This window comes from Panicum hallii, chromosome 5 (assembly GCF_002211085.1).
Source record: "Panicum hallii strain FIL2 chromosome 5, PHallii_v3.1, whole genome shotgun sequence".
In the NCBI taxonomy this organism is placed as follows: domain Eukaryota; kingdom Viridiplantae; phylum Streptophyta; class Magnoliopsida; order Poales; family Poaceae; genus Panicum; species Panicum hallii.
Window position 1 is genome coordinate 689725 of NC_038046.1, and position 69075 is coordinate 758799.

Here is a 69075-nt window from a genome sequence, read left to right on the forward strand (position 1 = left end):
AAGAAAGGAAAATGGGGAATAAGAAAAGGAAAAGAAGAAATGGTGGAAGGAAAAAGGGAAAGAGTGAAAGGGAGAAAAAAAAGGGGTGACACGCGCCGGCGATATTCGCGGCGGCGACCGCGGCTCGTCGACCACGCGCGCGCGACATTCGCACGCTGCACGAGGAGAAAAGGGGGCGTGACAGCGGTCAGATTCGGGTGTCGGTTCCGGGTTCCGGGGAATTAGGGCTTCGACAAAAAGGTTTCTGAAAAAGATATTTTTAGCGTGTGATTTCTTCGGTAAATTTTTCCGGGATGTCACAACGCCTCACCTCCATCCGCGCACGCCCGAACCGTGCGCGTCCTTGGCCCGCGTCGCGCTGCTGCTCACGCGTCTGAATCCACCCTTCGCGCCACTGCTCGCTCCGGGCTGTTCGCCTCCGCTCGGGTCCCGCTCCTGCGCGCGCACGCTTGCGCCGTCTGCACCCGCGCGCTCCGCCCACACCTGCTCACGCTGCCGCCCGCGCACGCTGTGCCGCCCTGCGCCAGCGCCCGCAGTCTCCCGAGCTGCCCTGCGCTCCTGTGTCGAACCGCCGCAGCCGCACGCCACCAGCGCGCCTTCGCTCGCCGCGCGCACGCGCTCGCTCCCGCGTGCGCTCCGTCCTGGGCCCGCCAGCTCGCCTGAGCCGCTGCCGCCCCCGTGGCCCGCCGGTTCCATGCCGCCCGCAGAGCCGCTCGCGCACCGCCCGTGCGCCTGGGCCTGCCGCGGCCCGCGCGCGCTCGCCCGCACGCCTCCTGCGCCGCGCCGCCCGGAGCCGCGCCGAGCCAAGCCGCAGCCGCCTGCCGCGCCTGCCCGCGCGCTGCCCCAGCGCCGCCCGCCGCTCGGGCTGCCCTTGGCCGCGCCCTGCTTGGAGGTGAGCAAAGGGAGAGAGGAAGGAAAGACGATTTGGATGGAGCTGTTGCCTGTGGGGAAAGAAAAAGGAAGGAGACGGCAGGATAAGGAAGAGGAGAGGAGAAGGACAGATGAACTTTCCCAAGGGCTTATGCGTAAAATCAGAGAACTGCAGGGACCTGTTTGTGAAGCAAAATTTCCCCTTAATTTAAAACCCTAATGAAGAAATGCCCAAAACGAAAGTTGGAGAGTTTTTGAAGCTCTACAACATTGCTTTAGGGCTCAAGTTTAAAAACTCAAAACTTATATTTTTACACGTGAATTTTTAAACAAAAGTTGGATTTGAATTACTTTTATCCTAAAGAGCGTAACTTTATAAAATTCAGAATTTAAATGCAAGCATTTATGACACGTCATGATGACGGGATAGACTCGTCATAATAATTGGATATACATGTCATGATGACTTGCATCTTTTATACTTTAGCCCTGAGTAACTTTTGAAAATTACTTTTGTAAATCAAATACTTGTATAAAAGGATCTGTACTTTTATAAAATTACATAAATACCCTTATTTTCACAATTTAACCTAAATTTTTATACAATTCAACACACACATTTCAAATAAAATTTTTGGGTAAATATATTTTTTTACAAGGAATAAAGTAAGAAAAACATGTTTACAAAACCACCTTTCACTTGTTTTGAAATTACCCTTATCCAAATACATTTTGCAAAAACAACCCTAGGTTTTTCCGTAATTACAAAAATATCCTTTTTACTTGCGCTTTAAACTCTCAAAAGCTTCACATAAACACACACAAGCTTTACACTAACAAACACATACTTCACACTAATAAATAACGTGCCTAACTTTCAAGTACAGAAACTGTCACAGTTCTGAGAGGCCATGGCTTGCAGGGCGCTGGATTTGGTGGTCCCATTGGCCAGTGCGACGGCGGCGGCGAGGTCGGCGTCGGCATTCATGAGCTGGTATAGAGCATCGGCTGTGGAGAGGGAGGGGCAGTAGTGGCGGAGCGAAGCTACAAGGCCCTGGAGAGAACGGTGGCAGATGCGGACGATGCCGTCGGTGGCGAGAATCGCGCGGACCTCCTCCTCGTCGTCGTCCTCTGTGTCGGCGGCGCCGCCCCGGAGCGGGAAGGCAGCGGCGTACCAGATGGAGTTGACGATGATGTTGTGGACGGGCCCCAGTGGACCGAAGCAGTGGCCGCCGACGAGGAGCCCGCGGGCGAGGGTGGTCCTGAGCTCGGCGGGGCGCAGCCGTGAGATGGCGTCGAGGTAGTAGCGGTGGATGACGTTCAGCACATCCCGCCTCATGGCCCTGATGTCCGATTGCGGCCAAGCCCCGTCGTCGTGATCGTCCTCCGCCTGCGGGTGGAACCTGGAGTGAGGGATTTTGGGCTGGGCGTTGCGGCCAGCGGATCCGGCGGAAGAGGACGAGGAGGATGTCTTGGCGGGGGAGTGCGAGGCCTCGGCAGGCGCCACCGGCGCCGGCACCTCCGCCTCCACCTTAGCGCGCCGCCGGCGGCGGCGGCTACGCATCCAGCCATGCGAACGGATCCCAATTCTGAATCGCGGGGTTGCGGCGGTATGGGCCTTGGCCTATGGTCCGCTTCTTCTGTTCCGGCCCGTCTTGTGCGTTGGGCCCCGTTGCTTGCTTTTCTTGGACAAAATCTACAGCCCGATATGTTTTGAGAAGGAAAAATAACATAAAACAAAAGGAGAGAAACCACTAAGAAAAACCAGTTAGGGAGATTATGTATTCGGTATCGCGAGTCCGAGAAGTTCAGATGGATAATTTCATTATCTAGGGAGAAAATACGAATTCATCTCAAAGTTCAGAGAGATACATGGGACTTTTACCTTTTTGAGAATGACATGGACCATCTCGATTGGCATTAGTCACTTATTACTGCTGGGCCCCCTTCCGAAAATAATTATTATCGGACCATTTTATAGAAAAAATTCTTCCAAAATAGCTTCAACATTTTTGGTTTGAGCAAACAGGTGAAGTCGAAGTTTGTATAAACTTCGTTTCAAAAAATAAGTTCGTATAAACTCCCCAAACGATCTTAAAAGTAGTTGCATTTGTTAGATAAACAGGACCCAGTGGAAAAGAGATACCCGGCCCCACAAGCTGCTATTGTGTTGTCTTTCTTTTGAGATGTACTCACATCACGAAAGAAACTTCATTGTATTTTCCTTATCTATATGTTGCCGAGATTTTAAAAGACTAAAATAGAATTGGGGTTAAGAGATTTATAGATCAAGGTTGGGGATTCAGTGTTTAGAGGATGATTACCTCAACTAGAGCTAGACACTCACAAATATTGGAAAACCACTACTGTGCATGCGTCTTGTTTTCTTCTTCCTCCAATAGTGAACTGATATCATCCTTGCTTTCTTTTTATTCTTTTATTAAGATCCATGCCGTTGTATCTTAACATAAATTCCAGCGGATTAAGAGCATGGTATTGTTGCGAATATGTGGGGTCTAATATTTATTATGTTTTATTGTCAGCAGCTGATAAGGTGTTATGGAGATAGGTAGACTCAATAATGATACATTATTTAGACATCATATACATATGAGGTACTACAACATCAACTTAAAAATGATGACTCATCGCTAATATCAAGCTATCATATTGATTACTATTATTCGTTTCATTTTCTAATGTGTAGACTCAGGGTGAGTTTGGTTGGGCTGTGGCTTTTGAAAAAGCAGCCATGAGCTCTGGGCCGTGGAAAAGCTGCTGTGAAAAAGCTGTTGTAGGAAAAGCAGAAAACCGTTTGGTTAGATCAGCTGTGAGCTGTGGGAAACTGTGTGCTGTGGGTGAAATATCTGTAATACCCCTGAAGGTTTGTGGAACTGTGTATAAACCAAAATACTCGTACAAACATAATATGTTCACTATTTCGCATGTGAATGTATCTTTTGGAAAGAAAAATATAATATGTTCATCCATATGGGCGGCGTCGGGGCGGCAGCCGGGTCGGGCAGCGTCGGGCAGCGCTAGGCGGCGCAGCGTCAGCGCGGCCGGCGTCGGCGTGGCAGCCGGGCCGAGCGGCGTCGGGCGGCGTCAGGCAGCATCTGGGCAGCGCGGCGCCGGATCCAGGCGGGGCGGCGCGGGCGGCGTCAGGGCGGCCGGCGTCGGGCGCGGCAGCCGGGCCGAGCGGCGCCGGATCCAAGCGGGGCGACGCGGCGGCGGGGCGGGCGGCGTCGGGGCGGCCGGGCCGGGCGGCGTCGGGGCGACCGCCTGGCGGGCGGTGGCGGGCGGGGAGTGGGGGGCGGGATGGGGACGCTAGAGCGGATGGGGACGCGAGGTGGATAGAATGAATTTTTTTTCATAATCAGTGGCAGGTGAGTAATTTTTTACCCCAAATGCCACTGAAAGCAGGGGGGAGATGCTTTTGCATTTATATTAGGGTGAAAGCTGTTTTTGGGCAAAAGCACATGGACCGTTTAAACCCTTTGGTTGGCTTTTGATTTTTGCAAAAGCAAAAACAGATGCAAAAGTCTAACCAAAGGTACCCTCAACTTGACTACGAATTCACAGGGTTGAGTCACAGCTAAAAATGCATGATGCAGTAAAAGATATGAAGGAAGATGATCACTACAACAAGAGATTTTTTTAAAAAAAATAGAATAATCTTGAAGGAGCGGGAAGCTATCACTATCAACATTAAGCACATTTCCAAATATTTATACTATTTTATTAAGAGGTCATGCATACTTTGCACCCTTATTATTCAATATAATGGATTAATTTCTTAGAATGTGTTTGTGTACTCGTAGACTAGCATACAAAATAGGGGATGCATATTTCTCATCTTATGTGTTGTGATGGCATTTTGGATATCAATAAAGAAAAGATTGCTACGAAATTGTTTCTGTGAAATGCTACTTTAGAATGGTTTCATGGAATATTGTTTCCTTTATTTTTCTTCTTTTAAAATTTTTCCCTTCGTCCCTTGGGCCCAACTTGATTGCGTGCAAAATTTGTTCCACTTAACCTTCTCACATTTCAATGTTGTGACAAAGAAATATTTTATGCGCTTCAAAGGCCACATAAGTATTGGGGTGGTCTCAGTCCCCTCTTACTATATATTTATAAGCATTGATTATTTTTTCTTTATTTCTAGGGAAAGAGTCTGTATAGAGTTCAATCAGTTTAGAAGGCTCGCACATCATTTACTGATATTTCTGAGCTGCTAATATTTCTGAGCTACTTCTCAAGAGTGTCCTAGTGACAAATATACCCGTGACAGCTGAATTCATCAGTAAGTTGAGCCCCAACGATATGTACACTCCTGATTATAAGAAAATAATAATAAACCACGATGGAGGGGAGGAACGGCACACAATAGTCATAGATGATTATAAGGCAACTGGGTTCTCTGTTCTTACTCGGTCAAAAAAGAACTTCACTTACAAACTTTTAACGGAACAAATACTAGTATTGGTACTAAGAGGTTTAGATTCAAAGATAAGAGATTTGAGGTTTAGAGTAAGATTCCTTAATAGTGGCTTTCCTGTGTTTCTTTCTTTGTGTCTTGAGTTTGGTTTATAAAGACTTTTTTTTATTCTCCTTTAATATAATATAATCAATAGGGGATGAAAATCCTCAATTGTTGCTTAAAAAAATTGTGGTGCGCATGTTTTTTTTTGAAACGGATCAGGCAGGAGAACTGCCGATTATATTAAAAAGAAGAAACAACATTTAGATCGGGCACCACAACAAACAACAACAACACCACCACCGGCCAACACGACCGCACAACTCCTCTCGAGCTCGACTCAAACAACAACCGGTTGGATTGAGACGTCAACACGGTTGCGCAACTCAACTCGACTCGATAGAAAACAAACCACCATGCCGTGCCACCACTACCAAGAAGAAGCCGACAAGCAGCCCGCCTCGCGAGCGCAGTCGTTCCCGACGATGTCCCACGCCAACCAGCCACTGCTATGCAGAACTGGCCGCCGCAGTCCGCTGCAAGCCAAGTAGCCACCACGACTCCTCCATCATGTTGTTGTCATCTTCAGATCACACACACGATCGCCGATCTCCCAACTCCGACCTTACGTTGGTAGAAGTCACCAGAGGAGCCCACCGCACCGCACCGAAAGAACCACCGCCATGCAGGACCCCTCGCCGAAGTGCCGCTGCTGCACCATGCACACCAAACATCCCAAAAACCGCGTCGGATCCTGTAACTCCGAGACAAATCCTCGCCCAGGTCGGATCGGGACATCGACCCAAACTTCAACTCAAATGCATGCACTACACGAAAACAGGGAACTTTCGACGGGTAAACCGTCGGAAGTTACGGCTAAACCGTCGAAAGTTATCGCCGTCGGAAGTTTCCTCGTCGGGCCAAATTCGTCGGAAATTTTCAACTTCCGACGGCTTGCCACCGAAACCGGCCAGGTACAACTGTCAGAAGTTAGCCGCGCAGACAGCGACTGACGGCCGTCTCTTAACTTCCGACGGTTTCCCTGACCGTCGAAAGTTAAGCCCTGCAAACTTCCGACGGCCGCCCAAAAACCGTCGAAAGTTAAGCTTCCCAGGCTAACAGCCCCAATTGAAACCCCAAAACCAACGACAAACATTATATATAATCAAATTTCATCCACAATTATAATTCACAATAAAAAATTGCACGCAAGTACACAATTCATATATCCACATACATAAACTTCACAGGTTCATAATCAAAGTTCACAAACTTCATACAAGTATCATATCGAACAAATTCATACAACAATAATGTTTCACTTAAGTTTGGCCACCTCCATCACCTGGTTGAATTGATCCGCCACTTCCAATGAATTGATCCGCCCAATTCGATGTTGGATCAACGTGTGAGTCTCCCAGTGCCGCTAAGTTAGGTGGTGGGGTGTGAAAAGGCTATAAAAGATAAATGGACAAGATTAGTTTGAAAGATAACTAATTGGATAACATTTATTTAGAGTGACCATATTTTGCAATGACTATGAACTAACATTTGAATCCTTGACTATCATACTTGAGGAGAAGCTGATGGCCAACCGGCCTGTGCAAAAGGTGGAGGTACTAGTGGTGGCACTTGTATATCATAATTATAAAGCTTTATTTACTAAACTTAAGCGATTAGTGTTTAATCACTATAATATGCATATCAAATACAATATTTTATTTAACTTCCGACGGTGCTGCACTAACCTGGGCGGCGGCGGGGACGGGCGGTGGCGCGGCCTGGGGGTGGAGGTGGCAGCGCAGCCGGGGAGCGACGGCGTGGAGGTGGGGCCGGGCGGCGGCGCGGCCCGAGGGCGGAGGCGGGGACGGGTGGCGGTGCGGCCCGAGGGTGGAGGCGGGGCCAGGCGGCGGCGGGGATGGGCGGCGGCGCGGCCCGGGGGCGGAGGCGGCGGCGCGGCCCAGGGGCGGAGGCAGCGGCGCGGCGGGCGGGGCGAGCTGGGGCCGGCGCAGCGGGAGATAGGGAGAAGAAACGGAATTGAGAAAACGCGAGCCCGGTCGGGGGGTAACGGCGGCCCGCTCAACTTCCGACGGCTCTCTTCTCGGCCGTCGGAAGTGAAGTATTTTCTGATGGGGCCGTCGAAAGTTTGTTTTAGCCGTCGGGAATTCGCTGTTTTCTTGTAGTGATGGGGACCTCACCACATCCACCGCCGCAAACCACTCCTCGGACACCATCTTAAAGCGCACGGGGCCTTGCCACTCCCGCCGCTGGACTCTCCAAGAATCCAGGCTTGCTTCGCCATCAAGGGTGATATAGTACCACCGAGCCACTCTAAAACCTCACCTTCGTTGTGTCGTAGCCGGAATGTCCGCTGCACCATCTGCGTGGACAAAAAGCCTCCAGAGACACGGCTCATCCCCGCTGCCTAGGTCAGATTGGGACATCGACCCAGACCTCAACTCACTCTGTCCGGTCGGATTAGGTTGTCGACCAGTGTAATGCCCGCGTTTTTATCTTATTTAAATTGCATTACCAATCACTCGCTTAAAAATCTTTTAAACCTTTTTCGCCGCTTGAGCTCCCGAAGCCCACCTTCCGATTTTCCGCCGTTCCGACATCGCGCAGTCTCTTCCTCTTTTTCCGCGGAGCTGCCCGTCCCTTTTCCTTTTCCACTGGCCCTGCCGTCCCGTTACATCACCATCGTGTCATGGTCGGCCGCGATCGTCGGCGCCGCTCGTGTGTCCCTCTTTTCTTTTCTCATATTTTGTTCAAATCCATTTTATTTCTCTCTTCTAACTTTTTTCCCAGACTCTTTTTTTTTTTTGCGCTGGCTTCCTCTTTCTTTTTCTCCCCTATGCTGCCTGCTGCCTGCTCGAGCTGTAGCCCGCTCCTTGCACGCACGCGCAGGCCAGCGCACGACCCGCCGCTGCCCCCGTTGTTGGCTGTGCACGCGCGCTCGCATCACGCCGCCCGCGTCACGCCACGGCTGCTGCTACTCGCTGTGTCGCTGCGTGCCTGCTGCCCGTGCACGCCAAGCCGGCGTGCGGCCCGCTGCTGCGCCGGCCCGTCTCCGTCCCGTCCCCTCACCCTCGCAGCTTGCGCCTTTTCCCCGAGCATCTCGGCAGCCATTAATGGTGAGGCTCCTGTACTGCCCGTGACCCTCCCATGCCGGCCATCTCCCCTCTTCCTCTCGGCCTATAAATCAGACCCCAAGCCGCCCCTCACTCCGGCCACACCGCCCCAGCACCTCCCCTCTATCTCACGCTGCAGCTCGCCGCCGCCGCTCACCATTGCCGGCCACCACCCATCTCCGTGGACAACCCTCCGTAGACCGTCTCCGCACGAGGTGAGGGCTGGAGTCGGACCCTCTCGGCCTCCTCTCTATTTTTCCCTCCTCCCCGGGCATTGCCATGCATCAGGTGGCCCGCGCCCATGGCCCGGCCGCCCCCCTACCGTTCCCCTCCCCCTCCTGTTCTGTCTCGAGAAAGAAGAAAGGCAGACTTGTGCATAACGCCCTCCACTTTTCCTCCTTATGCAGTCCGTAGCCCTCCATTTCATGTGACATTATGTTCTAAATCGATTCCAAACTCCACCACGCATCAAATATTCTCTCCAAGTCTCAGGATCCACATCCGACAAATATAATAATCTTCTCTATTTTTTAATCGAAGCTCTCTATTTTCCTCTTTTTTTGAAGCTTGTCGGTGAACTTTATTTTTATTGTGTGATTGTTTGTGTGTTGTAGCTGACAGTATAACCGAGGAGGAGCAGTACCGCGAGCCGGAGCCCGAAGACCCGTACCTCGAGGAGGAGCTTCCGGAAGGCTTTAAGGACGGCAAGTCCAATCCCATCCTTTGATGCATATTTATACCAGTTTTATAAACACAACCTATTGGCCTGTTTTATAAAATGCATTGTTGCAAGACATAGTTGGATAGCCACCCCTTGATTGCTATGACGATTCCTTGATGACCTAGATTAATGTCTATATAGGGTTTGCTCTGCTGGACATTAACTACTGCTAGAGATGCTTAGGACCTTTTATTCCCTTTATTATATTTTAATCATGACCACAACGCACTTTATCGAAAATAAAGGTGTGAGTGTTATAAAAGATAAAATGGGATTTCGGGAAAATAAAAGAAGGATATAATCTGATGAGATGGACGGTGTTTCCTGTGTGAAATGCTACGGGTGAGCTTGCACCTTTGTGGTTGAGCATGGTTGGGAGATGTCCGTCTTGTCAATGTAAGGATGAACTGAGGTGTCATCTTGCCTCACCCACTTATCGTACAACCACTCGACCGTTGTTTGGGCAACGGCTTAGCATAAACCCCACTAGTTGTTCTGCTAGCCAAAAGGAGAGCTGGTGAGCAACGGGAGAACATGGAGAAGGAATACGATCTGTGTGAGTTATGTCCCGGTTATGACTTTGTTGATAGGTCATTAACCCCATGGTTGCTTCCGTGTTGGCTAGTTAGATTCTGCTAAGGTGGGTAATGGCTTTGTTAGGATCCACAGCGACACTAAGGTGTTCGTAGTGCGGTATCCTACTTGTGGGTAAAGTGTACAACCTCTGTAGAGTGTAAAATCTATTCGAATAGCCTTGTCCGCTGTATTGGACGAGTTACGGCATGGTCACTTCAATAGACATTTTGGGATAGTTGGTTTTGTGGCGTGAGTTGTTTTGAAAGTGTCTGGCCGTTGTGCCGTGAGCTACTGTGGACGTGGAGTCCGGTAGCATTAAAACTTGGATCCTTTGGGTAGGATCAACCCCACTTATTATTCGAATACTATAGAAATGTTTTGAGAAAACACTTTTATTAAGTGAACCCTTGCATGTGTAAACCCTCGCTTTATCGCAAATGAAACCTAGCCTTACCCTTGATATATCCTGTGCATAATCTTTATTATCCCCCTCCGTGGGTGTGGTTGGATTTGTTGAGTACGTATGTACTCACTCTTTGCTAGTTTTTACAGAGGAGGATCCGAACTTCGTTCCTGAAGACGTCGAGTAGGCCGCCGTCCTGCACCCAACCTTGCCTGTGGTTCAAGGTCTCCACAAGAAGCTTACCATGGCGCAAGACTCTGATGTTATCTTAGATTTTATTGGCACTTTAGTTTGGCTTGTAGTCCTTATATTGTCCCTCTTGATAGTGACGCTTCAGTGCCCGCTACCTCGACTGTTTGTACGGTAATGAACTATCTAATGTAATAAATGTGTTATCAGCCTCCTGGGACTGATATTTGTATCACATTTAGTCGCCTCGGATGAGGGGACGCTTCAACCAGATCCTTTGCACACCCTATCCGGTCGGATTGGGTTCCCGATGCGAGCCGCAACTGAAAGGATCTTGGTGATGCCTAGAGGGGAGGAGATGAATAGTATGGTGTTTCCTATACTGAAATTCAAAATATAAAATAAATAAAGATCTTCTTTCAAGCCCAACACTATTCTTTAAGCAAATTTGACGTCTTTTCTCGCTCTTTTTCATTTCATTAAATTTTAACCTGTCTATAACTCGATAAACTCATTAGCTCTGTCGGTGTTTTACCGGCTGCCCACCGAAGGGTATACCCAAGGTGGTAAGTTTAGGTGAGGAGACGCGGAGATCAGGAACTCGAAGGTGCAAGGAACACAAGATTTAGACAGGTTCAGGCCGCGAGGTGCGTAATACCCTACGTCCTGTATGGTGGTTTATATTTCCTTGGGTGTAGAAGTTGTATTTTAAATAGGTCTCTGCCCCCCTTATATATCCGGGAGGTTAGGGTTACATGGATCTAATCAATACGAGCTAAGGAATCGTACCCGGGTATAACTCGGGTAATTTCCTTCTGTATCGACTAGTTTTATTCCCTACTCAAACGAGTAGAAAACAACTTAAATAGGAGATAAGACAGGCTTTATCTCTTAACCTTGTTTAAACTACGCTATGTACACAGCCCCATAGCCCCCGGATCTGACAAGCCCCCGAGCTCTTCGTAGCTGAGTGCTGCAGGCTTCCCGAGTACTTTTGAAGTAGTCTTCGGCTTCTCTTGAAGCTCCATCTTGAAGTTCTCCTTCGAGTACTTACTTGGCTGCATCGAAGCTATGAGGTGCTTATGCCCGAATTATTTCTTTGGTATGGTGTGCGATTGAAAAATCGCACTCAATATAGAGTAGTCCCCGAGCCTTAGATTGAATCGGAGAATCAGGCTGAGGGTCACATTAGTCCTAAATCTTCCTTACTTACTCTTCGAATAAATTCGAAAAAATAAGTACTCGATGACACATAACCTGCAGCCCTCGAGCCTTGAATCTAAATCTCTCAGGTTTGGAAATAAGGATCCAAAAGTCATGGCATGCAGTGTACAAATGTCCACATGGTAAATAACTGGTGTGATGGTACAAATGATGGAAGTTAGATCTGGAATTTGAAAACCCCCTTTCTTCGGGACAGTTAACCCTGAAAAAATGATTAATCGAATATTTTATCTAAACAATCCACCAAATGACCCCTCAACTTCCGATTATTCCCTGAAATAACTCTTCAACTTCAAAGCAGTAAACAGTACCCAGCCGCTGGTTATTTAACCCGCGGTAACGCTGAGTAAAAACTGTGCTTTGAATCTGCAATCCACCAAGAGCTTCCAAAATCCCCCAAATAGAGCCGCATCCCGCCTTCTCCCTCTTAAAGAACCCCAATCCACCCAAATCTCCCTGCCCCTTTCCCCGCAGCCCACGAGCAACTCGTAGCGAGTGGACCTGGAAATGGCGCCCAAGAGATCTGAGAAGGATGGGAAGAAGAAAGAAGTGCTGCCGCCGTCTAGGGAGTGGATACACAGTAACTGCTCCCTTAACGACCTCAATAAGCTTGTTTCCGAGGGATTGCTCCAAGACAAGAATCTTGTCAACTGGCGCCTCTCCTTTCGTGAACCTTTCCCCATGGAAAATATAGACAAAATCGTCACATTTTACCATTTTGCCAAACGGGGTCTGACCCTCCCCTCTTGTTCTTTTTTCCATGGTCTTCTTTACTACTACAGGCTTGAGCTCCATCATCTCAACCTGAATTCCATTTGCCATATCGTAATCTTTATCCATTTTTGTGAAGCCTTCCTCGGAATCGAACCCCATTGGGATCTTTTCCGCTTCCTATTCCGAGTAAAACCACAACCCACCTCCAAGAATCCATCTGTTGTAGGGGGCGCCGGCATCCAACTTAGACAACAAGCAGGCGACAAGTACCTTTCGTACAAATTCCGCTCCAACATTCCCGTGTGGAAAAATCATTGGTTCTACATCGAAAATCATGCCCCCAACTCCCAGAAAAGTCAAATAAACCACCTGTTGTAAGGCCGGAGTGGAATATCGAACTTCCAAGGGGGGACATGGATCAAGTCGACGAGTTGCTAGACACCATAGCAGCTCATAAGGAAATGGGAGTGACCGGCGCATCCATGATGTTTTCCTTCTTCAAGCGCCGAGTCCAGCCAATCCATCAACGCCATATACTTGGATTCGAGTACAAGGGCGCTGAAGATCCATCTCGCATGTGCGCAGAGGAGCTGACGGACGAAGCTGCACTCATCCGGGTCAGGCGAGTGCTACTGGATGCGAATGCGGTTCCCTACATCCCGCAGCTATTTGCTGCACAAAATCCTCCGAAGCCGGTAAGTGTTCGCCAACTTTATGTTGAAAAGAAATTCTATTCTGCCACTGCTAGCTGAAAACCTTCTGTAGGGGCACGCAGAGTTGTACCACAGCTACCCTCCACAACCCGGCATCTCTCGACCGGACCACCTTCTCCCCAGCGCCGCAGCTGAAGCAAAGAGGGCTCGAGTGGCCGAGGCTCGGCCCGGCAGTGAGTCCACTGAAGGCGGGAGCCCCCTGGTGGAAAGGGAAGCCGAGGGGGAGGCGAGAAGGGGCAACTCCCCCAGACCATCCGTGGAGTTGACCAAAACTCTGCCTTCGGTCCTGCAGGGTCGTCGGGTAGCGCGCAAACGGAAAGCGCAAGAACTAGAGTCTTCCAGGTATGATTATGCTGCCTTGTTGAATCTTCAAATATCTGTATTGTTGCACGCTAACAGTGTCCATTTGCAGTCCACCTGCTTCTCCCGAGCCCGGGCGCGAAGAAATGGCAACAGAGCCATCAGCTTCTGCGACAGGAGCGGTGACCATTGCTGTGGCAGGCACCGCGCCACCAGCTGGTGTGACCTCGCCGCTAGCAAAGGGTATCGCGATTAAGACGCGACGAGCTATGAGGGTGAAGAAGGCTGTCATGAAAAAGTCCTCGTTATAAGTTTGCATCTTGTTGCATAATGAACATTCTGCTCTTTTCGACTTGTAATGATATTACTGACTCTGCTTCAATAGGTCTACAAGCACTGTGAGGCACAAGCCGAAACTGGCCGCAGCTACCCCAGCCCCCGAGCCATCAGCCCTAGAGGAGCCAACTCCCAAGGAGCCAACCCCCGAGGCAGACACGACGCTGCCTGACCTGCCACCCCCCGAGCCCCAACAAGCCGAAGCCAGAGCTGTGGCGAGGAACAAGTCGAGGCCCCTGATGCCGCTCCTACGGATGGCACAGGTAAGTGTTTGACCGCCCACGACTGGCTACTTAGACCCCAGGCATTATGTACTGAATGCATATTGACTTGCAAGTGCCCAGCAACCACCTTCTGAAGAAGCCGCAGGGACCTCATGTAGTCCTGGAGATCTGCTGATGGCCGGACCCGGGTACCAGAATATCATCACCACCGATCTGGTGGATGATCCAATGCTGACGGATAATAACATAAAAAACTTCAAGAAGGCCTACAAGGAGTTGTACAATTTTGCCATGGTAGGACGTGATTACTCTTCTACTTGTATACGCTGTCGAGTTGCTTGTCTTAATCTCCCCCTTTATGCAGAACGTGATCACGCACTCACAAAAGAAATCTGAGAAGTTGAAAACAGTCGTGAGTGGTCACCAGGAGCTTGCTACCAAGGAAAAGCGCATATCCGAAGAGAGGACAAAGAACATCTATCTTCAGAGAGAGCTTGACAAGCTGAAACAAGAGCGGATTTGAGAGACGTGGCTCCTCAAGAATGACCTCCGCAACCTCGAGAAGGCCCACTCTGAGCTCCAGGAGCAACTCAAAGAGCAGAAGAAAGCGTACCAAGGTAGGCCCCTTTCTTCTCTCGAGTACTTTCCCTTAACAATTTTCCTTGGACTCTGAAAATATCTTCACCACAGAGCTTAGAAAAATCTTAACATACAAAGAAGAGCTACTTACTGATGTGAAGAATATGCTATATCGCCGTACAGATAACGTCAAAAAGCTATAGAAGGTAATCGCCGACACTGAACAACAGTTCGCCGATTGCCTTCGTCAGATCAAGACGCTAGGTGAGAAGAATGAGCAGCGACAAAAGGAGCTGGAGGATCTCAGGGGGGCCGCCCAAGAGCTTGTGGACATGGTGGATCCACCAGAAAAAGGCGAAGCAGGTGAGCGGCCCTTACTGGAGTGACTTCTCGGAGCGCCACAAAAGGTCGTCAAGTTCCTCACAGAAGCCCCGGTCGCGTGTGTCGGCCACGCCCTCGCCTTTGTAAAATCCTTTTGGCCGGAAGCTCAACTAGAAATCTTCGCTCAGGGAGTGGCTGCGGAGTGCACTGAAAAACAATTCAATGACTACCTCCTAGAAGCCCAACCTGTAGCACAACAAGTAGTAAAAAGTGTACTGCAGGATTAAAATGTAAAAAACAAGTACTCATTGCCTTGTATATATTCTTATTTGATGTCTCTATTTATACGTGGCTCAACTGAATTGTCATCCAGAATTAAAGGCTAAGTAGTAGACACTACCCCGGGTGCAGCGACCCTGGGAGTAGTTGTAGTAGCTCCGAGTAGGAACCTATTCAACAAGTTAGACATAACCCGATCGAGCAGGTCTAACCAGTTAGGAAAGAACGCGAGCATCGTCGCGAGACTGCCATGCTTATGGCAAGAAAAACGAAACTACCCCGAGTGCAATGACTCTGGGCGTAGTCGAAATCGCTCCTCATATGAGCGCGTCCAACGAGTTAGGTATCAACCGATTGAACGGATCGAACTTGTTGGAAATGAACGCGAGCATCGTCGCAAGACTGCCCTGCTTATGGCAAAAAACGAAACTACCCCGAGTGCAACGACTCTGGATGTAGTCGAATTAGCTCCTCATGCGAGCCCATCCAACAAGTTAGGCATAAACCAATCAAACGGATCGAATTTGTTGGGAAAAATACGATCATCATCGCAAGCGACCATCAGAGGTCACGGCAGAAGTCGATTCATATAAAGCATGAACGTAGCCGAAGCCTCCGTCAAAACTTATAATACAAAGTCGATAAAACATGAACGTGGCCATAGCCTCCGTTCAAAACTTATAACAAGAAGTTGATAAGACATGAATGTGGCCGTAGCCTCCGTCTGTTTAACAGAAAAATTTTCATTCCAAATTTTATGACACGTAGCCTCCAAATTGTTTCGGAAGAAAAAGGGCCACCTAGACGTCCGGAGAACAGATATCCCCGCACTCTTCCTCATGGGTAGAACTTACACAGGTTCTGGATGTTCCAAGAATTCGGGACATCTTGGCTCTCGGCGTATTGTAGTCGATACGATCTCGGTCTTGTAACCTGCTTGACGACGAACGGACCTTCCCACCTTGAATTGAGCTTGTGTAAGCCGGACTCGTCTTGGATGCGGCGTAGGACCAGATCGCCTATATTGAACGATCGTTCCCTCACGTTGCGATCATGATATCACCGGATCCCTTGCAGGTATCGAGCTGACTGAACAAGAGTGGTGCAGCGAGCCTCTTCGACAGAATCGAGCTCTAACTGCCTCGCTTCATCCGCCTCGCCTTCATTGTACAATTCAACCCTTGGGGATTTTCACAAGATGTCGGCCGGCAAGATAGCTTCAGAGTCGTAGACGAGGAAGAATGGTGTTTGTTCTGTGGCTTTGGACGGTTGAGTCCGGAGCCCCCAGACGACATGTGGCAATTCATGTATCCACTTTCCTCCTTTCTTACTGTTTTCGTTGTAGAGTTGTTTCTTGAGGCCATCGATTATCATGCCGTTCGCCCTTTCGACTTGACCATTGGCCCTTGGGTGTGCAACAGAGACATACTTGATCTCGATGCACGTATTTTCATAGAACTCCCAGAACTGGTTGGCCGTGAAGTTTGATCCCAAGTCCGTGATGATGGTATTCGGGAAGCCGAAGCGATGCAAGATATCGGAGATGAAATCAACAACTCGATCTGGTGTGAGCTTGGCTATCGGATTGTACTCGATCCACTTGGTAAACTTGTCGATAGCCACCAATACATGAGTGAAACCACCTGGCGCCGTTGTGAAGGGCCCAATCATATCAAGGCTCCAGCAAGCAAACGAACCGGATGGCGGTATGGTAATGAGACTGTGAGCTGGGACGTGAGATTGCTTGCCAAAGAATTGGCAGTTTTGACACCTCCACACAAGATCCTCGGCATCGGACACTGCGGTGTGTTGGTGTTTTACCGGCTGTCCACTGAAGGATATGCCCAAGGTGGTAAGTTTAGGTGAGGAGACGCCGAGATCAGGAACTCGAAGGTGCAAGGAACACAAAACTTAGACAGGTTCGGACCGCGAGGTGCGTAATACCCTACATCCTGTGTGGTGGTTTGTATTCCCTTGGGTGTAGAATGATCTTGATGATCTGCCTTGAATGGGTCCCTGCCCCCCCTTATATATCCAGGAGGTCAGGGTTACAAGAATTCTAGTCAATACTAGATAAGGAATCGTAACCGAATACAACTCGAGTAGATTCCATCTGTACCGACTAGCTTTATCTCCTATTCATATGAGATAAATAAGAGATAAATAAGATAAATGAGAGATAAGATGGGCTTTATCTCTTAAGCCTATTTAAACTTCGTTATGTACACAGTCCCGTGGCCTCGGGTCTGACACGGTGGGCCACCAGAAACCAGCTCTGTATGCTTTCCCCACCAGCGTTCTCAAAGCTGCGTGGTTGCCGCAAACGCTCTCATGTATCTCCCACAGTATATCGTAGCCGTCTTCTTTCGTGACGCACTTGATGAGAACGCCTGAACGTGCGCCACGCCGGTAAAGCTTGCTGTCGACTAGGATGAACCCCTTACATCTGCGCATGACACGAGCTGCCTCTGCGCTCCTTGCATCCGTCCCTGCCGGTAGCATTTGATCCCGGATGAAATTGATATAAGCCTCTCTCCAGTCCTCACCAAGCATCATAACCTCCCGATTAGCTTGTTGAGGGCCCGCATCGGTGGCTACCTTAGGTGAAGACTTGATGGATGGCTGCTTTAACTCCTGGACAAAGACTCCCGCTGGAACCTGTGCACGAGTAGACCCCAGCTTGGATAGTATATCTGCGCTAACATTATGCTCCCGTAACACATGATGAACCTCCAGGCCGAAAAATTTGTTTTCCAGCTTGCGCACTTCCTGTACATAAGCGTCTATCGTCTCTTTGTTGCAGTCCCACTCTTTGTTGACTTGCTGAATAACTAGAAGTGAGTCACCATATACAAGAAGTCGCCTGATGCCTAGTAATATCGCAAAATATAGCCCATGAAAGAGTGCTTCATACTCGGCTTCATTGTTGGATACCTCGCAAAGAATCTGGAGGACATACTTCAATTGTTCGACATACTTCAATTGTTCACCTCTTGGAGAAATAAATAGAACTCCAGCACCACCGCCATCGAGCTTAAGAGACCCATCAAAGTATATGGTCCAGTGCTCTGGCTTGTCGACTGGAGTTGGAATCTAATTCTCCCTCCACTCAGCCATAAAATCGACTAGAGTTTGAGATTTGATTGCAGTGCGTGGCTTGAAGTCAATAGACAAAGCCCCCAGTTCCACTACCCACTTTGATATACGCCCTGTGGCATCTTGATTATGAAGAATATCCGCCAACAGAAAATCCGTAATCACAGTGATCTTGTACTCATCGAAGTAATGATGCAATTTTCTTGATTTAATCAAAATTGCATATAAAAGTTTCTGGACTGCCGGGTATCGTACCTTGGATTCGGAGAATACCTCGCTGACGAAATATACAGGCCTCTGCACTCCAAATGCATGGCCTTCTTCGCCTCGCTCGACTACAATAGCGCTGCTGACAACATGAGTTGTTGCCGCAATATAGAGTAGTAGATCTTCTCCCGGCAATGGTGCTGTAAGGACCGAAAGGGACTGAAGGTGATGCTTCAGGTCTTGTAAAGCTCGCTCGGCCTCCTCCATCCATTGGAAATTGTCTTGGCGCTTCAGGAGCTTGAAGAAGGGTAGTCCTCTCTCCCCAAGCCGGGAGATGAACCTATTCAGGGCTGCCATACAGCCTGTTAGATTCTGCATATCTTTGATTGTGGCCGGAGCCCCCATATCAGTAATGGCAGAAATCTTCACAGGGTTGGCTTCAATTCCCCAGTTGCTGACGATGAACCCGAGCAATTTCCCTGATGGTACTCTGAAAACGCATTTAGTTGGGTTGAGCTTCCACCAAAATCTGCGTAGGCTGCTGAACGTCACTTCCAAGTCTGCAATCAGGCCATCGGAATTCCTGGTCTTGATGACCACGTTATCCACGTAGGCTTCAACGTTTCGATGCAGCTCATCAGCAAAGCACATCTGAATAGCACGCTGATAGGTTGCTCCTGCATTTTTCAAACCAAAAGACATAGTTTTGTAGGCGTAAGTCCCGAACGGGGTGATGAACGCGGTCTTGATTTGATCCTCCTCCTTGAGCGCAATCTGGTGATATCCTGAATAACAATCAAGGAAATAAAGGAGTACACAACCCGCCGTCGAGTCGACGACTTGATCAATGCGCGGTAGCCCGAAGTGATCTTTTGGGCAATGCTTGTTGAGATCGGTGTAGTCAACACACATTCTTCATTCATTATTCTTTTTCCTTACAAGGACGGGATTAGCTACCCACTCTGGATGAATCACTTCTTTAATGAAGCCAGCCGCGAGGAGTTTAGCTATTTCCCGTTTAATTGCCTCACGCTTGTCATGAGCAAATCTTCGAAGGCGTTGCTTTTTGAGCACAGCCTTTGGGTGTACATTCAGACTATGCTCGATCAGCCCCCTGGGCACCCCTGGCATATCCGCTAGTTTCCACACGAATATGTCTCGGTTAGCCCGAAGAAAACTGATGAGCGCGAGTTCCTATTTTTCATCTAAACCCGCACCGATGACGGCGGTCTTAGATGAGTCACCTTCCTGGAGCTGGATCGACTTGAGGGCCACGTCACCTGTCGACTGGATGCTCGACTTGCTGGTCTTTCTTGAAGGGATCTCCAGCCCGGCTTGGGAAAGCTGCTGCGCGGCCGTGAGTACTTCTCCTGAAGCATCTAGCACACGCGTAGTCGAAGCATATTGGATAGCCTCCTGATTGCAATCATATGACTTCTTCAAGTCGCCTCGGAGAGTGAGTACCCCACTTTGTCCTGGTATCTTAAGAAGCAGATAAACATAATGCGGCACTACCATGAATTTGGCGAGTGCCGGACGACCCAGTATAGCATGATAAGAAGATTCGAAGTTAGCAACTTCGAATTTAATGAACTCGGTGCGGTAGTTCTCCCTCGTGCTGAAAGTGACTGGAAGAACCACCGTGCCAAGTGGGTGCGCCGCATTACCTGGGACAATGCCGTAGAAAGGAGACTTGCTTGGAACCAGCATGACCGTGAAGTCTAGACCCATTTTTCTCAAAGTGCTAGCGAAGATGAGGTTGAGACCACTCCCACCGTCGATGAGCACCTTGGTGAGCCTGACTTCTGCCACCACCGGGTCCAGAACTAGAGGGAACTTACCGGGCTCCGAAAAGCTTGTCCACTGATCATCGCGGGAAAACGAGATGGGCACCTCCGACTAGCGGAGTGGTCGTGGTGCTACTGGCTCGACCGACATGATCTCCCGAAGAAGCAGTTTTTGTTCCCGCCTGGAACCGAAGTCTCCATCCCTCCCCCCCGAAGATGACGTTGACGGTCTTCGAAGCATCCTGGAACTTCGGGTTGCGCCCTTGGTCCCCTTGGTCATCATCTTCGGGTTCTTTGTCCATTGGCTTCTTGTTCTTCTTGCCACCACTGGAATTGCTGAAAGTCCTCCGGAGGTGGTAACAATCAATTGCCGCGTGATTGGCACCTGTATGCCATGGGCATTTCTTCTGCAGGAGCTTCTCGAACTTCTCCTGCGTTGTTGACTTCTTGCCTCGCGGGGGACGATCCACAGCCACGATGAGATTATATGGCTTGCACTTTCGGGGTGGACCCGGATAGTCCCGCTGGCTCTTGTTGTTGCGGTTGTCATGAGGACGCCTCAGATTGCCATCTTGGTGCCTCGGGAACCGCTCCCGCATCTTCTCCTCCTGCTCAGACCAATCGTGCATCATGTCACGTAGCCCCGCAACAGTCTTCAGCCTGTTTCGCCCGAAGTCTCTGTAGATGCCTGGATCGGTGATGCCGTTGTAGAAGCAGTCGATGATGTCCTCCTCAGAGATATTCGCGATGGTGGTGCGGACATCGAAGAAACGGCGTGTATAGGATCGTAGGAGCTTGTTACGTTCCTGTTTATACTGAGCAAGATTAAGATCGTGATGAGTACCTGCATGAGCGATCGCCCCTGGAAGTTGTCGATAAAGACCTTCTTGAGCCGCTCCCAGGAGTTGGTCGAGTTATTGCTAAGGCTCTCCAACCACGTGAGCGGCGCAGGGTCCAAGGCCATCGGGAAGTAGACGACCTTGGTGATGTTGGATCCTCCTTCGACTTCAATGGCGGTGGAGTAGCAACATAGCTATTGCTGAGGAGCTTGCTTGCCATCATACTTGGTGATGCCGATCGGCTTGAAGCCCTCAGGGTACTTGTAGCTGCTGAACCGTCCGGAGAAAGCTGGAAAACGGTCGCTGCAGTCAGTACCTTCTGTCTTGACTTCTTCGCGCACTTTGCGTCTAGAGTCGATCACGGACCGCACATCGCGGCCTTCATTGATGTGCTGGCGCAGGTCTTCTGGAAAAGGCCGATGATTGGTCTGCCGGGGGTTACCTCCTGGAGGTGGCTGCTGCCTCCCGCCAGGGGCCTGACTCCCGCGGCCATTGTCGTTGTTGCTGCGCTGAGGTCGAGGACGGCCGCCTGCCGTTCGACTATGAGCCTGGCTTCGGCTCTCGCCCACGCTCTTCCCTGACGGTAGACGCCAGATTTTGCTGATCCAGCTGGATCCAGGCCCTTTGTGCGTAACGAAGTGCTTGATGCACGTTCGGATCGTTACTGCGCTCGAGTATGGCCGTGACCCTAGCGATGTTGGCCACCGGAGTCCTAAAGCCCCGCTCGCTTACGGCAGCGAATTTGGCGTCAAGCTTGCGATGTATGGACCGCATGCGCTCATTGACCCTCCTTCGGTGAGCTGCGCGAGCTATGTTCCGGGTCCTCCGTGCCTCACGATCGGCGTCATTTTCGTCGCCGGCATTGGCTGTGGCTTCATCCTCGGAGACCGCATCAAATTCAACGATAGGCAGGTCACCATCGTCCTCGCCTTCTTCCGCCATCAGCACCTGGCGTGAGATGAGCTCCTCAGAGCTTTCGTCGACTAGTTCAGTCAACCCCTCCACCACGATGGCTAACGGCCTGCCCTCCTCAAAAGGCAAAGGCTCGAGGTGGGCTACAAGTTGATCCTCAACCTCGAGTAGATCAGAGGGTTTCATGCCCCTCCAATGCACGAAACGCCCCTTCGGGGTGGAGGTGATCATCAGATCGCTGGCACCAAAATAACCCAAAGCCCCCCGACGTGTGGTGGCTTCAGGCCTTCCAAGTTGGAGCGGACAGTCCAAAACCTTCTCTAATGTGGAGATGGATTCGGACATGTCGGCCTCCTGGAGGTCAGTGGTCAAATTGCGTAGACCGAGTCGTGATCAGCTACGCAAATCCTTAGATTGGGACGAGTCCAACCCAAGAAAAGTTGATGCAGCGCCGGATGAAGTCGCGCCGGAAGCAGACTCCACCTCGATCCTTGCAGCGGATGCATGGATTGATAAGTCGTCGAGATTATCAACGAACTTGTCAAGGTTGCTGCGAGGACCTACCGCGGGAGTTTTCGGCTTCATGTTGACGAGGAATCGACGGAAACTGCCTGCACCATCTGCGATGCAGACCCACGAGCCAAAAACAAATGTCGTGCCCTGAGAGGGAACTAACCTGGTGAACTGGAAAGATGCCCTCGAGTTCGCCGATGGATCTTCGATGCGCCCCCCTACCTGGCGCGCCAGTTGTCGGTGTTTTACTGGCTGCCCACCGAAGGGTATACCCAAGATGGTAAGTTTAGGTGAAGAGACGCCGAGATCAGGAACTCGAAGGTGCAAGGAACACAAGATTTAGACAGGTTCAGGCCGCGAGGTGCGTAATACCCTACGTCCTGTATGGTGGTTTGTATTCTCTTGGCTGTAGAAGTTGTGTTTTGAATGGGTCCCTGCACCCCCTTATATATCCGGGAGGTTAGGGTTACATGGATCTAATCAATATGAGCTAAGGAATCGTACCCGGGTATAACTCGGGTAGTTTCCTTCTGTATCGACTAGATTTATCTCCTACTCAAACGAGTAGAAAACAACTTAAATAGGAAATAAGATGGGTTTTATCTCTTAACCTTGTTTAAACTACGTTATGTACACAGCCCCATAGCCCCAGGTCTGACAAGCTCCTTAATTTTGTACGTCATCAACACCAAAACCCACTTAGTACGTCATCAACACCAAAACCCACTTAGGGGGCCAAATGCACTTTCAGCACCAACACAAGCAACATTTCTTTTTTTATTTATAGGAGGAAGAAAGGAAGAGAAGAGGTAGCACACCCTGTTGATGGTCGTCGCTACCATCCGGATTAGCCTGGCGTCGCCTTCAAGAAGGTCACATTGCTGAAACCACCGCCGACGCCAGCCCAAGATAGGTTGGGTTTTCACCCGCAACATCCAGCACCAGGGGCGGAGAGGTGCAAAATGACGCCTCCAACGAGGGAGCGGCGTTAGGCGTCGGCGTCCAAGCTTTCGCCAGCACCTCAGCCAAGCCCCGGAGGAATGGCAGCAATCCTGACTGCGGTCGACAAGAGTGGTGCAGGTGACCAAAGCGAGCGTCCCCGTCGTCACCTGGCGCCGCTGTGCACAACACGGGCGTCGCGCGCGCCGCCACCGCGTGTGCCATTGCTGCCAGGCCACGTGCGCCACCGCCATGGCCGCCGTCGCAGTGGCCAAGCCGAGCACCTCCGTGCCGCACGCCGCCGCCGCCGCAGCTGCCGTGGCCATGGGCGCCGCCGTTGTGGCAGCCGACATAGCGGCCGAGATGAGCATCGCAGTGCCGCACGCCGCCGCCGTGACCGCCTCCGAAGGAGGTCGCCGCAGCCAGGCCATGTGTCCGCCCGCCGCCGCCGCCGAGGCCGAAGGTGGCCAACGCTGGCACCAGCTCAGAACGGCCGGTGGAGTGCGGGGCCGACCCACCAGTGCGCGGATCCAGCCTCCACAAGAGCGGATCTGGCCGCCGGCAATGCCCAGGGCGCAAGGAGGAAGGAAGACCGGAGGGGATGAAAGAATGGAGAGAGAGATGGGGAACGAGGGAGAAGACGACGTCCCCTCGCCGCCCTTCTAGCTGCTCATCGGACTTCCGGCGGGCAACTCCAGTGGCGGTGGAGGCAGACAGCGGCGGCGGGGTGGGGGTAGGGCGGCGCAACGGGGGAGCCACCCGAGCCACCCCAGAAGACGACGCGGAGGCTACAGGTTTGTGTGTATTTTTTTTCTACTTTCCTGTGGTGGGCATGTTATTGTTACGTAATAGTTATAGTAGACGGAGGAGGATGGAGATGAGGCACATATCTTATTGCTTATATAGATGTTTTTCTTCGTATTTTTATTTAAGCTAACCCACATTACTTGATGCCAATACTTGATTTATTTATTTATTTTATTAGAAGAAAAGGAAGAGATAAAAGAGAAAGGAAAATAAACCACCTTCGTTCTAAAGTAGAGATCATCTCTGCATTAAATCATTACAAATTCTATACGCAGAAGTTTCGATTCCATCAAATCACAAACCTATAGTAAGAGAGTTTTAGAGTACAGGGATAAAGAAAAACAGCGTGTCGAGGGATGCATTGTTGGGAAGAACTGAGTCTAATTTGCACGAGATTGGCCCGCGCGCGAGGAGAGTATGATTCCAACGATGAGACCGTAGAGTCCAAGAGCTTCGGCGAAGATTAGGATGAGGATCATGCCCACGAACAGCTTGGGCTGCTGCGCGTTGGCCCTGACTCCGGCGTCGCCGACGATGCCGATGGCCATGCCGGCGGCGAGGCAGGAGAGGCCGCAGGAGATCCCGGAGGCGAGGTGCGAGTAGCCGTCGAAGAGGTAGTATGGCTTGGCGACGGGGTTGATGCTGGAGGTGATGATGACGGCGACGATGAGGCCGTAGATGCCGAGCACGCCGGCCATGACGACGGGGACGATGGACTTGGTGACCAGCTCCGGGCGCATGACGCCCATGTGCGCCACCCCGACGCCGCTCTTGGCCGTGCCGTACGCCGCACCCATGCCTGCATTACCAATTAGAAAGCACCAATTATGACGAAGCAGTCAGCAATGTGGGAGCAGAATCGGCAGACAGTCTTACAGGAGAAGACGAGCGCGGAGGAGGCGCCGATGAAGCCGAAGAAGGGGGCGAGCTCGTCGCCGTTGAACGTGGACGACATCGTGTCGTGGTGTTGGAGGGACACGGCGAGACGGCGTTGAGAGCGAGGAAAGCACGCGCGGCGAGGGCGGCGTGCCGTGGTGTTGCGGTTGATTATATGAAGCGTCCGGGGAGCAAGACAAGAGACGTCGGAGTTGTGTTGGTCCGCGGTAGGAAAGCAGAGCAAACACTGCTCCTGTTCGTTATGGACTCTTTCTTCTACAGTCTTTTCTTCAGTTTCAGCCCAACCGCAACCAGAACCAAACCTTTGTCGTTGTGATCGGGTTTTAATTTTCTTGGATTCGAATTCTGTTCAAACTCATCTCAGAAACCATTTTTTTCCCTTCCGATTTTATTTTTTGCGAAACAGAACCAAGCGAACGTGACTCGAGTTCTTGACTGTGTTCCACGCGGATCTCATGCGCACGATGATGCACTGGGATCGAATAGCAACACTTCAACGCCTCCTAGGATTTTACTAGTATTTTGGAAAGAAAAATCAACAAGAAAAAGTGCTTGAGGAGGAAGGAAGTTGAAGAATAGCACCAGTAGAGTAGAGTAGGGCGGCCACCAGGAGTCGAGTCGAGTCGGGAGGGACGACTTCCGCAAGTGCAAGTGCCAAGGTGAAGCCGCGCCAGCGAAGCGAAGCGAGCAACCCAAACAAGAAAAAAGAATTCCATCCAAATCTCCACGCCGAGTCGCCGATCCGCGCGCCCCCGCCCCACCGCCGGCGAGGCCTCCCCCGATCCACCCACCCGCGCACCAGCCAAGCAGAGGCGCCGCCATGGACGCCAGCAGGAAGAAGAAGTGGCTGGCCTGGGCGGTGGCGGCCGTCATCTTCGTCGTCCTCATGCTGGTCACGCCCGCCATCCCGCAGAACGAGGACTACCACGACTTCGCCGACCAGCGCACCCTCTTCCTAGGTACCCAAGCTTCAGTTGACGGACACCCCCGCGCCGCGCCTCAATCGCCGCTCTCCCTCTGCCCTCTGGCCTTTACTATACCAGCCTAGCTAGGAATTCCCAGTGTGACCGACCACTTTTGCCACTTGTTTCTTCGATTCATAAACTGGGAACAAACTTGTACACCACTACTAGTCTTGCTGATAACGAGCCTCTTCTAATTTTGCAGGTATCCCCAACACGTTGAATGTGATTTCAAACATCCCCTTCTTTTTTGTGGGTGTCACAGGCCTCATCCTGTGCCATTACAAAGATTACTTCAGGCTCAGGTGCTGAATGGACACCGCTCATATAAGTCTGTTCGTTCTTCTCATCCTATTTAAGATTCTAAGCACTCTGATGGTAAATCCTGCTCGCAGCTCACAGGGGGAGCTTTGGAGTTGGACGCTGTTCTTTGCTGGTGTCACTGCTGTTGCTTTTGGTTCTTCCTATTACCATCTCAACCCGAATGATGCCACCCTAGTTTGGGACAGATTGCCGGTGAGCTTTTGTTGGTTTTACTGTATATATGCCATGGATCTCATAGACCCCCGTAGTTTATACCTGTCTGCAGTCCTAAAGAGCACCACAATGTTGATTCAACATTGATGTTGATTACATGATGTAGGAGAATCAAGGGGATTTGGCAAAGAAATGACGGAAAGATCATGTCTCTGACTTAACTAGGATCTGTTAGCTGATACTCGCCCGTAGACTTGTGTTTACATAATTTCCTAGTGGGGAGACCTAATGGGAATCATTGCACAACCTTTGTCCTTACTTATGTTCTGTACATTTTTAATGTGGTGAATGTTGACATATTACCTTGTTTGTCCAGATGACGATTGCTTTCACCTCGATCATGGCCATTTTCATCATCGAAAGAGTTGATGAAAGAGCAGGAGCAAAGTCCCTAGCACCACTTGTGATTGCTGGTGCCCTGAGCATCCTTTATTGGAGGCAAGTTATCTCAAGTGTTCAAATATTCTTCTTTTCAGTTCCATTTTGCTTTCAATCCCTCCATTTCCACTGTCTTTACTGTATGCAGTTACTTTGACGATCTACGCCCGTATGCAGTAGTTCAGTTTGTTCCGTGCATTGCTATACCTGTAATGGCTATAGTAATTCCGCCGATGTATACACATTCAAGCTACTGGTTGTGGGCAGCAGGTTTGTGAGATTGTTGCTCAATGTAAATTTGATATATGTTCTTTTGGACATTATATTTAAGAAAAAGGTTAGGACTTTATATGTGGGTGGAGCAAATCATGGTATTTGCAATGTAGTGAATTCTTCAATTGCTCTCAGGCAGTCAGGCTCTCAGCAGGGGTGTTATATTTTTCTTCCCCCCTGATCATGTATATGAGAATAGAATCCATTTCTTTTCCCCAAAAATGTTGTCATCTGGATTTTTGTAGAACAGCTAGCTGTCCACTCAAAACAAATACATGTATTGCTGACTTTTAGGCATTTCATATAAGCATAATTTACTAATGATCTACTGCAACCTACGTTATCTATTTGTTCTGATTTGTCAATAAAAAATTTCAGGATTCTACCTCCTTGCTAAAGTAGAAGAGGCTGCTGACAAACCTATCTATAGGTGGACTCATCAGATTGTTAGTGGTCATTCTCTTAAGCATCTATGTGCTGCCATGGTACCTGTTTTCTTGGCTCTGATGCTTGCCAAAAGGACTATTGAGCCAGAAAGGTATGCTTCTGCGCTGCTTGTTTAATGACAACATTGTTTAGTCTATATTAAATGCATCAGCTGAGAACATATGCTCATGATTCAACCAGTTGAACCGTTTAGTCTATGCATTAATTAAAAGGTGGAACTTTGTTTGTTTCAAGAAATCTATTTCTGGCCCTACTGTTAGCTATACTATATGTTCTTATATGAGCACAACTTCTATTCCCAATAACACTGCAGAACTGCAGCCTTTGCAATAGTTTTGTTTTGTCTGTAATTCAAATCTGCCTTGTGACCCTGTCAGTGCTCTATTTAAATGTTGGTTTCTGCATTTATCTTAGGTAGCTACCATGATAACTTAATGAGTGTACTTGCACTGAGACCTGAGAGTGTAACGTGGATATGCATCATCTGTCCTAGTATATATAGGTTTACATCTCTGTTCAAGTGTGACTTGTTTTGCTTTTTCCCTGTAATTCAGGGTAAGTTTACTCCAGAAGTGGAAGATTGGGTTGATTACTGTGAAAGAAAGTCGTTCCAAGGTTGGGAATACAGTCGATGTCAATTGCAACTATGCTGTTGTTTCAACATCATCTGAACAGTGAATATACATCTAGCATTTTGCACACATGTAAGGAAAAGAAGGCAGTGCACATCCTTTACTTGGAAATTCATCACCACAGATGAGTTTCATCGCTGCTGATCATGGTGCCTGACAGTGTTGTAGAGAACATTTACAAAATATTGTGCATAGTAATAATAAATGAGTGCTGAAACTCTCTCTTTCCCACCTTTCCCGTTTTTACCAAGATGATATACTCATGTACTAGGACAATGGTGGTTATAATACCTACATGTGTCTTAACTCTGTGGGGATGCTAAACTCCTATACTCAGGCCATTAGGATGTGGCTAAAAGAAAGAGCCCTGTAGTTCATTTGTAAAAGATGTTGATAAGAGTATCCTTCATTGTTCGACCAAGGATCATAAGCGTATCTCCATTCCTTGTTGCCTCTTTTGGTTGATATAGATAGACCAAGGTTGGACCGAGAAATTTGGATTTTCACCACCGTAAACAGTGGGCTTCGCAAATTTGCCATCACTAAGATTTACTTGGCATAATTACCACCTACATCGTTGACAATTTATTTTCCATACCATTTTCTCTAATTTATTGAACTTTTGCAACGCGGCTGCCACCAGTGGTCACTGCTCTTGGAAGCCTCCTTTACTTATATAGATATAAAATATAATTGATAGTTCATGCTGCCTAAAGGCTTCTGCATGCAGAAAGAGAGGCAAAGGATGAAGGAGGTGCCTATTTTATCCTCTTAGTTTAACTGTATTCCATTGCATCTTTCTCTTTCAATTCGCTGAATCGTCTTATTTTATTTTTTCTTCTTAGAGGCCATTTTTGCACCATTATTAATTATATAATAATAATAATAATAATAATAATAATAATAATAATAATAATAATAATAATAATAATAATAATAATAATAATAATAATAATAATAATAATAATAATAATAATAATAATAATAATAATAATAATAATAATAATAATAATAATAATAATAATAATAATAATAATAATAATAATAATAATGGATCCTGCATCGTCGGCAAGCAAGAGCAGCGTATCATGGGATTCGATTCTTCTACAGGGAACGTAGCAGCAGCTGCAAGCAAGAGCAGCGTGCGGGAGCGGGGAACTCCTACGAAAAACTGATGGCCAGAAACTATCGAGCGCAAAAGCCAAAAAATATCTCGCCACATGTATCTCCTCCCACCCGCTGCCACGTCGGCGCGTCCCGACGAAAACGCAACCGGCCTCTTATCCCAACCTATCGTTTACGCTGGCAAAACCTCTTTCGCCGTATCAACCCTGCTTTCCTCTCAAATTCAAATATTGACTTCATCTTCAAACAACTTATTTGAATTCCGTTTGCCAAACGCTAACTAGAATATATCGTTTTGGATTTGCTTAGAGCATTCCTTATAAGCACTATTTCACCTTTTCTGCTTATAAGGAAATATTAGGCACAAAAGTGATAATATAAGACGGCATCAGTATCACACGTGTATGTCCACCGTGTGTGTGTGTGTTTTGCAAAACGCAATACAAACATCTAAACTCTACCCACAAGTACTCACCCTATAAACATACGCATACATATCTCAACATATCACCCTTACCTAGTTGTGTTCTCTGGAATTCATACTCTATGGGCAATGCTAGGCTTGAGCAAACTCAAGACAAAGCCAACTCATCTGAAACATCCTTTTAGAACCATACAATTATACAGGTCAACCCTATGGATGGTGGTATAGTGCCAATGCCACATGCATCCAAAATTCCGTATAGAAAAATCATGGTCTTGGCCATTACAAAAGTAGCTTAGAAACAAATTTCAGCAAGCTCTATGGCCTCTTTGGAACACATGATTTAAAAAATGAAGGAATGGGTTTAAACAAGACATAGGAATAGGAAAAATACAGAATTGGAGTTGCACAACACTGACAATCCTACATGAACTCAAAATGCAGGAAAGTTTCTAAAGTAGCATTTTGATTTACAACACAGAAAAATACGAAAATTTGAAAAGAGATACAAACATAAAGAAAAGTTTTTACTTGTTAGCTTTCCTCTAAAAGTTCTATGGGTTCATGCATCCCATCGGAATTATGAGGAATTTCATATCCCATCGGAATTATGAGGAATTTCATAGGGTACAATTCTTTATTCTTATAGGATTGAATCATTCAAAATTTCTACGATTAATAGTAGTTCTAAAGAGATCTTTATTTGATTCTTACAAAGCTAAGGGTTCAGAATGGCAATTGCCAATCCGGGTCACGGTACTGTTGCCGTAGATTTGTAGGTGCAAAAAGTCTGGGCTCCCAACCCTTGGTGCTCGAGGCCGCCACATCAGAGCGCGAGCCTTGTGCCGGATCACACGTGGCAGCACGTGTGAGGCTCATGGAGATCGCGAGTAGCTCGGGCCTCTTATCGACAAGCCCACTTCAGACGCGAAAAATCATTTTTCGAAAAAAGTTTAGGCATAACCATCTTATTTTTCGTTTTTCTTTTCTCTCTCTTCAACCCTGCTCAATCGCGGCGGAGGCGTCGTCCATCTCCATGAACACGGTGGCTTCTCTGTCTTTGATGCCGCACTTGCTCATTAAGCCTTCCTTCACGTGCTTCTCCAGAAAGGTGAGCTCTTTATCCTTTTGCTCTTCGTTTCCGGTCCGGATTTTTCTTTTCTGCTTCTCCTTGAATTCTTATTTCGTTGTGTCAAAATCGTGGATGGAGTTGGCAATCTCTGCTAATGGCTGAGTTCTTCAGCGCTAGGTTTCTGGCGAATAGGGGACATTAATCCAGCTAGCTCTTGAAGTATAATGATGTTTCTGCGCAGGGCGTTGGTCGCTATGGCGGAATCAAGGTGTATGCGGTGCTCAGGGAAGATGGAGCTGAATTCGCGAAGAACAACAACCTGGAGGCCCTGTTCCATGTCGATGACCCCGGGCCGAGGGTCCCAATCAAGAAGGGCAAGTTCTTGGATGTGAACGAGGCTCTGGAGGTTGTCAGATTCGACATCCAGTACTGCGATTGGAGGGCGCGGCAGGATCTCCTCACCATCATGGTTCTCCACAACAAGGTACCAAACACAGTTTCGGTGGCGCTAAGTTCAGAGACAGGTTTTGTTTCAGTATGCACTTGCTGAATATCAAATATTCAGTATTCATGAACTGATTGGTAGTCATAAAGTTATGCATAAAAAGGTGCAGCTTTTGCCAATTGTTTTGAGCTTGAAATAGTGGTGGACGAACACTGACCGTGCCATGGTGCGTTGCTAAAACTGAAATGCAGGTGGTAGAGGTTCTCAATCCTTTAGCAAGGGAATTCAAGTCGATTGGAACCTTGAGGAAAGAGCTTGACGAGTTACAGGAGGAACTGGAAAAAGCTCACAATCAGGTATGCTACTGGAAGAAATCATACGGAAACATTCAATGCCACCAGCTGGTACCTGATGTTTTACGTATCTGATGCAGGTTCATTTATCGGAAGCAAGAGTATCATCTGCGCTCGACAAGTTAGCACATATGGAGACCCTGGTAAATGACAGGCTATTGCCGGATGGAGCCTCTAGTACATCCACAGCCGAGTCCACTTCCGTAGTTCCAAGTACATCATCCACCACCCATGTCCGAACTAAGAAACAGCCGCCTAGGAGTCTGAACGTGTCCGGTCCAGTGAAGCCCTACAATCCCAGCTTGAGGAACTTCTGGTACCCAGTTGCCTTCTCCAGTGATCTGAAAGATGACACAATGGTAAAGCACTGAATGTTTCAAGCCATTACAAAGTCAGAGCTTGGAATTACAAAGCGTGTGCTTACTTGATGGGCTCATATGTGTATTATCAGGTACCAATAGATTGTTTCGAGGAGCAGTGGGTGATATTCCGTGGAAAAGATGGAAGGCCTGGATGTGTTCAGAACACATGTGCTCACAGAGCTTGCCCCCTTCATCTTGGTTCAGTGAATGAGGGTAGAATCCAGTGCCCTTACCATGGTAAGAATTGAGAGTCAGTAACTTCGAATTCTAAACTTGAATACATGAAAATAGGTTTTACCTTCATCTTTCGACATGCTTTTGCTGGTTTTGCAATTTGAATACTAATGTCAAAGGTTACCTTGTTTTCCAAGTGCTTATCCTGCCCGACTTGTCTGAATTAAAAGTGACATTTAGTTAGCTATGCTTGTAAAGCACAATATTGTCTCTTAAAGGTCAACGTATTGGATCCTGTACTTCTACAAACTTAAAAAGTACATGGATATCTTCTGACGAAGAAAGACAATTGTTCTGTCAGTGCATTATCCTCATAATAGTAAAAAAAAAATAAGGTTGATGTGTGCTTAATGTTTGGGATTTATTGTAACCTTCAGGTTGGGAGTACTCGACCGATGGAAAATGTGAGAAAATGCCATCAACAAAGATGCTCAATGTGCGCATCCAGTCATTGCCATGCTTTGAGCAGGAAGGAATGGTTTGGATCTGGCCTGGTGATGATCCACCAAAGGCCACCATCCCTTCTCTGCTACCTCCTTCAGGATTCACAGTTCACGCAGAGGTAAAAGGAAATCCTATTATGCTCCAGTGACTGTATTGTTATGCAAGTTTCTTATGTTGTAACGATGTTCTTGATTCATTCTACAGATAGTGATGGAGCTACCTGTTGAGCATGGCCTTCTCCTTGACAATCTGTTGGACCTTGCCCATGCTCCTTTTACACATACATCCACCTTTGCCAAGGGTTGGAGTGTTCCAAGGTATATTTATATACCTTTCTGAAAACTGATGGATGAATATGAGCTCTGATTGTCGTGGTGATATTATATGTGCAAATCAACATGCTGATATTGGGTTGTTTCTGTCAGCTTGGTGAAGTTCTTAACACCTGCATCTGGGCTCCAAGGGTACTGGGATCCTTACCCCATCGATATGGAGTTCCGACCACCATGCATGGTTTTGTCGACCATCGGCATCTCGAAGCCAGGAAAGCTAGAAGGGAAGAGCACCCAACAATGTTCGACACATCTTCACCAACTCCATGTTTGCTTGCCCTCATCTAGGAATAAAACTAGGCTGCTGTACCGGATGTCGCTAGACTTCGCTCCCTGGCTGAAGCACATACCGTTCATGCACCTACTGTGGTCACATTTCGCCGAGAAGGTAAGTCTTGTGCTTTGATAGATACTAATCTTTTCCCTCAGCTTGTGCCTCACACTAGCAGTGGTTATCTTTTCTGCATTGCTATCTATACTATACAGGATATGACTATGATACAGGGACTGGTAGATCTAAATTGGAAAGTATTAATCAATACTTTTCTTGTGCAGACTAAATCAGAATGCACCTAGAGTAATTTTCAATAATTGTTCCTACAACTCTGATTTCTGATCCTGGGTGATCTTGTGCAGGTCTTGAATGAGGACCTACGGCTTGTTCTTGGGCAGCAAGAACGAATGATCAATGGAGCCAACGTCTGGAACTGGCCGGTATCCTATGACAAGCTCGGAATCCGGTACCGATTGTGGAGGGATGCAGTTGAGAGGGGCTCCGACCGGTTACCATTCAGTAACCAAGCTGAGAGTGGATCATAGCCGGCCGGTTTATTTCTTCATCTGTAGTCTCTTTCTCGTCGCATTTCTTAGCAAGACGATGGCCAGAATTAGCTGTTGGATTCATACCCACAGTTATTACCTAGGCGTGCGTCTCTGCGCAGTTGAAAATTTGCCGGAGGATGCTATGCATTGGAACATTCTGGGAAGGAAGGCTGGTTCAGAGAATGATGGGCAACGTCATTGTCTGATGTCAACACTGTACACTAGCGACGGCATCACGGGATGCAATTGTAATCTGAGATTGATCTGTTTTTCCTCCTCTTCTTCTTTTTCACCCTTTTATGTAAAGATTCAGCGAATGTCACTCTGCCGAAGCATGTATAATCATACTACCAGCTACGGAGACATGTTCATATGAGAAATGGCAGATATTCCGAAGTAGCAGAGGCCCGGGGGTTTGTCTGGCTCTTTTTCAGTCACTTTCTTGTGGTTTGCTAATTCAGAGAACCAAAGTCTCCGTTAGGAAAATTCAATTGTGAACAAATGTTACTACATTAACACAATACTCATTGACAACTGGTCAGCCCTGAGGTTTGGATCTATCTCCAACTACTATATTCTCCATCGTTTTAATCTTCTCTATTCTGTAAGAATCTTTGTGAAAATTTAACACAGTGAGATTTTTAGAAGAAAGAAGTTGGCATTGGATGGAACTGTCCTAGAGACAGAGACAGATTGTCAAACCCATTTTTGGATTGGAACTAGGAAGGGGAGGTTCCGAGTCCGAGATGGATAGCGGCAAGAATGCAGCAGTCATCTGGAAGCGACATTCGTCTGTCTCCTGAATTTGAATGGCTTTCCGTTTCAGCTAGCTTCGTGTTCATGGTGCCGATGAGTAAAAACGGCGAGGTAACTCGGATAAACCACACTGTTGTATACGTGTAGCACGTTACAGGCACAGCGTACAGAAACCAGTATCTCAACAACAATAGAACGGGCGTCATGGCACGGCATGCTGCTGCCGCTCTGCCTGCTTGGGTCGCCGTCAGGCGGGCGCCGCCGCGGCGAGCCACGTGAGCGCGGGGCCGAGGACGCGGCCGGCGCGCGGGCCGACGGCGTGCGCGACGCCGGGCAGCATGGGCGAGGTGAGTGCGCCGAGGAGGAACCAGTTGAGGCTCAGCAGCGCCACGGCGTCGGCGGCGGGCCCGCCCCTGCGCAGCGCGGCGCAGCACCGCGACACGGTACGCATGGACACGCCCACCACGGCGAAGAGCCCCGCCAGCAGCGGCAGGCACGGCGCGTCCGCCGACCACGCCACCGCGCCCACCGCCAGCGACATGCCCAGGCTGAACAGGCTCCGGCGACACGCGGCCACTTTAGCCGCCTGCTGCTCGTCGCCCGCGGCCGGTGCGGTCGTCAGAGCCAGGACCGACGCGGGGTCGGCGGATTTCACTTTCAAGGAGGCGGCGGCGTCCTGTGTCGTCGCCACAGCTTCTTCCTCTCCCCGCGGGATCCTCGTCGGTTTCTTCTCAGGCTCCGATGCCTTGTTGCTGCCATGACGAGCCGCCGCTGGCGGCGGCTTGTCCCACATGGACTTCCCCTTGTGCTCGTTCAGCCGCATGTTCTCCTGCCTCAGCGCCTTGAGCTGCCAATAAGAGAGCTCCACTCCAATGAATCGCGACGACTAGCATGCACGCAAGAGAATGACAGGCATGATTGTTGTAGAGTATGCAGCTACCTGGGTCTCGAGGGCATGGATCCTGGCAAAGGCGTCCTCGTTCTCGTCCTCCATCTCGTCAAGAAGCGCGTCCATGGCCTCCTGCTCCCTGAGCGCCGCCTGCAGCTTCTCCTCCAGCTCCCTGTTAACCCACACCAAGTCATCCATCTGGGCCTGCATCTCCCCAATCAGCCCGCCCAACTGAAACAAACAGACAAACGATTGGCAAATGCAAACCATGAAGTGGTCGAGACCACCAATCTTAATCTTCACTGATGCCTCACAATTAAAGAAAAGGCTAATTAAAGACACCCATCTATCACTATCACCTTTCTTTCTCTGTCGACGGCGGTGAGCATCCGGAGCGGGAAGGCGAGGAAGCTCAGCGCCCACACCATAGCCTCGCAGCAGAGGAGCGCGGGGAGCTGGAGCAGCCGCCGGAGCGCGCGCGCGCAGGCCGCGAGCAAGAAACAGCAGCCCCAGGCCACAACCATGCCTTCTGCCTGGCTCAGCTGCTAGTCACCGTGCGCCAGATCGAGCCATGGCGACGCCTCTGTCGTCCTGCACGCTCTGTCGGGTAGCTAAGCTAGCTAGGTTCTCTCTGAATTTGAACGCACGGCGCAGCGCAGCAGATAACCATGAACGAGGAGAAGATGAGGTGAGCTGGAGCGGGCGGTCGATCTCGATGCGGCGACGAGCCGACGATGGACGGAGCTGTTGATCTCCGGCTCGTTTCCCCAAGAGGTAAGACAGACAGACAGGTAGTACCCACCACTAGCAGAGTAGCGGGTGATCTGGTGAGGGGACAGGCGGAAGCGAAAGAGGATGGATGAGCTCCGGATTTGGGGGGGCGTGGGTCAAGTCAAGGTGGACACGTGAGCTCCGGCGAGGGGCCACACGTACACCGCCCCCGTGCCCAGCGGGCGAGCACGTATCACGGCAGGCCATCGCGCTCTGCCCCGTCATCACCATGCTGCTGCTGCTTCCTCTTGGGTTTTGGTCGCGATCCTATCCGTTGCTACGCCTCTTTGATGGATTGCTGCTACTAGCTTCTTCCAGCTTCCGATCCTATCCAATCCATCAGCTCTGACACGTTACGTACTGTCGGCTCTTCACTGACTTGAAGTAGGCTAGATAGCACGAGCTCTACTCTTCACTTGCCTCAGCCTGAATACTCCGTGCGTACGACTGTTAGCGCGCGCCAACATGTGTAAAAGCCCAAACAGACTCAGCACTAAGGCTGGTGCCAACGGGGGCGGTACTGCCCCTCTATCAGCGTGGGGTAGGTGGGAGGCGGGCGGAAGGCGGTCGAGTGGGAGAGAGATGGCATGATGGATCCCGCCGGGCAGGAGCGGGCGCTATGGCTCCGCTTTCGCCCACGTTGGCAGGCGCGCGGGGGTGGGAGACGGGCGGGAGCGAGGCGGCGCGCTGGCGTCGGGCGAGAGGGGTGGGACGGAAGTGACATGGCGCGTTTCTATTGGTCCATGCGGAGGTTGAAATAATTGAATCTGGAAAAAAAAAGCTGACGTGGAGGAGAGAGAAGTGAGAGCTGGCACTATAGCCTGTGCATTAGAGGGGTAGGGTGAGAGTGAGGGTGAAAACTGATGTGGCGGGGAGATATCTCCCCCACCACTGGACTCAGCCTAAACATCAGCACCTATCCACCAATGGACTCAGCCTAAACATCAGCAGCTATGGCGATTTTCCGTTCAGATTTCCAGACACAAAGCACCACATATATATACGCCTAGCTTCTTTTTGTTGCACTTACTTACAGAGTAGTAGTACACAAAAGATGCCATGGTGTCCTGACTTGCTTATTTTAAAACACCCTGTTGCACAAAGCACCAAAAAATGGATGGTGTAGGAAAGGGGTAAAATTATTTTAAAACAACATTCCTATTTGCACCCTCAGATTTTTCTTCTATTGTACTTGCTTGACACGGGTGGAGGAGGAGAAAAGAAAAATACCCCTTGTGTTGTTGTGTGACTCGAGTGTATCTCCATGTATGTATACGGTATACGGTAAACAGCCCGCTGTGTTTCACTGGTGGTGGACACACAAGTGTACGTTAATCTGTACTGTGCAGTGTGGAGGTGAGCACCTAAAGTCTGGAGTCACAGCTGAGAGCGCTTCAGGTAGACGATTACGGCGATGCCGACGAGCGCAGCAGCGCCAGCCACGATGCCGAACCGGAGAGCCGACTGCCCTCGCTGCGCGGTCGATGGATCCGCACGCGACACGGCGGATTCCGTCCTGGCCTCGGCCTCGTCCATGTGCAGTCTCAGAACCTGAAACAGCAATGCAAACTCTGAAGATCTGCACTGTGTAGCTAAGGTTCAGTAAGCAGACAGGAAGAGAATTACTACAGTTACCTTCCACCCCGCTGATTTGGCGTGCTCAATTGCTGCAGTCAGGTCACTGTCCGTTGTCAGGACAACTCTATCACCTTCATCATCGTCATACTGTTCAACAAGTGAGAGCGTAACAGTCATATTTTAGGTTAAAAAAATAATCCTATATATAGATCCTAAATTTCCATCATTCCAGCTCTAGCTCTGCGAGAGACGAGTTTTGGCTTGTTCGTCGCTTCACAAAACCATTACCTACATAAAGGCAGTCTGAAACTACTGAAAAGAACAGATAGTGAAATATCTTCAGACTGAAACAGCAAATCAGGTCCAGATCAGTACAGATTATTTTTCTTTCTTTCTTTTACCAATAAATCAACATCACCATATTGAATACCTAGATGCCGTTGTACTAGCAATTTGTGCTTCCAAGTTAAGAATTCACCCCTTACCAAAAGCTTAATGGTCGACTTGTCATTATCCGTTCCTAATCTGTACGCCACAGCAGACACAAGCTCATTTAAGCTTTCGGAAACTGCGTGCAGACAGAAAAGAAAGCAGATAAGCACAACTTTATAATACATCGTCAGCAAAGAACAATCAGTAAAGAGCAATGAGCCCTAACCACAACTGAATCTGTGCGTGCGCCCTTTTTTATCCTCAATTTTGAAACAGAACGAACTGTTAACATGAGGAGGATGTATATGTTTCCCCTCAGCACTTTCTGATGCCACTACTCGAGACTCATCACTGCACAACTTTAAGAAAAAAAATACTGAGAATGGAACTTTTGTAAATGTAAAGCAAAAGGGCAAGTTGAAAAGGATCAACCTACGAGCATCAAATTCCTCTGCAGGATGCATGGCAAGAGCAGAATCCCAGAACTTCTGCATCATACTATTTGCCACATCATTTGCTCCAGAGGCTCCCTCAACCTAATTGAAACAAAAGACAAGGATTACATAGTGATAAACTGATAACAAATAAAGTGGCTGCTTATACAAAGTAGAAGTTTATCAAAGCACTTCAGATCTCAATTTCACAAAACTAAATTTAGTTTTGTCACGTTAAGCTTAATTTATTTCATTCTCTCTTGAAATGTCAGTTCTGTTCACATAATAGACATTACCATAACAATTAACAAAGAAATGTAAAGTATAGCATGGCAGCAAGAAAATTTTGGTCCTCACCATCGAGATTGTTGCATGGGTTAACTGTAGAGCATCCAAACAGGCAATAATCTGTCCATCTATCCAAAGGCTCAAGTTAGATATACACTTAAAAGGGAGTGCTAGTTTGCTGTTACAATGCTGTACTTGCTTTTGTCTACAACAGGAATATGCAGAAATTTCCCATCTTGCATTGAATGTAGAGCATCAAGGATTGATGTGTCCAATGTAGCACATTCTGGGTTTGCAGTCATAGCCTTCAGAAATACACAAATATTTGCAAACAAATTGTGAAAAAAAAGAGAGTAAAGAAAAGGATAATAGAAATACATATGAACGATTCAATTTGTATGTGTACCTTTTCTACAAGAGTTGTCTCTGGGGGTAAATTCTGTGCCACTACTCGCAAAACCAGATCCTTGGAACTGAAGAAGGTCCATACAGATTGAGATAATCACTATCAAATTGAATAACATACTAGAAAGTGGCAATTCCACATCCTACTATCAACACTGAATAATCAATAGCATAAATTTTTTTGCAAAAAAGAAACATACGTGAAAATTCCTAGTAACATGTTCCCTGTCATGACAACCACCGAGTTAACTTGGTGTTCTCTCATCTTTTTGGCGGTTAGAGTTACCGGATCAGAAGGAGATACCACTGGAACACTAGAATACAGGAAACGTTGGGAAAATCCAGTGAGAATAATTTTTGATATCATAGATTTTCCAGGCAGTACGAAATGTACCTTCTATTTTCAGTTATGATAGTTGACAAGGAAGGCTTGAACATCTGTTCTCGAAGAGATTCCATGAATGCATGTGGCCCTAAGGAATTAAAAATACAGCATCATTTTGTTAGTACACTAGTTTGGTCTTGAAGCAAGGAGTCACAGAAAATAAACCTGGAAAGTCAGTTCCCCATTGCCTCTCGACCCCTTCCATAGCAGCTGCTATTGCACTGCCTTGTTCTGCAGCCATCTCCATCCTTGAAATCGCATCATAAAGGAACTTTGTAATGTCCAACATGGCAACGACTTCACCACGTTCCACTACAGGAAGATGCCTAAATTTACCTGTGCTTAAAAGCCATGACACCAAAGAGACGATTCATCAATTTTCTGGCACAGATGATCTAAAGCTTTACACACTTCACATTTCCCAAATGCAATCCAAATATCCAGTGGTAATGACATATTCATGTAGATTTTCTTTGCATAGACGTTCTGAAACAATAGACCGTTCAAATTGCGAAATTCCAAGAGCGAAAAGAAAATAGTTGTACCCAGTTTAGTTTATTTGTTTGACTCTACCCGTTGATGCTCTACTACAAGTCTAGAACTTTTTCTCTGCTACATCCGCTCCATCTGTAAACGCATTTTGTTTTAGTTCTAATTGGTGAATTTTATTATGCAACCGCTGGTATATAATTCTAGAAGTGCAATTTATTGCGCAGAAGCTAATATGCAGTGGTTCTAGGTACTACCGTGCTCAGCACAACAGTCTCAGTGAGATTATGACCACATATGAAACTAAGAGTGGATGCTGATATTGTGAATAGTGAAAAATAAATAACAGGGGAACCTTGAACCATCTTCTGCAGTGCGTCAATGGCGGATGAATTGGACATAACAAAAACTGGGTTCCGCGTCATCACCTTCACCACACTAGTTTCTTCAGGCTTGAGACCCTCAGCTATGACCCTTCCCGCAATGTCCTACACCAAAGGGCAGATACAATTTCCCGATGAATATTGATCCTCGTAGATAGCTTGATCATGAACAAAGAACAACACGATCCAGATGTTTCCCCCTTTTTTTGTTTCTAAAAGCTAATTGTATATCATTGCCAGCTTCCTGAGAAGAATGAGATGTTTCAGTAAACTTGGCATGCGAATGAATTCATCATGAGTCATGACCTTGACCGGGGCTCTAATATTTAGAAACGTGAAAGGCAGCAAAATAATTCAACCCCCCCCCCCCCCCAATTTGTTTGCGTCCCCTTTCCACCAAAGCAGGCTACAGATGGCACCTCCTTTTCCAAGTGCCCGATTCTCACCTCGGCCGTGAGGATGCCCGAGAGCATCCCATTTGCGTCGGTGAGCAGGGCGGCGTCGACGCGCCTGGCCGCCATCCTGCGGCACGCCTCCGACACGGCGGTGGCCTCCGGGAGGGTGAGCGCCCGCGTCAGCCGCAGCTTCTTCACAGTCCTGTCCAACCTGCGCGTGCATGAGAGCCGCGATCAGCGAATCAGAGGAATGATTTGATATGATTGGGGGTGAGCGTGCGGCGCCTACTTACGATGGGTGGACAGGAGACATGGGCTTGGACGCCGCCTTCCCGTTCGCAACGGCCGGAGGGGGCGGCGAAGGCGCGTGGCGGAGCGGGCGTCGGGGCCGAGACGCGGAACGAGTAGCCATCGCCCTCCGCAGGCTGCGGCGATCCCCGGAGGAGGAGGAGTGGGACTTGGGAGGGACGCGGGGCGGCAGCAGGGGGCTTGGCGATGGAGGCGGCGGGGGGTTTGAAATGGAGTCGAAGGCAAGACTCAAATTTCGGCACAGGACAAGAGGAGAGGAGAAGGGTCGTCGCGTGCTGCGATGGAGGAGCAGAGGCAGTTAGTTGGCTTGCGGTGGGCCCGGGCCCGGCCAGTGGACCTAACTGTCTGTGGGCTAGGGCTGTCAGTGACTCTCCCAGGCGAGCCCTTGCCAACCTGCGAGTGAATGCCAGCCACGGTGTACCGCAGCGCACAGACAGAGAGAGAGTGTGCAAAGACTCGAGACATCAGTACCTACTCCGTCCGTTTTCATTTTTATACCGTATTATATCTGTTCTAAATTATATTTAACCAAATTTATAGAAAAAATAATAACATTTATAATACCAAATTTTTCATTAAATTCACCATGAAATATATTTTGACAGTGCATATATTAGGTAGTACAGTTGTTGCTATATTTTTCTACAAATTTGATCAAAGTTACTTGAATTTGACTTAAAACAAACCTAATACGCCATGTAAATAAAAATAGAAGGAGTACTTCAAGTAGCAGCTTGGTTTAACACCCCATCAGCCAGTTTCACTGTACATATATCATCCGGTGGGTCCGGACAGTTTAGAGCTCAACTTGCATTGGCGGTGCTTCCTGTTGCATCGCGTCAGCGAGGGCAGAGCACCGTATTTGCGTGTAAAAACTACCAAGCCTGCCTATATCAAGTCAAACACTCCTTGTTGGCCAGAAACAAATTAAATAGGTAGCTTAATCTTCAATAATAATCTCCAGAAAGCACAACATAACTCCTTGTTGGCCAGGCATGCATAAACAACACGAACGAGTATATTATGTCCACGACGCCCCTTCAAATTAATATAAAATAATCCAAATGCATTAATTCAAGTGTTATTTGACCATACAAAACCAGCAGCGTCCGTAGTTAACAGTCTACAGCACACGGTTTCCCTTTTCCGATCGTCGATGGCAAATGTCAGTGGAGGTATGCAAACTAATTTCCATTTATGCTAATAAATTGTGCTCATTCAGCTTATTAACACTACGCTCAACATTCAACTTGTGCACATGCCCAACCCGGGAATGAACCACCTGTTATGTTAAGACGCCGGCTGAAGCAACATAGCAGATTAGATAAATCACAAGGATGGAGCAATATATATATATTCAAAGAGTAGTAGTAATGTAGGCACTCAGAAACAAAACCCCAAACAGGAGTTTTATTGATTGTCTAGTCTCCCAGTTTTTCTGGCGATATATTTGCCATTTAACCAGGGCCTGCTATTCCAAACTGGCATCAAGCCGATGCTACAAAGTTTGATAAGACAGGCCCAGTGGCAAACCAAATCACACATGTTGCGCCAAGGTTCTGCGGCTACATCACACGAGTCAATTTTTCTTCTCTTCTTCCCCTGATGCATCAACCTTCGCTGCTGCCGATGCATAGCTCACACTGCTGTCCCTCATGCTCTTGCACTGGCTCGACTGCTCATAGCGAACAAAGCCAATCTTAATCTTTGTTGAGCAATGTTTCAACATCTGCGAAGAAAATTTGATGCACGGTGGGTGGATGAGGAACATAGTAAAATGAAAGATAAATCAATAACAAACATCGCCAAGAAAGTCGTTTACATGAAGGAAAACACTGATGGGGTGGCGTCCGCATATGGTGTTCTCATACTCCCGCAGGTATGCTTTGAACGCATCAGGATCACCAGTCTCTATGATCTCCATGCCCATACGGTCCAAGGCCTCAATAGATTTATGAATGGCACCATGTTTCTTGTCATAGTATGTATAACTAAACCTGATGCCAGAATGAATTGAGATCAATAAATTTATTTCTGTTTACCAGACCAGATGATAAAACAAAGAAATATTCATATGCTAAAAGAGGTAAATAACATGATGTCATGATCATTATGGCTGGGCCCTCCGAATGCAATGGATGTATTATTAAGTCACAATGAGTGCCTTTGTCTAAGATCAAGACAATACTCGCTAGTCTCAACTCTCTCGACGCCAAATTACAGCTTAGTTTAGCATACCACCCCTACTCCCCTAGACCTACAGACAAGGTAAAGGGCTACACTGAACCATTGTTTGGTAAAGAGAGGTTATTTACAGATCAAGATGAGGTAGATTTCTCATGGTTATTTGAGAATAAGGCATTATTGTGCACTGTCTAAAAAATTTTTGTAGCAGCAGATTGGGGACAAGCTGCATCTCAAGGGAAGAGCACTGTTGCGCTAGGTGCAGCAGACAGTGCTGTGCAGCAAGAAACAAGTGTGGACGATTAAAGTAAGAGTAAAGTGGGAATGCTTGGGTTGTGTTTCAATGAGGCTTGGTGCAAGAGCCATACCTTTGGAACTTAAATAGGGGAAGCTTGTAAGAGGAAAGCACATCAAAGAAAATTGCAAAGGGTTTCCTCCTCCCCCATTCTATCTATATTCCTTAGCCCTTTTCTCGGTCCTCTCAATTTTCTACTTCCATTGTGAAATTACCCTAGTTATCCTTGTTGCCCTGAGATTTTTATAACAACTTATTGTAAGCGTAAAGGCTTCAACAACATGAGTATTGGACTACTGGAAATATGAATTAATATTTTACTCTAGCAATTGGGGCTTTTACTGATAGGACCAGATAAATGCAGATCTTAATACCATGTTTTGTGCTAAACGAAACCCGTGTCTCCTGACATCTATTGAAATTCAGATTTGCACTCAAAAAGAAAGTAGTTCTATAGCTGTGTAACTCATCTTTAAGAAGACTTGTTTGGTCAGGCACATGAGTACATGACTGGTGCACGAGCACCAAACTGTAGTTGATCCGAAGTAAAGAGGTCAAGGGCTCATGACTAACTTACATGTACTTCCAACCATAGCACCATTTTGCAACCTCTTCATGGTAAAAGATATATAGCACCTGATGACGATTTTTGGGAAGATCTCCACAAGTTTAAGCCAAAGTATCCTATGTTATCCCTCCTGACCCATTTTTCTCATTTCTCATCAATTTCTTGTGAATTTCGAATCTAATCGTTAGACACCAGCACCACGTCATCATCTTGACATCACTATTCACAATGGGGCCACTCCCTTAGCCCTTATCTTCCAAATTGCTAACAAAAGTGGCAAGGACAACAGTAGCAACTGCTCTCTCCCGATTCATCAGATATGAAGTGGCCGGGGAATGGAGTGGTGGTTTCTGTGGGACAGTCAAACAGTACGTCCCCAGTTCCTCACATGTCGTATGACTTAGACATGCATGAAATGCACTCAAGATGTACAGAATACATAATTTTTCCCCATGACAATGCAAGCAAGAAACATGAGAAAGCAGACACACAAACGCTAATCACTTACCGGGATCCCCAATGACAGAAGTCTGACGACACAGAAAAAAAGTTAGTTGGATCATCGACATATTTAGAGAGCAGCTGTCCATACATGGCTTCATTTTGGGAGCTAAGTGCCCCAACAAGGATAGGGACAACTTTTACAGTATGTCTGTCAAATCAACATAGAAAAAGAGAAAATGTGTAAAGATGAGAATGGTTAAAAAAATACTAAATGGGTACAAACATATTAACAAATTATTTACCCTTGGAAGACTTTAGAAAGGTAGGGCAAATGCATTTCCATGCTATGTTCAGCTTCGTCCACGCTAAGATCCATATATTCAAATTGTCCTGTGGCGCTGAGTTCCTCGATGACTGGAAAGTTGGAAATCGGTAAAGATAGAATATATTAAATCCAAGCTTTTTCATGCAGCAGCTCCTCAGTATCAGGAAAATTAGTGTAATAATGTAATAAAATGTTCGCAAAGAGGTGGAACGGCCTCATTGGAAAGGCAAACTCATCATGCATAATTAGGGTGAATTAACAGTGTGGGCTAACTAATCTGTTCAAGGTTGCAAAAGGCTCAAGCAACACCTACTGGCCATATCAGAGAAATATCTAGAGATGTATCATTATGCATATTGATGACTAGATGTGATTAAGACTAATGCACCCCAGGATTATGTGGACAATGTAGTTCTACAACCCCTCTAATACTGACCATATTGCATCCATATTAGAATCAGACATCAATAATAGTAGAAAAGAAATATGCAAATAACACTCTGCACAAGATACCATTGGCAAAACATAGCACCCTTAACTACTAGTTGATTGTTTATGTAAAATTGTACAGCACGTAGTTCAGAACTTGGCTGAAAATTTTCAAACATACAGATTGAGTCAATATCCACCTTCCTGATCTACTGGCAAATCACCGATTGGGGTGCAATAGACAGTAGCCCTGGTTAGAGCACATTTTGGAGTGTAGTAGTGATGAGAAGGGCCAAGCAGAAACACCCGAGAACTGAAACGCACGCAGAGGAAAAACATGACTATATGGTTAATAGGGAGCATTTGAAGAGAAATAGTTATAATGATCGATTAAGAGCATGTTTTGAAAATTGAAAGTTGCTAGGATGAATGATTCAATAAGAGTCTATGCCTCTATGGAGTATATTTTTTGGTGAGGGTAGAACGAAGTAAATACATGGAAAAAACAGCAAAATAATGTCATTTATACTGTTTGCATTTTTATGACATTTGTTTTCACCTAAATGAAGGACCACTAATGTGTTGAATTAAGACTAGCTTTCACATAGATATCAAAAAAAAAATCCATGATATCGAGCACTGATTAAATCAACGTGTACATTGATTTGCTTTGGATCTGGAAATGTTGAGAGAAAACTATGGAGATGTGTTAGATAACTCACATGTTAGTCGGATCAATGCTGCCGAAGGCATAAGCTGCACAGCGCCCTGAGTATGAATAGCCAGCGTGGCTGTAGTGGCAAGTAAAGCATGTTACAACAGAACAGTAATCAGCATAAATCCAACATCCTACAATAAACACCAACTTACGGTGCAATTACTGCCCTAACATCAGGAGATTTAGTTAGACCAGCTGCCCCAAGCCAACCATCAAGTTCCTCTTCCAGCTTCCTGGCTAATTTTGAACGTCAAGCAGTACTTAGATTTTAGGAGATGGAAACCAAAAATAGTAAAATTGAATACTTAAGAAAAACAAGAAATAGTAATCATTGTTGATATCCATTGAAGTTTGTTACCTATTGACATCTGCATTGAAAAGAATACAGAGCGCAAATGCTACATGATGAATTTCACTTTGTTATAAATATGATTAATCAAGAGCAAAACACAATGGACTGCATGCATCAGTTATTGATGTCCTGGAAGTTAAGAAAATCAGTTGCCTGGTAGGCTGGTACTCCATGTATCACCACCATGTAGTGATTATGTAGTATAATTAAGCAAATTATGCAGCCACAGCTTATACAGTAACATCTTTTTGTCATGTATACAGTAACAGTTAGAGGCACCAATACCTTTCATACCTATATGGCCAGGTACAATGATCAGAATTGAAACTACATCAACCATGTAATAAGTCTTGAATAAGATCAAACAAGCGAAACAAGCAGCATCCAAAAAGCAACATGACAAAAGAATTGTGAAATTGTTATTGTGGAGTCTGGAAGGTAAGTACCATTGTTCGTGTACCAAGAACCGGCATGCGCAGCCCTCCTCACGCGCTCCATCAATTGATTCAGAGATTGCTATCCAGTAACAGAGCTTTGCACAAAAGCAGAGGGGGCCGTGGCCCCTCCAAAAATTAGCTTAAGTGTTAAATATCTGAAGGAAATTTCGATTTGACTATTCATAAACTGTAACAGACCTATCTATATCCCGGAGCAAATAACTCTTAGGGCCTGTTTGGATCCTAGGAAATGGATTTGATACTAGTAATTAGATTCTAACTCCAATTCCAAACAGACGAGTGATGAACTGATGACTGATCATATGGTGTTAGCCTCATAGGGCAGGGGTATTTTTTGCAAAAGAAAGAAAATCAAAGTTAGTAGGTAAAATACATGGTCAGATCCGAATACAAGTAGAAGTTAGGGCTTTGGGTGTTCGATTTCGCACAGCAGAAAGGAAGGGAAGGGAACGGAAGGGAAGGGAAGGGAAGAAAATGGGCGGACATACCCTTGTCGTCCGTCGAAGCGCCCGACGAAGAACTGCCAAGCGCGGCGCCACTCGCCCTGCCGTCGGAGCACCCCGGTCGTCGCCGCTGGGAAAGAAAGCCGAGAGAGAGGGAGAGAGTGAGGGAGAGAGAAGGCGTGGCCGCGTGGGAGATGAAGAGAAAAGAAGTAGTAGGTTGCTGGTTTCTTTCCCCACATCGTACAGGCCCAACTATTGAAACCGTGCAGTTTATTTAAAAGATGATTTTATCAATATAACATCATATCGAGCCACGTCGATCACGGGAGATAAACTGTTGAACTTTATCAAAAATATTATAAAATATTTTTCTTAGAAAGTATATGTAATTAAAAATCCTAAAATTTGGATTAGTCTCCGAAAATTTATTTTAGCTCACAAATATATGAACTAGTTTTATTTTTTTCTAAAATCATGCTCTATTTATAGTGTCCAGTTAAAAATTATTGAGATCCTATAGTCATACTTTAATTTTTCCGCTAAAAATTGGTTTTGTTATTTATTGTAAGTGGTCTAAACGAGCCGAGTTGAAGTTGACTTCGGTTAAAAACGCTTAATTTTAATTTGAAAATAAAAATGATTTTAATCAAAGTATTTTTGAAAGATCTAATAACTTCTAACTAGGAACTGAAGATAGAGCGTGATTTTACAAAGAAGTATGAAACTGCTTTTTCATATTTTTTTCTAAGGAACCAGATTTAGGAGTTTTAATTGCATATGTTTTCTAAGAAAATAATATTTTGTAACTATTTTTTGATAAATCTAGTTGACTACCAAAAACTATCAACTTGGTCCAATTTACCCCCCTTGGCTGATGTGGCAGTACGTAAGTGTGGCAGAACCGCCTGAATTATTCCGGCTCAAGCGCGCTAGACATCGCTTAGGCAAGCGACAGAAGCTTAGCGTACTTTAAACGGAACAACTCATTGGTCTGTCAGGTCACCGCCCGATTCAACCACGGTTACACAGGATCGACGTAGGTTTACCTCGCGCGAAGGCGAGTCCAGCCTTACAACAGCTCACAAATTTTACATCACAGGATAATTAAACATGATTACACAGAAGTTTTATTTCATCCTAACTAATATGAATTTATACAACATTGTTTGGAAACTTCAAGTTCTAACTGACAGTATTCAGAGGCGGCAGCGGAACATATATAACATCGTGACTACGTACGTCGCAGAAGTAGGCACCATACTTAGCCCAAAGCATGGCGTCGTTCCGATAGGTCATTGCCGGCCGGGGACGGATCCCACTTCCACGGACCAGCCAAGCGGAACGGAATAGGACCAAGAAGAACTAGCCACTGAGTCCTCGAATGGTATACTAATACTCAGCAAGGCTTACTCGTCAATTGGATATACTTAGCCCATAACTAGACCATAAGAGGTTGAAAGGTTCTAAGTTTTCTTTTGCTAAAAAGCAACGAAGAGTGTCCTTACTTTCATATTTTAGATTTCAGATTCTAGTTTCTTTAGCCATTCTAGATAAGCACCTGTACTAGTCAAGCAAGGTAGATATTAAGCATCCATTAAATTATTCCATTAACTGTTACTGTTCTTACTCTATGTGGCAGAAGTATCAAGTAGTCTCAATCTCCGCGAGAAACGGACGAGTCCTGAATCGAATTTTATAACCTTGCAAGGGATTCTAACTCACACGCTCGGAAACTTTCCTTTCCGGGCAACCATTCCCCTCATATTCCGGGGCATGGATCAGGGCCACCACAAGCAACTGCAGGACCGTACGCACATCCAATGTGCAGGACGTACGTCTACAGCGCGATTGTATGACCGTACTCCTGTCTGCTATGCAGAGCTGTTATCGCCATAATTTGACTAGGCCAAAGGATGGGCCGAGAGCAATATGGGCTGAAGGAAGTCATCGTAATAATCTGCAAATCGGCTTCTGAGCGAACGTGTCAAGGGCCAGGATGGCCGTGTATCTAAGGATAGTTTAAATATAGTAAGTTAGAGATTGTACCGTAATCAGCTAGGATTAGTTAGAAAAGATTAAGTCTCCGGACTATAAATATGTATCGGGAGATTCAATCAAGATAGAATCAATCATTCACAACAAACTCTCGGCGCATCGCCACCCCTTCCCAAGGGCTTTTTCCAGCTAATCGACATGCTGCTCCGATCATGTTCCACATGGTCGGAGCAGTGTTGCTTTTATCTGTTTATCATTGTGTTTCTCGTACTGAAGCGCTTTTGATGGCGAGCAACACTAGTTATTTTAAACAATTATGATGCTGCATTGGTTTTGAACAGTAAATCCATGTTTTGCTTGCTGATCGTAATCGTTTAGCTGCTCTTGTACGCGATTTCGGGTGCAAGGGCAGCGCCTTATTCTGTTATCGCTTAGTAGATCTAATCTGTTATGGTAGTTCTTTGTGTTACAAGGAATTGGCTTAATATCTGTATGATTAGTCCCTTCAAACGGGTTGAATGTTCCGGCTGCGTGTTTGGTGCTTCATGGTAACCTGACGAGGGATTGTTCCGGGAATCAACTTGTTAAGTTGGTTTTTAGGCCTCTTTTTGGGTTAGCATGTTGTTACCTTTCATGTTCGTTAGGCTTAACCACGGGTAGGATGTTCCGGTCATACGGTGAAAGCTCTTACCGTCACAGATCTGATTAGCCTGGCAATTACAGAACATGCTTTTATTCTCCTATCGGATTTATATGAAGCGTTCATATGTTTAGTAGATCCAATCTGTTAAACATGGCAATCGGCTTCTTTCAGCCGATTCTGACAGGTACCCGAAGGTCCAATCTAGTATAATGATTCCGTCGGCTTCTTTAGCTGATCTCGGGGTCGTTGTAAGAGCCGATCACGGCTCGGACTAATGTTTGATTTGGCTGTGTACGCAGGAAAATAGCTGACGAACGGTTTCTACACCTTCCTGATCAGGTATAGGTCAGGTGGCACGCCTAGCACTTCACCAAGCCAGGGTGTGTGCCGGACTTCTGGGCCGTTGACCAAGGGACCGGGGCCCACCAGCAGTCCCGGAAGCCTCCCGGCTCCTCATGTTGCCTGTCGCTGCTCGCCGGTGGGTTTTGACCGACAACAAGAGCGTACTCCCACATGTCGGTGCGTGTGTGCAACAAAAATAATAATTCGAGTGGTGGGGTAAGTCCACTTGCCGGGCCAATCAGGTACTAGGCTTACCACGTACCATATTTACCGTATATTTACGGTATGTGGCTAGTACTTTCAAACACTTGACCACCACTACCACACATTGCGGCCTTATCAAATTGATCAACACAGACGGTACCATTCCAAGTCATGGTACTGCACATAATTCCGACTGTGATCCTTATAGTGATTGCAAGATAGTAAACAACCAACTCCTATATCGCGCGAGTGACAGAAAATCACTCGACTTCTGCCGGTCTTATTAGCAGAGCATCTACTCGTCCAGGACTTGAAAACATTATATAGATTCCTAAGTTTCATGCAACTAGGGTTTCATAACAACTCCTAATACTTAATGCACCAGATAGATATATAGTAACATAAGTGCATAATTTAAAATACTGGGTTATGCACCGGGGCTTGCCTTCTTGGGTGGGGCTGGGGTCAGGGATGTCAATAACTTCCGAACTTTAGTTCGGGGCTTCAGTTAAGTCCTCGACGACATTCACCTAGTCTTCAGATAAACCTTGCTCGGGTTCCGGGACCAGTTTGTAGATTCGGTCATCGAGTGTCATTGACTCTACATGATATGCAGTGATTTGAAGCAATGGTTATTATCTTGCTTTCACGATAAATTTGCAATCCAACAATTCACAGTCAAAGCATCGCAAAATAATGATTTGAATTCCAAGAATTCAAATCTACTTCTAATAAATTAAACCTATGACAACAAATTTTATTTTTAGTTTGAAATCTACAGAGGTTCTATGACATTCAGGTACTTAGTATTGTCACACCCTAGATTTTAGTATGAAGTTGTGTGCAAAATATGGTGAAAGTGTGTTTAAAAATTTTAAATGATAAGGAAAAAGAGTATTTATATAGTTATAAATTAATAAAGGTCCTTTAGTGTTAAATGAGTGAGAATGGGAAGTGGAATCCAAATATATAAAGGTTGTTTTGGCAAAAGTAAAAAACTTATGTTTAAATCGCAAATATAGGTGAAACTACACATAGGATGTAAATGTAGTGTAGTTTTTAAATAGGATTTATATAAAGTTTAGAAACTTTGCTAAGTTTTATATTACTTTCAAATCTTTAGCTATTCTGCAAATGAACCTTAAAGAAAAATTGTAGATTTTGATAAACCCTACACTTTTGCTTTTGGGCCCATCCTTATTTGAGCTCTGGTTTGAAAGTTACTTGGAAATTACATTGGAGTCCTTGTATTTTTGGCAATTTCCATTTCAGTCCCCCTTCCCTCTTCCTCCTCTGTTGTCTGCTCGAAGTGCCGCCGCCGCTCTGGCCGGCCATGTGCAGCGCTCCCGCCACCTCCGCGCCGCACTGCACCGAGCCACGTGCCCTCCCTGCCTTGCCCGCAGCCTTTCCGGCCTCGCGCTGGCCGCCCCTGCTTCTCCCCACATTGCGCCGCCGCCACCCGAGCAGCCTCGCGCCCCGCTGGCGTTGCCAGCTCCAGCTAGCGCGCGTAGTGCCTCTCTGGGCTTTAAGGCACGCCCAGCAACTGCTCTCCGACCTGCTTAACGTGCGCAAAGACTCCTTCTCCACTGCAACCCTTCTTCCCGAGCTCAGCCTGTCACCGGACTCCCGCCGCCATCCCTGGCCACCGTCAACAGCCGCCGCCGCTGCACCCCATTCCTTATCCAAAGCACAAACAACATCCCCGTGACCCACCGAAGCTCACCGAGCAAACCAATTCCAATTTCTTCCACTGGAATAGCTGGATCACGGCGCCGACGAGCTCCCGTTTCGCCGCCCGCTGGGCCTCGCCGTCGACCCACCCATACAGGGCATCTTAGCCCCGGCCAAGCACACTGTTAGCACCACATCACCACGTAGGAGCTCCTCGACTACTTTCCCGCCATCCTCTGACACCCTAGCCTGCGGAACGTCGTGCCGCCATCGCCGCCGGTGAGAACCCGAACCGCCCCACTGTCGATCACCCCCTTCTGCCCCATCTCCGACCCAATTAGGTACTGCTATAGCATCCCCATACTCTCACGATGCTTATGCGCGCCATGTCATTCCATGTTCGCCGGCCTCTCACCAGGAACACGAGCACGCCGTCACGGCCGCCGCCATCCATCGTCGCTAGCCATGCTCCGCCACTGCCCCTCGAGCACATCACCCACCATCGTGATCAGTGAGTCCTGGAGGTCGTATAGGACCGGTTCTTCCCCGGCCAAACCCTCGCCGCCGGCGAGAACACGTCGGACTGACACGCCGGCCACCGTTGTGAGCTGTCAAGGGCAAATCTGCAAATACTCTTTCTGTTCTAGGGTCCCCTGTGCAAGAAACCGAGGACCTCTTTGCAAGACCCCTAGCTAGTGTTAGCTGTCAACTTGTAAAATTCATAGGAATGTGTAGAAAAATCCAAAAATTACAAAACTAGTTTTGTTAGAATCTAGAGATATAAATCTACAACTTTTGTTAATAAAGCTTGACTTGGAACAAAATGCTTTTTGATTTATTTTAAACCTAAAGTAAAAGGATATCTTATGCATAACTTTTACATACTAGCTTATCTTCTTGTGCTTTTTGGTATATAGCTTCTTTAGGTCATGAGTAAGCTAGTGTAAAAATTTCATGCTTAGCACAGCTTTGTAATTTAAGTTCCTTTAATCTTTTGCAAATCAAATTGGGAATAGTTTAAAGTTATTTAAACATATTCCTAAAGCTCTTCTATTTAGATCTTTTGACCATAACCTAATATGTTGATAATTAGTTCATAATTAAATTCTCAAGAATTTATAATTCTTTTTACTCAGGATTTGAATTTAAACTTGAAATTTGAATTCAAATTCAAATGTTTTAGTGTATGTTTTCAGAAAATTATGAAAAATTCACAATAAGCTTATTTACTGAAAGTAAATCTAACCACAAAAATTCAAGGTTAGAATCTTTATGGTTTTTAAGATAAAAATTAAACTTTTCCAATTATTTCAAAGTAATTCCATGACTTAAGTTTAAATAGTGGTTTGGAATCCAATCCCCCCCTACTTCATGAGTTTATATTGGTTAATTTGTTGGATTGCAACTTTATCGTGAAATGAAATCCTTAACTTGAGAACCATCTCACTTAAATTATTGCATATCATATAGAGTCAGCAATGCTCGATGACGGAGACTACGAGTTAGTCCTGGAATAAGACCCAGGGTTTTCTGAAGACCCGATAAACGTCGCCGAGACTCTAACTGAAGCTCCGAACCAAAGTTCGGAAATCTTTGACACTCATGCCCCCAACCCCACTCAAGAAGGCAAGCCCCGTTGCATAATCCAGTATTTCAATTTACTACAATTTTATCCTTATATATTGTATCTTGCATTAAGTCTAGGAGTTAAAATGGAACCCTAGATGCATTGATACCAGGAAACTATTATTGTGCCTAAGTCCTTATCGCATAGATGCTCTGCTAATAGGATAGGCAGAAGTCGAGTGATTTCCTGTCACTCGCGCGATATAGGAGTTGCATGTTTACTATTTTGCAATCACTATAAGGATGATGGATAGGGTCATGTGCAGTATCATGACCTGGAGAATTACCCTGTCTATTTTGTTAAAAGTTGATAAGGTCGCAATGTGTGGTAGTGGTGGCTAAGCGTTTGAAAGTACTAGCCACATACCGCGAAATATGGTAAAACGGTAAGCCTAGTAACCAATCGGCCCGAGGAGCGGACATACCTCCCACCACTCGTAATTTTGTTTTTCTCACACACCGACGTGCGGGAGTACGTTCCGCATAGTGGACAGGAATACAGTCATGTAGTCACGTTACAGACGTATGGACTGCACAATTGGTGTGCGTATGGTCCTATAGTCGCTTGTGGTGGCCCTGTTCCACGAGTAGGAATGAAAGGCAAATGGTTGCTTCGGAACTATCGTTGGATGTTCCAAGCGTGTGAGTTAGGTTTGCCTTGCAAGGTTGTGAAATTCGATTCAGAATCGTCCGTTTCTCGCGGAGATTGAGACTGCTTACTCCTTTTTGCCACATAGAGTAAGAACAGTAATCATTATGGAATAAATGGGATGAATGTTAATTTCTACTTTGCTTGCTTAGAATAGGAGCTTACCTAGAATGATTAATGAAACTAGAATCTGACAGCTAAAATATGAAAAGTTAGTTCATATTCTTTGTTGCTTTTCAGCTGAAATTAAACCTAGAACCATTTCAAACCTTCATGAGTCTAGTTATGGGCAAAGTATACCATAATCTCGGGTAAGCCTTGCTGAGTATTAGTATACTCAGTCTTGTTATTAAATTTTTCAGGTATAACCTTTGAGAACCGCACGGATAACTCTGCATGGCCAACTTCTGTTCCGTTTTGCTGGTCCGTGGAGTGGGATCCATCCCCGGCTGTCAGTGACCCTCCTGAATGACTCCATACTTCGGGCTAAGTGTGGTGTTCACCTTCACGACGAGTGTAGTCGCGTGTTAATTTTACTTCCGCTGTGAACTTGGACAAGCATGTGTAGCTTGTCGTTTTAAAGAATATTTGTATAAGTTACTTTAACTTTGAAATAGTTTGTAATAATGTTTAATATTCTGTAATTAAAAGTTGGTGAGCTATTGTGTGGTTGTGAACTCGCCTTCGCGCGAGATAAACCTGCTTCGATCCTGATGAACCGTGGTTGTATCGGGCGGAGACCCGACAGACCAATGGGTTGTTCCGTTTGAAGTGCGTTGAGTTAGTATTGGCCGTATAGCGATGACTAGCGCACTTGAGCTGGAATAATTCAGACGGTTCTGCCACAGCTGGTATCAGAGCTGTAGGTTTACTCTTACAACTGCAGCAGCTCTTAAAAATATTTTCAGGCTAAAAATTATTTAACAAACGAATTTGCAACATACGTTGGATTCATTAAGGATGGTGCTTAGAACGTGAAGCACTAGGGACTTATATGGGAATAACTAGGTGGCTATTAATGTATACATATATAGATAGTTCTAACTTGCAGCACTACTTTCTGTCAAAACTTAAATTATGCACAACTCAACTTTACTTTCTATAACGACACCTTCGATGGTAAGGTAAGAAGGTAAGGATCCTCAGCCAACTGAGGGAGCTTGGCCTTCCCGTCGGTGATGCGAACCGAACGCTGTTTCTCAAGCAGTGGTCTACTTGAGATGCTGCCAATATATTAACTTAGGTTGGTTATATTGGGAGTATATGGTTCGGCGCAGGGTATGGCGATCGTTGTTCATACCCCCGCATTTTGCGGTACCCCGTGAATACGTTATTTTAATGACGTATGTTAACGTTGTCCGTACGACGGTAATGGTACGGATGCTGTTTCTATAATAAACAGTACTGTTTGGGGACGCTTTCATGTCGTGCTGCCATGAAAGGTTCTTGTTATATATATGTGATTTTCTGCAGGTATATTAACTACGATTAAGAGGTTAGGACGGATAGAACTTATCGACTAGTTATTAGAGAGAGACGTGTATGTTATGCCACCGAAATTAACCGCGTAAGTCCGAAGATATTCGGCGGTTGTTTGGGTTGTGAGGTCGAATAGAACGTGCATGCATAACTCACCATCAAGTAAGTAAAAGCATTAGATATGTTGCACGTTTTAAAAATGAGTAGAGTGTTGTTTGTCTCTCGTATGGGTTAATAGGATTCTGGTGATAGCTTTAGTTGAGTACCTTAAGTATCCATCTGATTTTCAGTCTCTGCTGTTATCAGAATCAATTGTTTCGTTTCATTTACCTTGTGAGTTCTCAACAGGGTAAACATATCTCACCATTTGCATTCTTGTTGCAGATGGCAGCCCCTTCAAACGTCTTTTGGGATTCCGCAGGGCATTTCCACACTAATGCCTTGCATTGGGAGGGTTTTCCTCATCTTCTGTGGGAATCACTAAGTTCGTTCCTCCACACCGAGCCCCCATAATATAACGGAGTGGAATATCAGGAAGAAGGTGTTCGTCGATGTCGAGTCATAATGACCATTCCCCAACATCCCTTCCGCTCCCAATGGCAGCCCATCGAAGTTGACGTGGTGGGCTATCGTCTAGTTGACACTATTGAGACAGCAGCCCTTGAAGCCATCTACCTCTTTTGCAACCAGCACCCAATGGATGTTGCAGGGCAGCCTATTGGTCTACTCCCTGCAATAGATCCCAGCAATCCTGAGTGGAATCTCAGGGTAGCCCCAGGTAGTCACAGGTTGGGGAGCTCAATGGAAGAAACGCTTCGAGGTACTATTAGGTTCATGAATGTTCAACATCACTATCAACTTCTACTACGCCGCGGTATGGGTCAGTTGACTAGTATCGCGCAAGGTCACTTCAGGAATGCTGACCGACAAGTCACCCAAATTGAGCAGCTTCAAGCCTTGGTGACAGAGAAAGATAGGATCATCGCCGCCCGAGAGGAGACTATTCTTCACCGAGAAGATCAAATCAACGAGAGCGACGCAATGATCACCCAACGCAACACGATCATTGAGTTTCTCAGGAGTAGATCCACGACCTCATCCTTGAGGTTGATGATGCCCATGCTCAAATCAATGAACTCCAACAGCAGCCAGTACCTCCTGCTGTACCCGCACCCGAAGCAGAAGAAGATCCAGAGGAAATCGAGTGAGTTTCAGACCTTGATTCCGAGCATGGAGACCCGGAGCCTCATCCTCAGCCAAGTCACTCCTCGTCTGGCAGTCAGTCCTCCGTGGGCAATCTCGACAATTTTTAGTTCATCAAAATCGTCGATAGTCTAGATGTAATTAGTGTAGAAAGATGTGACATAGGTAGCTTACCCAGGCTATGAGCCACTTGTTGTACCATATGTGGCCTATGTACTTATGAATCGACCTGTAGTAATTAAATCACTTTGATGTAAGATGTAAGGACCACCAGTGTTTGCGTAGTAATCTAAACCTCGTGTTTTACCCTCTTACTCAATGTCTTGCATCCGAGATGAGTTGATTGGACGGAGCATGTGGATTACATATCTGTTTAACAATTGTATATCATCTGAAATTAGGAGTAAGAATATGTTAATAATAATGGACATCTCCTTTATTTCAGATGGTTGGAGCTACTCGCGGAACTCCGGAAGGCTTTCGGCCCGATGAAGCCAGCGGTTCCCAGCAACCGCCACCAGCCCCGCCAAATCTGGCCGAGGTCATGACCCGACAAACTGAACTCCTCAACCAGCTTGTGCAGGCTCAAATGGGCCAATATCATCACCAATCCCGAGGCCGAGATGAACCCCCATCGGCCAGTTATCAAGACTTCCTCAGTACCCAGCCTCCACTGTTCCATAAGGCGGACGAGCCTCTTGACGCTGACACTTGGCTCCACACCATCGAGTCCAAGTTCGTCTTATTGTCTGCCCCATGTTCAGATGAAAACAAGGCGCTCTTTGCAGCCCAACAACTCCGTGGCACTGCCCGCATCTGGTGGGATCATTATCATGCCATGCAGCCTGCCGGACATGTCGTCACCTGGGATGAATTTCGGACCGCTTTTCGAGCGCACCACATCCCTGAAGGACACATTGAGCGAAAGCTCAATGAATTTCTGAATCTGACTCAGGGCACCCGCAACGTCATGCAATATGCACAGGTCTTTAACCACTTGTGCCAGTATGCGAGTTATCATGCGGACACAGACGCCCGCAAACGAGACCGCTTCCATCGAGGCCTGAACACCAAGCTTAAGGAACGATTGAATTTGGTAAAGGCCGACAATTTCAATGAGCTAGTTAATATGGCCATCACCCAAGAGGACTGCCTCTCAGCCCACAGAGCAGAAAAGAAGCGGAAGACACCCACTGGACCCTCAACGGCGCAACCGTCAAGGTACCGGTTGGTCCAAAACACTGCTACCCGAGCACCGCCTCGAAGCAACTTGCCTGGTAGATGGGTAGCCCGACCACCCCAGCAGGCACGATTCAATCGACCACCGACACCCCAACCTCAGCAGCACCAACAATAGGGTCCACGACCGAGCTTTCCGCCAGCTAACCAAGAAAACAACAACTATCATTGTTTCAACTGCAGTAGCCCGTCCCACTTCATCAAGGATTGCCCTCAACCTAGAAGATCTTTCCAAGGGCAAACATCCAACCCAACCAGCAAGGGCAAGGGCAAGAAGCAAGTGGTCCAAGTCCGCCAGGGAAGGGTGAACCTCACCACTCTCTCCGAACTCCCCGAGGGGACACCAATAATGACGGGTACTTTCTCTATCAACCACCAACTCGTGATTGTTCTCTTTGACTCTGGTGCCACCCATAGTTTTATCAGTACAAAATATGGGACTAAAATAGGCTTGGATATCCATCCTACTAATGGGGCCTATAGGACAACAACTCCTGGCGGAATAATCTCATCTAATCAAATCTGTAGTAAGGTGCCAATTCAACTGGGTAGCCATTTGATAAAAACAGACTTACTCCTACTAGATCTAGAAGGAATGGATGTTCTCTTAGGTATGGATTGGATGACCCAGCACCAAGTGTCATTAGACATATCCTCCCGAACCATGCGGATAGATTCACCTGAGCACGAACCTACCATTCTCTATTTTCCATAACGGGAGTACATCAATTCTTGCACCTATGCTGCATCAGGGATCAAATTAAAGGATATCCCTATTATCTGTGAATACCCTGATATCTTTGCAGACGATTTGCCCGGAATGCCCCCAGATCGAGATATTGAATTTATCATAGAACTTCAACCCGGCACAGCCCCCATTTCTAAGAGACCTTATCGTATGCCTCCTAACGAGTTAGCTGAGTTAAAAATCCAATTTCAGGATCTCCTTGATAAGGGTTACATTCGTCCAAGTGCTTCACCATGGGGTTGTCCAGCTCTATTCGTAAAAAACAAAGACAATAGCTTAAGGCTATATGTAGACTATCGCCCTCTCAATGCAGTAACTATCAAAAACAAATACCCTCTGCCCCGCATTGACATTCTCTTTGATCAGTTAGCCGGAGCCAAGGTATTTTCTAAGATCGATCTTCGTTCCGGCTATCATCAAATCAAGATTAGGCCGAGTGACATTCCAAAAACAGTCTTTTCTACCAGATATGGACTTTACGAATATCTGGTCATGTCATTTGGTCTTACCAATGCCCCAGCCTATTTCATGTATCTGATGAACTCGGTCTTCATGCAAGAACTCGATAAATTTGTTGTGGTGTTCATTGATGACATCTTGATCTACTCTAAAAACTCGGAAGATCATGCAAAACATCTTCATGTTATTCTTCAGCGATTAAGGGATCACCGCTTGTATGCCAAGTTTTCTAAATGTGAATTTTGGTTAGATACGGTGAAGTTTCTGGGCCATACTATCTCCGGTAACGGTATATCCGTTGACCCCAGCAAAGTACAAGAAGTGATGGATTGGAAACCTCCCACATCAGTCCATTAGATCCGTAGTTTTCTTGGTCTAGCTGGCTATTATCGTCGTTTCATTCCTGACTTCTCCAGAATAGCCAAACCTATGACCGAACTACTAAAGAAAGGTGCTAAATTCTCCTGGGATCAAAAATGCGAAGATGCATTCCACACTCTCAGAGACCATCTTACAACCGCTCCAGTCTTAACTCAACCAGATGTGTCAAAACCTTTCGACATCTATTGTGATGCTTCAGGAATCGGACTTGGTGGTGTGCTTATGCAAGACAACTGAGTAATTGCATATGCATCACGAGCACTCATGACTCATGAACAGAACTACCCCACCCATGATCTTGAACTCGCAGCTGTTATCCATGCACTTAAAATCTGGCGACATCATCTGATGGGTACGAAGTGCCATATCTATACTGACCACAAAAGCCTCAAGTACATCTTCAGGCAAGCAGATCTGAATATGAGGCAAAGACGCTAGCTAGAGCTTATCAAAGACTATGATTTGGAAGTACACTACCATCCAGGCAAGGCCAATATCATTGCGGATGCACTTAGTCGCAAGGCATATTATTTTTGCTTATTTGTAGAAGCTTTCAACGAGACTGTTTGTTGGGAAATGAGAAAGCTTAATCTAGAAATTATTCTCCAAGGTGACTTAAACCATCTCTCAGTTGAAGCTATGCTTAGAGATAGCATTGTTCTAGCACAACAGCGCAATAAAGGTGTCAGAATCATTAAACAGAAGATAACACAAGGAGAAGGAAAGTATAAGTGCTTTCGAGTAGATCGTGAAGGAGTTTTATGGTTCAACGAACGTATCGTTGTACCTAAGGACCATAAGCTCCGTAAACAGATATTGGATGAAGCCCACCTATCCAAATTTTCTATGCACCCAGGCAGTACCAAGATGCACCAGGATCTGAAAAAGAACTTCTGGTGGACTCGTATGAAACAGAAAATTGCCAAGTATGTCTCGAAATGTAATATCTGCCAACGAGTCAAAGCCAGTCATTTAAAAACTGTTGGTATTCTTCAACCTCTATCTATTCCCTCTTGGAAGTGGGAGGATATCAGTATGGACTTTATAGTTGGTTTACCCAACACTTCACTAAGGCATGACTCCATTTGGGTAATCATTGATCGATTGACCAAGACTGCACATTTCCTTCCCGTGCATACTACATATAATGCCAAATAGTATACCGAGATCTATTTGGATCAAATCGTTCGTCTTCATGGGGTACCCAAGACGATCATTTCTGATCGTGGAGCACAATTTATCGCTCGGTTCTGGGAGCAACTTCAACAAACTCTTGGGACTAAATTAATTCGAAGCTCCGCATATCATCCTCAGATAGACGGACAAACTGAAAGGGTAAATCAGATTTTGGAAAATATGCTTAGAGCCTGTGTCCTTCAATATGACAAGAACTGGGACAAATGCCAGTCATTGGCAGAATTTTCTTACAACAATAGTTATCAGACAAGCATTAACATGGCTCCATTTGAAGCATTGTACAGTCGCCGATGTCAAACTCCCGTAAGTTGGTCACAAACCGGCGAACGTAAGATCTTTGGACCCGACCTGGTCACTAAAGCAGAGGATAAGGTGAAGACTATACAGACTAAACTAAAGACAGCCCAATCTCGACAGAAAAGCTATGCTGATATACGAAGAAGACCATTACAGTTTCAAGTCAGAGACTTTGTATATCTCCGAGTATCTCCTACCCGAGGTGTTCAAAGGTTCGGCGTAAAAGGGAAACTTGCTCCTCGATACATCAGACTCTTTGAAATTCTCGAAATCTGTGGACCCGTAGCTTACCGTCTTCGACTTCCTCCTCAACTAACGGCCATCCATGACATCTTCCATGTATCTCAACATAGGAAGTGTGTCAAAGTTCCTACTGAAGTCATCGATTCTAAAACCATCGAAATCGAACCTGATCTAACCTATACAGAACATCCAATTAGAGTATTAGACACCAAAGAAAGAAGCACTAGAAGAGAAACCATTAGGATATTCAAGATTCAGCGGAACCATCATACGGAAGAAGAAGCTACATGGAAAACCGAATCTTATCTTCAACATAATTTCCCAGACTTCCTTCAAGCCAACCTTCAAACCTGATCGTCCAATACCATCTTGTTCCGGAATCTCGGGACGAGATTCTTTTTAGGGGGGAAGGCTGTGATATTCAGGTACTTAGTATTGTCACACCCTATATTTTAGTATGAAGTTGTATGCAAAATATGGTGAAAGTGTGTTTAAAAATTTTAAATGATAAGGAAAAAGAGTATTTATATAGTTATAAATTAATAAAGGTCCTTTAGTGTTAAATGAGTGAGAATGGGAAGTGGAATCCAAATACATAAAGGTTGTTTTGGCAAAAGTAAAAAAACTTATGTTTAAATCGCAAATATAGGTGAAACTACACATAGGATGTAAATGTAGTGTAGTTTTTAAATAGGATTTATATAAAGTTTAGAAACTTTGCTAAGTTTTATATTACTTTCAAATCCTTAGCTATTCTGCAAATGAACCTTAAAGCAAAGTTGTAGATTTTGATAAACCCTACACTTTTGCTTTTGGGCCCATCCTTATTTGAGCTCTGGTTTGAAAGTTACTTGGACATTACAGTGGAGTCCTTGTGTTTTTAGGAATTTCCATTTCAGTCCCCCTTCGTCTACCTTCCCACTTCCTCCTCTGTTCTCTGCCCGATGCGCCGCCGCTGCTCTGGCTGGCCATGTGCAGCGCCCCCGCCGCCTCCGCGCCGCACTGCACCGAGCCACGTGCCCTCCCCGCCTTGCCCGCCGCCTTTCCGGCCTCGCGCTGGCCGCCCTTGCTTCTCCCCACGTTGCGCCGCCGCCGCCCGAGCAGCCTCGCGCCCCGCCGGCATTGCCAGCTCCAGCTAGCACACGTAGTGCCTCTCTGGGCTTTAAGGCACGCCCAGCAGCTGCTCCCCGACCTGCTTAACGCGCGCAAAGACTCCTTCTCCACTGCAACCCTTCTTCCCGAGCTCAGCCTGTCACCGGACTCCCGCCGCCATCCCTGGCCACCGTCGACAGCCGCCGGCGCTGCTCCCCATTCCCGATCCAAAGCACAAACAACATCCCCGCGACCCACCGAAGCTCACCGAGCAAACGAATTCCAATTTCTTCCACTGGAATAGCCGGACCACGGCGCCGACGAGCTCCAGTTCCGCCGCCCGCTCGGCCTCGCCGTTGACCCACCCATACAGGGCATCTTAGCCCCGGCCAAGCACACTGTTAGCACCACATCGCCACGTAGGAGCTCCTCGACTACTTTCCTGCCGTCCTCCAACACCCTAGCCTGCGGAACGCCGTTCCGCCATCGCCGCCGGTGAGAACCCGAACCACCCCACCGTCGATCACTCCCTTCTGCCCCATCTCCAGCCCAATTAGGTACTGCTATAGCATCCCCACACTCTCGTGATGCTTATGCGTGCCTTGTCCATCCATGCTAACCGGCCTCTCACCGGGAACACGAGCACGCCATCACGGCCGCCGCCATCCATCGTCGCCGGCCCTGCTCCGCCACTGCCCCTCGAGCACATCACCCACCATCGTGATCAGTGAGTCCTCGAGGTCGTATAGGACCGGTTCTTCCCCGGCCAAACCCTTCGCCGCCGGCGAGAACATGTCGGACTGACACGCCAGCCACCGTCGTGAGTTGTCAAGGGCACATCTGCAAATACTCTTTCTGTTCTAGGGTCCCCTGTGCAAGAAACCGAGGACCTCTTTGCAAGACCCCTAGCTAGTGTTAGCTGTCAACTTGTAAACTTCATAGGAATGTGTAGAAAAATCTAAAAATTACCAAACCAGTTTTGTTAGAATCTAGAGATCAAAATCTACAACTTTTGTTAATAAAGTTTGACTTGGAACTAAATTCTTTTTGATTTATTTTAAACCTAAAGTAAAAGGGTATCTTATGTATAACTTTTACATACTAGCTTATCTTCTTGTGCTTTTTGGTATATAGCTTCTTTAGGTCATGAGTAAGCTAGTGTAAAAATTTCATGCTTAGCACAGCTTTGTAATTTAAGTTCCTTTAATCTTTTGCAAATCAAATTGGGAAGAGTTTAAATTTATTTAAACATATTCCAAAAACTCTTCTATTTAGATCTTTTGACCATAACCTAATATGTTGGTAATTAGTTCATAATTAAATTTTCAAGAATTTATAATTCTTTTTACTCAGGATTTGAATTTAAACTTGAAATTTGAATTCAAATTCAATTGTTTTAGTTTATATTTTCAGAAAATTATGAAAAATTCACAATAAGCTTATTTATTGAAAGTAAATTTAACCACAAAAATTCAAGGTTAGAATCTTTATGGTTTTTAAAATAAAAATCAAACTTGTCCAATTACTTCTAAGGAACCAGATTTAGGAGTTTTAATTGCATATGTTTTCTAAGAAAATAATATTTTGTAACTATTTTTTGATAAGTCTAGTTGACTACCAAAAACTATCAACTTGGTCCAATTTACCCCCCTTGGCTGATGTGGCAGTACGTAAGTGTGGCAGAACCGCCTGAATTATTCCGGCTCAAGCGCGCTAGACATCGCTTAGGCAAGCGACAGAAGCTTAGCGTACTTTAAACGGAACAACTCATTGGTCTGTCAGGTCACCGCCCGATTCAACCACGGTTACACAGGATCGACGTAGGTTTACCTCGCGCGAAGGCGAGTCCAGCCTTACAACAGCTCACAAATTTTACATCACAGGATAATTAAACATGATTACACAGAAGTTTTATTTCATCCTAACTAATATGAATTTATACAACATTGTTTGGAAACTTCAAGTTCTAACTGACAGTATTCAGAGGCGGCAGCGGAACATATATAACATCGTGACTACGTACGTCGCAGAAGTAGGCACCATACTTAGCCCAAAGCATGGCGTCGTTCCGATAGGTCATTGCCGGCCGGGGACGGATCCCACTTCCACGGACCAGCCAAGCGGAACGGAATAGGACCAAGAAGAACTAGCCACTGAGTCCTCGAATGGTATACTAATACTCAGCAAGGCTTACTCGTCAATTGGATATACTTAGCCCATAACTAGACCATAAGAGGTTGAAAGGTTCTAAGTTTTCTTTTGCTAAAAAGCAACGAAGAGTGTCCTTACTTTCATATTTTAGATTTCAGATTCTAGTTTCTTTAGCCATTCTAGATAAGCACCTGTACTAGTCAAGCAAGGTAGATATTAAGCATCCATTAAATTATTCCATTAACTGTTACTGTTCTTACTCTATGTGGCAGAAGTATCAAGTAGTCTCAATCTCCGCGAGAAACGGACGAGTCCTGAATCGAATTTTATAACCTTGCAAGGGATTCTAACTCACACGCTCGGAAACTTTCCTTTCCGGGCAACCATTCCTCTCATATTCCGGGGCATGGATCAGGGCCACCACAAGCAACTGCAGGACCGTACGCACATCCAATGTGCAGGACGTACGTCTACAGCGCGATTGTATGACCGTACTCCTGTCTGCTATGCAGAGCTGTTATCGCCATAATTTGACTAGGCCAAAGGATGGGCCGAGAGCAATATGGGCTGAAGGAAGTCATCGTAATAATCTGCAAATCGGCTTCTGAGCGAACGTGTCAAGGGCCAGGATGGCCGTGTATCTAAGGATAGTTTAAATATAGTAAGTTAGAGATTGTACCGTAATCAGCTAGGATTAGTTAGAAAAGATTAAGTCTCCGGACTATAAATATGTATCGGGAGATTCAATCAAGATAGAATCAATCATTCACAACAAACTCTCGGCGCATCGCCACCCCTTCCCAAGGGCTTTTTCCAGCTAATCGACATGCTGCTCCGATCATGTTCCACATGGTCGGAGCAGTGTTGCTTTTATCTGTTTATCATTGTGTTTCTCGTACTGAAGCGCTTTTGATGGCGAGCAACACTAGTTATCTTAAACAATTATGATGCTGCATTGGTTTTGAACAGTAAATCCATGTTTTGCTTGCTGATCGTAATCGTTTAGCTGCTCTTGTACGCGATTTCGGGTGCAAGGGCAGCGCCTTATTCTGTTATCGCTTAGTAGATCTAATCTGTTATGGTAGTTCTTTGTGTTACAAGGAATTGGCTTAATATCTGTATGATTAGTCCCTTCAAACGGGTTGAATGTTCCGGCTGCGTGTTTGGTGCTTCATGGTAACCTGACGAGGGATTGTTCCGGGAATCAACTTGTTAAGTTGGTTTTTAGGCCTCTTTTTGGGTTAGCATGTTGTTACCTTTCATGTTCGTTAGGCTTAACCACGGGTAGGATGTTCCGGTCATACGGTGAAAGCTCTTACCGTCACAGATCTGATTAGCCTGGCAATTACAGAACATGCTTTTATTCTCCTATCGGATTTATATGAAGCGTTCATATGTTTAGTAGATCCAATCTGTTAAACATGGCAATCGGCTTCTTTCAGCCGATTCTGACAGGTACCCGAAGGTCCAATCTAGTATAATGATTCCGTCGGCTTCTTTAGCTGATCTCGGGGTCGTTGTAAGAGCCGATCACGGCTCGGACTAATGTTTGATTTGGCTGTGTACGCAGGAAAATAGCTGACGAACGGTTTCTACACCTTCCTGATCAGGTATAGGTCAGGTGGCACGCCTAGCACTTCACCAAGCCAGGGTGTGTGCCGGACTTCTGGGCCGTTGACCAAGGGACCGGGGCCCACCAGCAGTCCCGGAAGCCTCCCGGCTCCTCATGTTGCCTGTCGCTGCTCGCCGGTGGGTTTTGACCGACAACAAGAGCGTACTCCCACATGTCGGTGCGTGTGTGCAACAAAAATAATAATTCGAGTGGTGGGGTAAGTCCACTTGCCGGGCCAATCAGGTACTAGGCTTACCACGTACCATATTTACCGTATATTTACGGTATGTGGCTAGTACTTTCAAACACTTGACCACCACTACCACACATTGCGGCCTTATCAAATTGATCAACACAGACGGTACCATTCCAAGTCATGGTACTGCACATAATTCCGACTGTGATCCTTATAGTGATTGCAAGATAGTAAACAACCAACTCCTATATCGCGCGAGTGACAGAAAATCACTCGACTTCTGCCGGTCTTATTAGCAGAGCATCTACTCGTCCAGGACTTGAAAACATTATATAGATTCCTAAGTTTCATGCAACTAGGGTTTCATAACAACTCCTAATACTTAATGCACCAGATAGATATATAGTAACATAAGTGCATAATTTAAAATACTGGGTTATGCACCGGGGCTTGCCTTCTTGGGTGGGGCTGGGGTCAGGGATGTCAATAACTTCCGAACTTTAGTTCGGGGCTTCAGTTAAGTCCTCGACGACATTCACCTAGTCTTCAGATAAACCTTGCTCGGGTTCCGGGACCAGTTTGTAGATTCGGTCATCGAGTGTCATTGACTCTACATGATATGCAGTGATTTGAAGCAATGGTTATTATCTTGCTTTCACGATAAATTTGCAATCCAACAATTCACAGTCAAAGCATCGCAAAATAATGATTTGAATTCCAAGAATTCAAATCTACTTCTAATAAATTAAACCTATGACAACAAATTTTATTTTTAGTTTGAAATCTACAGAGGTTCTATGACATTCAGGTACTTAGTATTGTCACACCCTAGATTTTAGTATGAAGTTGTGTGCAAAATATGGTGAAAGTGTGTTTAAAAATTTTAAATGATAAGGAAAAAGAGTATTTATATAGTTATAAATTAATAAAGGTCCTTTAGTGTTAAATGAGTGAGAATGGGAAGTGGAATCCAAATATATAAAGGTTGTTTTGGCAAAAGTAAAAAACTTATGTTTAAATCGCAAATATAGGTGAAACTACACATAGGATGTAAATGTAGTGTAGTTTTTAAATAGGATTTATATAAAGTTTAGAAACTTTGCTAAGTTTTATATTACTTTCAAATCTTTAGCTATTCTGCAAATGAACCTTAAAGAAAAATTGTAGATTTTGATAAACCCTACACTTTTGCTTTTGGGCCCATCCTTATTTGAGCTCTGGTTTGAAAGTTACTTGGAAATTACATTGGAGTCCTTGTATTTTTGGCAATTTCCATTTCAGTCCCCCTTCGTCTACCTTCCCTCTTCCTCCTCTGTTGTCTGCTCGAAGTGCCGCCGCCGCTCTGGCCGGCCATGTGCAGCGCTCCCGCCACCTCCGCGCCGCACTGCACCGAGCCACGTGCCCTCCCTGCCTTGCCCGCAGCCTTTCCGGCCTCGCGCTGGCCGCCCCTGCTTCTCCCCACATTGCGCCGCCGCCACCCGAGCAGCCTCGCGCCCCGCTGGCGTTGCCAGCTCCAGCTAGCGCGCGTAGTGCCTCTCTGGGCTTTAAGGCACGCCCAGCAACTGCTCTCCGACCTGCTTAACGTGCGCAAAGACTCCTTCTCCACTGCAACCCTTCTTCCCGAGCTCAGCCTGTCACCGGACTCCCGCCGCCATCCCTGGCCACCGTCAACAGCCGCCGCCGCTGCACCCCATTCCTTATCCAAAGCACAAACAACATCCCCGTGACCCACCGAAGCTCACCGAGCAAACCAATTCCAATTTCTTCCACTGGAATAGCTGGATCACGGCGCCGACGAGCTCCCGTTTCGCCGCCCGCTGGGCCTCGCCGTCGACCCACCCATACAGGGCATCTTAGCCCCGGCCAAGCACACTGTTAGCACCACATCACCACGTAGGAGCTCCTCGACTACTTTCCCGCCATCCTCTGACACCCTAGCCTGCGGAACGTCGTGCCGCCATCGCCGCCGGTGAGAACCCGAACCGCCCCACTGTCGATCACCCCCTTCTGCCCCAT

At 46.6% G+C, this 69075-nt stretch overlaps 6 protein-coding genes across 7 annotated transcripts; 2 read left to right on the forward strand and 4 right to left on the reverse strand.

Annotated features, from left to right (window-relative positions):
• Positions 1-24439: 24439 nt before the first annotated feature.
• On the reverse strand, positions 24440-25463 carry LOC112894915 (V-type proton ATPase 16 kDa proteolipid subunit-like). The gene is made up of 2 exons (XM_025962758.1): positions 25040-25463; positions 24440-24962 (listed from the first exon to the last, which is right to left on the reverse strand). Exons 1-2 carry the CDS (start codon positions 25116-25118, stop codon positions 24544-24546), a joined length of 498 nt encoding a protein of 165 aa, XP_025818543.1. The 5' UTR covers positions 25119-25463; the 3' UTR covers positions 24440-24543.
• A 7-nt stretch (positions 25464-25470) lies between these two features.
• Positions 25471-28716, forward strand: LOC112894914. The gene is made up of 7 exons (XM_025962757.1): positions 25471-26019; positions 26228-26327; positions 26418-26538; positions 26876-26997; positions 27086-27207; positions 27589-27748; positions 28212-28716. Exons 1-7 carry the CDS (start codon positions 25881-25883, stop codon positions 28333-28335), a joined length of 888 nt encoding a protein of 295 aa, XP_025818542.1. The 5' UTR covers positions 25471-25880; the 3' UTR covers positions 28336-28716.
• A 2054-nt stretch (positions 28717-30770) lies between these two features.
• On the forward strand, positions 30771-34310 carry LOC112893075 (chlorophyllide a oxygenase, chloroplastic). Its single transcript, XM_025960235.1, has 9 exons — positions 30771-30949; positions 31152-31394; positions 31607-31711; positions 31789-32067; positions 32160-32307; positions 32682-32866; positions 32953-33065; positions 33174-33468; positions 33717-34310. Exons 1-9 carry the CDS (start codon positions 30875-30877, stop codon positions 33897-33899), a joined length of 1626 nt encoding a protein of 541 aa, XP_025816020.1. The 5' UTR covers positions 30771-30874; the 3' UTR covers positions 33900-34310.
• A 387-nt stretch (positions 34311-34697) lies between these two features.
• On the reverse strand, positions 34698-36410 carry LOC112893076. Its single transcript, XM_025960236.1, has 3 exons — positions 35907-36410; positions 35599-35778; positions 34698-35505 (listed from the first exon to the last, which is right to left on the reverse strand). Exons 1-3 carry the CDS (start codon positions 36069-36071, stop codon positions 34906-34908), a joined length of 945 nt encoding a protein of 314 aa, XP_025816021.1. The 5' UTR covers positions 36072-36410; the 3' UTR covers positions 34698-34905.
• An 846-nt stretch (positions 36411-37256) lies between these two features.
• LOC112895730 (CBS domain-containing protein CBSCBSPB3-like) lies at positions 37257-41675 on the reverse strand. The gene is made up of 14 exons (XM_025963726.1): positions 41401-41675; positions 41159-41318; positions 40685-40817; positions 40006-40176; positions 39850-39928; positions 39656-39769; positions 39457-39523; positions 39250-39355; positions 39120-39178; positions 38761-38864; positions 38555-38679; positions 38382-38464; positions 37954-38043; positions 37257-37869 (listed from the first exon to the last, which is right to left on the reverse strand). The coding sequence occupies exons 1-14, from the start codon at positions 41517-41519 to the stop codon at positions 37696-37698; spliced, it is 1584 nt and encodes a 527-aa protein (XP_025819511.1). The 5' UTR covers positions 41520-41675; the 3' UTR covers positions 37257-37695.
• Positions 41676-42743: 1068 nt separating this feature from the next.
• On the reverse strand, positions 42744-47816 carry LOC112894173 (protein MEMO1). 2 transcript variants are annotated; one of them, XM_025961799.1, is made up of 10 exons: positions 47678-47748; positions 47367-47411; positions 47178-47263; positions 46532-46616; positions 46384-46452; positions 45862-45974; positions 45210-45321; positions 44972-45115; positions 43239-43413; positions 42744-43145 (listed from the first exon to the last, which is right to left on the reverse strand). In XM_025961799.1, exons 3-10 carry the CDS (start codon positions 47227-47229, stop codon positions 42996-42998), a joined length of 900 nt encoding a protein of 299 aa, XP_025817584.1. In that variant the 5' UTR covers positions 47230-47263; positions 47367-47411; positions 47678-47748; the 3' UTR covers positions 42744-42995. The 2 variants fall into 2 exon arrangements, with proteins under 2 accessions (XP_025817584.1, XP_025817583.1); XM_025961798.1 differs by lacking the exon at positions 47367-47411 and having other exon boundaries at positions 47678-47816.
• Positions 47817-69075: the final 21259 nt, after the last annotated feature.

Excerpts from the sequence above, each read along its gene's own strand:
- LOC112894915 (XM_025962758.1), bottom strand. The coding sequence starts at position 25,118 with ATGTCGTCCACGTTCAACGGCGACGAGCTCGCCCCCTTCTTCGGCTTC. Across the intron at positions 24,963-25,039 it reads CTCCGCGCTCGTCTTCTCCT|GCATGGGTGCGGCGTACGGC; the intron begins GTAAGACTGTCT and ends TTGGTAATGCAG.
- LOC112894914 (XM_025962757.1), top strand. The coding sequence starts at position 25,881 with ATGGACGCCAGCAGGAAGAAGAAGTGGCTGGCCTGGGCGGTGGCGGCC. Across the intron at positions 26,020-26,227 it reads CCAGCGCACCCTCTTCCTAG|GTATCCCCAACACGTTGAAT; the intron begins GTACCCAAGCTT and ends CTAATTTTGCAG. Across the intron at positions 27,749-28,211 it reads AGGACTATTGAGCCAGAAAG|GGTAAGTTTACTCCAGAAGT; the intron begins GTATGCTTCTGC and ends CCTGTAATTCAG.
- LOC112893075 (XM_025960235.1), top strand. The coding sequence starts at position 30,875 with ATGAACACGGTGGCTTCTCTGTCTTTGATGCCGCACTTGCTCATTAAG. Across the intron at positions 31,395-31,606 it reads TCATGGTTCTCCACAACAAG|GTGGTAGAGGTTCTCAATCC; the intron begins GTACCAAACACA and ends ACTGAAATGCAG. Across the intron at positions 33,469-33,716 it reads GGTCACATTTCGCCGAGAAG|GTCTTGAATGAGGACCTACG; the intron begins GTAAGTCTTGTG and ends GATCTTGTGCAG.
- LOC112893076 (XM_025960236.1), bottom strand. The coding sequence starts at position 36,071 with ATGGTTGTGGCCTGGGGCTGCTGTTTCTTGCTCGCGGCCTGCGCGCGC. Across the intron at positions 35,779-35,906 it reads CCGTCGACAGAGAAAGAAAG|TTGGGCGGGCTGATTGGGGA; the intron begins GTGATAGTGATA and ends TGTTTGTTTCAG. Across the intron at positions 35,506-35,598 it reads TCCATGCCCTCGAGACCCAG|CTCAAGGCGCTGAGGCAGGA; the intron begins GTAGCTGCATAC and ends TCTTATTGGCAG.
- LOC112895730 (XM_025963726.1), bottom strand. The coding sequence starts at position 41,519 with ATGGCTACTCGTTCCGCGTCTCGGCCCCGACGCCCGCTCCGCCACGCG. Across the intron at positions 41,319-41,400 it reads ATGTCTCCTGTCCACCCATC|GTTGGACAGGACTGTGAAGA; the intron begins GTAAGTAGGCGC and ends ATGCACGCGCAG. Across the intron at positions 39,356-39,456 it reads AGACAACTCTTGTAGAAAAG|GCTATGACTGCAAACCCAGA; the intron begins GTACACATACAA and ends GTATTTCTGAAG.
- LOC112894173 (XM_025961798.1), bottom strand. The coding sequence starts at position 47,229 with ATGGAGCGCGTGAGGAGGGCTGCGCATGCCGGTTCTTGGTACACGAAC. Across the intron at positions 45,116-45,209 it reads CTTTCTAAAGTCTTCCAAGG|ACATACTGTAAAAGTTGTCC; the intron begins GTAAATAATTTG and ends TTGATTTGACAG. Across the intron at positions 43,146-43,238 it reads CCATCAGTGTTTTCCTTCAT|ATGTTGAAACATTGCTCAAC; the intron begins GTAAACGACTTT and ends TTTTCTTCGCAG.